Genomic DNA, 55,879 nt, shown 5'->3' with positions numbered 1-55,879 from the left:
AATCATCTTATAATAGATGCATTTGTTTGTCTCATTTGATCGGAATTCATTAGAAATGATAACATTGTCAAACCTCTCATGTCATTGCGTAGGGGCTTGTTTTGGACCATATAATAATCTAACCAATTTACATACTTTATTTTCTTGACCTTGCAAAATGAAACCTTCTCGTTGATTTATATAATCTTCTTCATCCAAATAACTATGCAAAAATATCATTTTCACGTTCATTTGATAGATTTTGAAATTATATATTAATGCCAATAAAATTAAGATTCTAATCAAAGATATCCTAGCTATGTAGGCATCGGTATCAAAATAATCAATGTCCTTGGATTGTCTAAATCATTTCGCTACCAATCTAGCCCTATACTTGTCAATGGATTGATCAGATTTAAGTTTTCTCTTAAATATCCATTTACATCCAATAAGTTTAGATCTCAAAGGAAAGTCTACCAAATTCTTAAGTATTATTAAACAAAATGAACTCCATTTCATCATTGTTCCAAAAATTAGCATTCTTGATTTCATTGCTTCATCAAAGCTAGAAGGATCACTCTCCATATTAAGACAAAGACAAAATTCATTTAAAACAAAATTTGAAGTGCCTTTGGAAAGATAAGTTATAAAATCACGACTAAAATTCATTTATTTTCTAATTCTTTTAGATTTTCTAATTTCCAAATCTTTAAAACAATTTTCAAAAGAATCATGATCTAGAAATTTCCCTTGATTATTAAAATATCTAGAAATTTAGATTCTTTAAAGGTTTTATCGTCAAAGAATTCGGCATCTCTAGATTTAATCACAACATTTGTATTCATCTCCGGTAAACAATAAGTTTTGCTATTAGAAGTATAACTAATAAAAGCACATTTAGTGGTTCTTACATTGCAGCAGTCGTTGGAAGGTGGCGGACAACTAAAAGCGGCAGTAGACGACTATATAATAGAGTGGCTCATGGTGGAGGATGGTGGCTAGGGTTTGGAATAATGATTCTACAGTTAAGATCTACTCCTACAAAGATAGTGATGATCTAACGAATACGATAAAAGATAAATGCGAGATAAAGAAAATAACTAAACTCAATATCATTCCATAATAATAATTAACTCATGACCACTCTTATTTATAAGAGTAAAGTCCAAGTGGATTGGATTCACATGTGCAGTATCTACTTTATTTGAAATTTAAATTAATAAGCAAGTCTAACAAAATAACTTGACTTGACTCGACTAACTTAACCCATATGTTCGTGTAATACTTGCATTAGACCCAAGTTTTGATCGTGGTACCTGTGTGTTATGGGTCTAGGATCTAGAATGTATGGAAATTATACTATTTTTATGGTTTGTATCCTTATTAGTTACGAATCCAATGATTTTGGTTTCACATGATTCCGAGGTCGAAGTGAAAAGATAAAAATAAAACAATAGAGGAAGATCAGAATTAGATAAATTGATAATTATCTAATATTGCGATAGTCGTCGGAGGGTGGCGGATGACTAAAGGTGGTGGTGGATGGCTGTAAGGTAGGTGGCTCGTGAAAGATGGTGGTGCCTAAAGCTTGAAAGTTTGAAAGAGTTCTACAGTTAAGATCTACTACTATAAAGATATAGACCATATGACAGCTACAATAAAACGATAAATAAGATAATAATAAATTAACTAGACTGACTAATTTCTCAATGCTTGGATGATTAAACAAAAGAGTCTATCCCTGCTATATATATTAGTCGGGTACAATGAGTCCTACTAGAACTAGCCATACGGCTTACACAACTCAAACTAAGATTTGCCCTAAAAGCTTACATGACATAATTTGACTTGCCTTATAGGCTTATTTGACTTAATTAGACTTGCTTTAAGGGCTCACATGACTTAATTAGACTTGTCTTAATAACTTACATCATGATTTAAATAAAAGATAAATAAACTCGATCCATTGAGTCCAATATCATGATGATGTGACTCGACCCAACCCGGTTCGTATTAGGGAGCAAATTTGGCAACATCTTGTAGCGTCATTATCCCCTCATATACGGTGGTGGTGTCATCACCGATCGACACACCTGACCAACACCCATTCCATACATCTTCAGAATGGATGCCAGATCTCTCCATCTTATCACTGATTACACCCCAAACTGTTTTGTCGAAGTGGTTAGGATCACGGATCTCCGTGTATGCCTGCAACATGCATGAACAATTAATAGATCATTAGTTCTAAAAATGGTTTTGCTCACTCGGCCCTTGATTGCACTGCATGCCTTGATAGTTATAAAATATTAGAATTTGGCCTCTTCATGAGTACGAATAGTACTTACTTTGCATGAATAACTGATTCTATTCCACGGGTTGTCCCAAGCTAGCATCCAGTCACAATGATTCCCTGCTTGGTTCATGCCGCGGTACACTACAGCAGCATTTGAGCCAGATGCTGCTCCGGCAACTTTCCCGTGTAGAAACGCACCCCACTGGCCATTCTCTATCAGGTATGGGTATGGGGAGTACCAAATGTGGCCAAAATAATCATGGCTCGTGATATACGTTAGAGGGTCCCCAGTGGCATTGTAAATAACGCATAGTGTGGCGACTCCATTGCCATACCTCTGTTTTAGCTGCTCCACGAATTGACGAGCATTCACATCCTTATTCTCTGCATTTTTCATATCGAGAGCAACTTTAGCCCTATCTTTGCGTGTTATCGGCTTTCTCATGTATTCGTTCATTCTTTCCAATGTTTTGGTGGTGATAGGGGTTCCAAATACGTTGTATGCCATCGATTATATATATCAATTCCTACAAACGCAAATAAATATGTGTTGATTATAAGTTATTATTGTTACATAACATCGCTAAAGCTGACAAATTATATAACTTTATATAATCGTTTGAAACCGAATAATTTAGCCCCGAATGTATTGCCGATCTTCGTTCACTTGGATGCATGATCTTATTTTATATATATATATTGCACAAGAATATATGTTTCTAATTATTAGATTAAAGAAGCACGCATATATAGTAATCTAAAGGCCATGAAAAGGTTAATAGTTATTGCACCTCATCATAAGCAGTGCATGTTTGTAAAAGTTATATAAGATTACTTCCTTGCGAGCGAAGATTGCAAAGATCTCCGTCATAGGGGCTTTGCATAGAGAAGGAGAAGCAAAGATCTCCCAAGTTTTGTACTACAAAGTAAAACTGTATGATGAAAACTAATAAGAATAAAGAAACGATGGTAGGATAATTAAATATATGATGGTCGAAGAAAGGGTGGAAGACTATATATAAAACGAAAAGACCAAACGGAGAAAGAAAGAAGTGAAAATAAAATCAAAGAGATGTGATAGGTGAAAATCGAAGGAGATCTCTAGCAAATATTGCTCTAAGTAGATAAAACAATACCTCACAAGAGTTCTCCTCAATCTTTCAAAAGCATGGCTTTGCTAACACATCTATATATAAAGAGAGAGTTTCTTCCGTGCAATCGAATTAATTCTTTATCAATCAATTTGATGAAAATCTAACGGTTAAGATCTTTAAGGGTATAATAGGAATGAAAGATATTATCGATTTAGCAGGTAATTTTTTTTAGATATATAATCTTGCACATTATTTTTTAACAATTATATTATCTTAATATTTTATTAAGTAAAAGACATATATATCATTAACTGAGAGTAATGTATATATATTAAAATAAGGGTATTGATGTCTTTTATAATTAACTTGATGAAATTTTAATTACATTTATCTTTTTAATTATTTTTTATTATTTACATATATCTCCCATTAGTTTAAGATTGATTTAAATTAAATTTTAATAGATAGAGATAGAGAATTGTATTTAAATTAAAGTTTATCTCCAAATAATCAAATTTAAATTATTTAATATTAAATGATATCTCCTATAATTAAGGCATAATTATATTTAAGAGAGAAATCTTAACGGAAAAAACGTGTAGAGCGCTTCTTCCGTACTTATCAATCACTTTGATGAAGATCTAATGGTTAAGATCTTCAAGGGTATAACAAGAAAATTGGAAAATTAGGCACACGTAATTAATCTTCTTAACTGATATACTCTTTTTCTTACGTAATGTGATTTTGAAACCGGTACTGAAAAACCGGTACCGGGTATGAAAACTGGCTATTATAGCCGTTGGATTAAGATTATAATTTTTAAAGGTGCATTGAAGTATTTGCCATATATAAAATATTTCGGGCATCAAGTTCTGTGCCATCTGTCAAGAAAGTGTTAGCTAGTGCTAGTGTGAATGGAATCAAAGATATTTTATGCACATAATTGTTAAAACATAGTGCAGAATTTCTAAATAGTAAAAAAGCAATGTTTAAATCACAAATTAGTTAAAAGGAAGGTGTTAAATATAAATTTTTCCGACAAAATTAAATAATTGTAAGTAGTAGATGAAAGGACCATTCAGTTATGATTTTGCTTGGTGTCGATCATTATTTGGGATATTAATTAATTATTATTTATGATATTAATTAATCGCAAAGACAGTTTATGTAAAAAAATTTTCCGACAAAATTATTTCAGGCATCAAGTTCTGTGCCATCTGTCAAGAAAGTGTTAGCTAGTGCTAGTGTAAATCGAATCAAAGATATTTTATGCACATAATTGTTAAAACAAAGTGCATAATTTCTAAATAGTAAAAAAGCAATGTTTAAATCACAAATTAGTTAAACGGAAGGTGTTAAATATAAATTTTTCTGACAAAATTAAATAATTGTAAGTAGTAGATCAAAAGACCTTTCAATTGTAATTTCGCTTGGTGTCAATCATTATTTGGGATATTAATTAATCGCAAAGACTAGTTTATGTAAAAAAAACTTTCGACAAAATTATTTCGGGCATCAAGTTCTGTGCCATCTATCAAGAAAGTGTTAGCTAGTGCTAGTGTAAATCGAATCAAAGATATTTTATGCACATAATTGTTAAAACATAGTGCAGAATTTCTAAATAGTAAAAAAGCAATGTTTAAATCACAAATTAGTTAAAAGGAAGGTGTTAAATATAAATTTTTCGGACAAAGTAAATAATTGTAAGTAGTAGATGAAAGGACCATTCAGTTGTGATTTCGCTTGGTATGGATCATTATTTGGGATATTAATTAATCGCAAGGACTAGTTTATGTAAAAAATTTTTCCAACAAAATTATTTCGGGCATCAAGTTCTGTGCCATCTTTCAAGAAAGTGTTACTAGCTAGTGTAAATCGAATCAAAGATATTTTATGCACATAATTGTTAAAACATAGTGCAGAATTTCTAAATAGTAAAAAATTAATATTTAAATCACAAATTAGTTAAAAGGAAGGTTTTAAATATAAATTTTTCTGACAAAATTAAATAATTGTAAGTAGTAGATGAAAAGACCATTCAGTTGTGATTTCACTTGGTGTCTATCATTATTTGGGATATTAATTAATCGCAAGGACTAGTTTATGTAAAAAAAATTTCCGACAAAATTATTTCGGGCATCAAGTTCTGTGCCATCTGTCAAGAAAGTGTTAGCTAGTGCTAGTGTAAATTGAATCAAAGATATTTTATGCACATAATTGTTAAAACATAGTGCAGAATTTCTAAATAGTAAAAAAGCAATATTTAAATCACAAATTAGTTAAAAGGAAAGATGTTAAATATAAATTTTTCCGATAAAATTAAATAATTATAAGTAGTAAACGAAAGGACCATTCAAGACCATCCACTTGTAATTTCGCTTGGTGACGATCATTATTTGGGATATTAATTCATTATTATTTGGGATATTAATTAATCGCAAGGACTAGTTTATGTAAAAAAATTCCCGACAAAATTATTTCGGGCATCAAGTTCTGTGCCATCTGTCAAGACAGTGTTAGCTAGTGCTACTGTAAATCGAATCAAAGATATTTTATGCACATAATTGTTAAAACATAGTGCTGAATTTCTAAATAGTAAAAAAGCAATGTTTAAATCACAAATTAGTTAAAAGGAAGGGTGTTAAATATAAATTTTAATGACAAAATTAAATAATTGTAAGTAGTAGAAGGAAGGACGGTTCAAGATCATCCACTTGTTCTTTCGCTTGCTGTCGATCATTAATTGGGATATGAATTAATCATTATTGGACTAGTTTATGTAAAAAAAGTTCCTGACAAAATTATTTCGGGCATCAAGTTCTGTGCCATCTATCAAGAAAGTGTTAGCTAGTGCTAGTGTAAATCGAATCAAAGATATTTTATGCACATAATTGTTAAAACATAGTGTAGAATTTCTAAATAGTAAAAAATCAATATTTAAATCACAAATTAGTTAAAAGGAAGGTGTTAAATATAAATTTTTCTGACAAAATTAAATAATTGTAAGTAGTAGATGAAAAGACCATTTAGTTGTGATTTCGCTTGGTGTCGATTATTATTCGGGATATTAATTAATCGCAAGAACTAGTTTATGTAAAAAAAATTTCCAACAAAATTATTTCGGGCATCAAGTTCTGTGCCATTTGTCAAAAAAGTGTTAGCTAGTGCTAGTGTAAATCGAATCAAAGATATTTTATGCACATAATTGTTAAAACATAGTGCAGAATTTCTAAATAGTAAAAAAGCAATGTTTAAATCACAAATTAGTTAAAAGGAAAGATGTTAAATATAAATTTTTCCCATAAAATTAAATAATTGTAAGTAGTAGAGGAAAGGACCATTCATGACCATTCAGTTGTGATTTCGCTTGCTGCCGATCATTATTTGGGATATTAATTAATTATTATTTGGGATATTAATTAATTGCAAGGACTAGTTTATGTAAAAAAATTCCCGACAAAATTATTTCGGGCATCAAGTTCTGTGCTATCTGTCAAGAAAGTGTTAGCTAGTGCTAGTGTAAATCGAATCAAAGATATTTTATGCACATAATTGTTAAAACATAGTGCTGAATTTCTAAATAGTAATAAAGCAATGTTTAAATCACAAATTAGTTAAAAGGAAGGGTGTTAAATATAAATTTTTTTGACAAAATTAAATAATTGTAAGTAGTAGAAGGAAGGACCGTTCAAGCTCATCCACTTGTTCTTTCGCTTGCTGTCGATCATTAATTGGGATATGAATTAATCATTATTGAACTAGTTTATGTAAAAAAATTCCCGACAAAATTATTTCGGGCATCAAGTTCTGTGCTATCTGTCAAAAAAGTGTTAGCTAGTACTAGTGTAAATCGAATCAAAGATATTTTATGCAAATAATTGTTAAAACATAGTGTAGAATTTCTAAATAGCAAAAAAGCAATGTTTAAATCACAAATTAGTTAAAAGGAAGGGTGTTAAATATAAATTTTTCCGACAAAATTAAATAACTGTAAGTAGTAGAAGAAAAGATCGTTCAAGATCATCCACTTGTTATTTCGCTTGCTGTCGATCATTATTTGGGATTTTAATTAATCGCAATGACTAGTTTATGTAAAAAAATATCCCGAGAATTATTCCGGGCATCAAGTTCTGTGCCATCTGTCAAGAAAGTGTTAGCTAGTGCTAGTGTAAATCGAATCAAAGATATTTTATGCACCTAATTGTTAAAACATAGTGCAGAATTTCTAAATAGTAAAAAAGCAATATTTAAATCACAAATTAGTTAAAAGGAAGGGTATTAAATATAAATTTCTGACAAAATTAAATAATTGTAAGTAGTAGAAGAAAGGACTGTTCAGTATCATCCACTTGTTATTTTGCTTGCTATCGATCATTATTTGGGATATTAATTAATTATTATTTAGGATATTAATTAATTGCAAGGACTACTTTATGTAAAAAAAATTTCCGACAAAATTATTTCAGGCATCAAATTCTGTGGCATCTATCAAGAAAGTGTTAGCTAGTGCTAGTGTAAATCGAATCAAAGATATTTTATGCACATAATTATTAAAACATAGTGCAGAATTTCTAAATAGTAAAAAAGCAATGTTTAAATCACAAATTAGTTAAAAGAAAGGGTGTTAAATATAAATATTTTCGACAAAATTAAATAATTGTAAGTAGTAGATGAAAGGACCATCCACTTGTTATTTCGCTTGCTGTATATTATTATTTGAGATATTAATTAATCGCATGGACTAGTTTATGTAAAAAACATTTCGGACAAAATTATTTGGGGCATCAAGTTCTTTGGCATTTGTCAGGAAACTGTTAACTAGTGCTAGTGTAAATTAAATCAAAGATATTTTATGCACATAAGTGTTAAAACTTAGTGCAGAATTTCTAAATAATAAAAAAGCAATGTTTAAGTCACAAATTAGTTAAAAAAAAGGGTGTTAAATATAAATTTTTCCGACAAAATTAAATAATTGTAAGTAGTAGAAGAAAGGATCATTCAGGATCATTCAATTGTTATTTCGCTTACTGCCGGTCATTATTTGGGATATTAATTAATTATTATTTGGGATATTAATTAATCGCAAGGACTATTTTTGTAAAAAAAATTTCTGGACAAAATTATTTGGGGCATCAAGTTCTGTGCCATTTGTCAAGAAAGTGTTAGCTAGTGCTAGTCTAAATCGAATCAAAGATATTTTATGCACATAATTGTTAAAACATAGTGCAGAATTTCTAAATAGTAAAAGAATAATGTTTAAGTCACAAATTAGTTAAAAGAACGGGTGTTAAATATAAATTTTTCTGATAAAATTAAATAATTGTATGTAGTAGACTAAAGGACCATTGAGGACCATCCACTTGTAATGGGGGACAAACCGTTTGTAGATGAGAAGGACCACCCCACTTACTAGAATTAATAAATAATATTATATGTTAAAAAAATATTTTGATACCAGATATACTGATATACTTCCTTATTTAATTATTGATAGGTGCTACCATGTACCGACCATAATTTGCGAAATCAATTAATTGCAAGTATTAGATGGAAAGGACTATCCACGCAGGAGAATTAATGGGGGTGAAAACGATGGGCAGTGAATATAGATATTTATTTGTGAACATACTAAGCCTAAACGACCTAATTCATAGAAGATTATATAAAAAACTGGCTTTGATATAGAAATTTATGCTTGAAAATAATAATTGTTGAACGTTTACGAGCCATCACATACCTAACTTGAGCAAACGAGATAAAATAAAAGAGTGTTTGATGGAGGCATTCATTGGTGAACGTACTTATTATATGTCACAAATATAAGCAGAGAATTATTATATGAAAATAATAATTCTCTGCTTATAAATAACCATGCGATGTTCCTCTTCCTCATTGTACATCCACACTTGTCATACTCAAATGGATAGAATTGTTATTCTCAACGATGGCCAGCTTCGCAAGTTTGCTCTTATGATTTACCGCACAGAAGAGGATGCCATATACTCCATCAAATTTGGGTCCGAAAACGAGCGTGCCAATTACCTCGCGGATAGTAGGTCTAACTACGAAGCCGTGTTGGGTCTCTTGGATGCTGGCTCCAAAGTGAAACGCAAGTATCAGAATGACAAAGTTAAGGCTCCTATTGCTGATAACATCAATTCTTACATTGTCTACTGCGTAAATAATGCACTCCAAACTGTACCAAACTACCTTGTACGACTGAAATATTTAGGAAAGATCAATGAACACATCCAATCTCTTATTAAAGATCTGGATGAGGTGAGGTCAACAACTTGGAACAAAGACGACGTCAAACGTCTGGGAATCGAAGCAGCCAAGTGCGGCGATGCTATGTTGAAGTTTACTAAGATGTATAAAAGTAGCTTGTCACACGATTACTCTACATGGGTCAAGAGCACCGGCATGGAGTTTCATGAGCTAGTGAAGAGGTACGTACTCCAGTCCATAGATCTTCTGTTTTCATCTTGGTTTTGTTATGTTGAGTTAGATTGGACCATTGTCTCTAACCTAGCTAGATATTTGCATATTTCTCTCTCTCAATACTTTATCATATGCTTTAGTTTTGTTATACCAAGAAAAAGCACATAGATCAAAATTAGCTTGGGAAAATACAATTTGCAACCAAATGTGGTTTGACCAAAATTTAGGGTACCTCCCTGCAGTGGTGGAGCGAGGGAGGTACCCTCTCTTCTCAGCCCACTGTAATTAATTTGTTTCCTATTCTTTTTACTCTTTACTTATTTTCAATCAGTGTGCATCTCTAATAACTCACTTGATCGCTATAAGTGTTCTTTCTCCCTTCAATCCAATCCATTTGACTGGGGTCTAAATATTAAATATTAAATATTATTTCTTAAATCGGTCCATGGGAAAGTTATGTAGTTGGTTTGATAAATATATCAACTGAGATCATCAATGCAATCATTTAACTATTTAATTACAGGCTGGAAATTTTAATGTTGATTGAAGTCTTTATTTAAATTATTGCAATTAGTTTTTATTTAATCTTATGACTATTAATTTTTGTATGATCATATATTTATCTTGAGAAAATTACATAAAAATCAGTTTAAAATTTTTCCCCTATTATTGTTAATATTTTGTTTCTTTAATTAAATGGTAGGGTATGTTGAAATTTCTGGTAATGAAACACATATTTTTAAGAACCTCAACCACAAGGCAAGATAATAATTAGTTGTTGCAACTCAGCCTTAGTGATTCTTGAAGCAATCTCAACTGCCTTTTCACTCTTATGAGAAAAATGCTTTGTGGGAAAACCTGTCCAAATGAAAACTCTTATACAATTCAGATAATAAGTTACAACTCATATGATTTTTCTTTTGTCACAAATTTACTAATTACAAGTGCTAATATGACCGACGTAAATTTTAATATAAAAATTCAGAAGTACCCTTTTTATTTTACAACAACTAATTAGAGAACTATTGTTTTGTTAAAAAAAATTGTTCTTTCTCTGGCTTTTCTTCATCTCAATCACTTTAGTTTTGATATTTGCAAATATTCCAACAAAAAAAGCATAATAGATGAAAAGTTTCACAGTTTTAATAGTCAATTATTTGCACCGTTAATTTTAGATGGAAGAAATAATGGTTGCACATATATTACAATTACAAGGAGGTTAACTGATCATGATACAAATAAATGTTCAAGAGACTTTGGATTTGAACTAAATATAAGAGGTAAAATATATTTTCTACAAATTAGTAATACATTATTCTTACCATTTAGTACAGTGATTCACAAGTATCAAACGAATTATTCAGTGTTTAAGATGCTAGAATTACGTGCTATACTTATCATGGTTTCAAATATTAAATTATGAATATGATGTTTGAATGGTGCACGAATTGTCCAGTTACCAGGTAGAGATGGGATTGAAAGGAGCGTTTGAGGAGCTGGAAGATGTACAAAAGCTAAAGGTTATGAGTGATACGATTGAGGATTAATGTCTTGCATAATTTTTGATGTACGACTTTTGTTGATCACCTCATTTTCATCACTATGCATTAAAAATGAGGTAGATAATTTGAGTTTACCCGTTGTTAGTTTTTATCTCAATAATGTTACTTTAAAAAGCTTAAGCTTACATGTCTAGAACGGTGATTTTAGATTATTTACGCTCTTAACACCTCTAGCTCAAATTTGAGGTAACTGAGCAACCTTAAGTAGACATGATTATTAGGCCTGACCCACCCAAACCAGCCCAGTTGTAATCAGGCTAAGCCTGACCTGAGCCCGATTTAGGCTCGGCCCAACCCGAGCGTGAGATAGTAGTGGGCAGTATTGGCTAAGTTTTTGCTGGTCCGAAAGCTCGATCTACTATTCTCATCTATAACCCAACGCATAATGCATGCATATTCTTATAATTTTCTTAGTCTCAAAATAGATATTTAGTAAACTATATATCAATATATAAGTATGTTACTATAAAAGATAACTAAAATGTCTCATTAAACTCAGCCTAATAAGATATAGTATTTTTTATATTTAACCTATTATGTTAGACCCACTATATTCAATCCAAGCCTAATATCTAATGAGCTAATGGACGGTAATAGGCTAGAATATTTTAGCCCGGCCCGAACCAGGGCTGCTCGCCCGATGATCACGTCTAACCTCCAGTGAACTGGGCCTGGCTGATCAGCTCCCCTCAACTTGATGAGGACTTTTTCTAAGGTAAATCCTTAGGCCCCCTCTCTCATGGAACCTGACCGCCCTTATTCACGGCGCTTTTGATCTCTTCTATGTTTTAAATCTGTTGCAATATATTCATATGTACTAATAGATAACTAACAAGTATCTTTCACGTTAATGCATGCATGCAGGTGTATGATAGAATCCTCCAGGTATCAGGTCTAGGAAGTATCGAAGTGGACGACGCGAAAACCGTCATACGAGGCGTGGGCAAACTCGTCCTCCTCTACAAAGCGGGCATGCTAGTGTGGGATGTCTTCTCGGCCGAGCATGGCTTCCAAATTGCAACTCGTGACGCAGTGGTGGACGTAGCATCGTACGTCGGCGGTGCACTGGTCGGGAGAGTTGTCACTGCCGCCTTGACTAGCGGAGCATTGGAAGGCATTGAGGCATCTGCTATGTTTGTGCTCTTGGCGGGGACAATGTCCGGCATAATAGGGAGCTTTCTCATTGGAGCATTTGTTGGGTGGTTGCTTGATTTTTCATCAATTCTGGGGGAATGACACATTCAAAGACGGATGGGCACGTATGTTATGTGGCACCCATGCCTGATGGGGTTTCTCTTGCACGTCAAATTGCATATGAAGACAATCATCTAAAACCTTAGTTAGTAAGGTTTTTGATGTAAACTCAGTCAGGTCGAATCATATCATAAGGATATCGGGCTCGATAGATCGAGTCTATCTGTATTTTAATTAATTGATCATGATGTAAACCCTTAGGGTAAGTCTAGTTAAGTCAAGTAAGCCCATAAGATAAGTCCAATTAAGTCAAATAAGCCCTTAAGACAAGTCTAGTTAAGTCAAGTAAGTATTTAAGGCAAATCCTAATTTAAGTCGTGTAAACCTTTAGAACTATTCCTAGTATGACTCATTGTACAACGACCTCTATCTATAGAGGGCTCTTTTGTCTAATCGAAGCATCCAATAAAGAATAAATAATTATGTTTTAGCCTTAGACCATTATAAGAGTAAGAGTATGATAATTTAGGAGTAAAACTAAATTAATCATAGCCCTTTATTTTTCTAAGAGTAGATCTAACTTAGAATCCTAATTCTACCTCTAAATCTTATCCATCATATTCCTCCACAAGCCACCCTACTTTACGGTTGTCTCCCACCACCCTCGGCTGACCGCCACCCTTCGACGATCGCCGTTAGATAATTATCAACCTTTCCAGTTCTAACATTCTTCCACTATTTTAATTTTATCTTTTCACTTCGATATTGAGATCATGTGAAACTAATGCCATTAGATCCGTGACTTCCGACGCTTCTTTTTATAAACATATCATAATTTTCTTACATTCAAATCGTTTCAAATCTAATTTGTAACAATTTTGTTTGCATAAATGACATTAAAGTTAATGATGGTAGATATATGAGCTACTGTGATTTAACAACAAGGGTAATGTACTCATCATATATGTAAACGATAAGACATATGAAATCATCTCTTTTTATAGTTTACAAATGGAAAAATTATATTTGATCCTTTATAGCTAGGCTAAATTCTGACATAAATCTTGGAGTTATATTGGTGTCACTTAATCTGTATACAGTTATTATCTATTTTTTTAATATTTGTAATTTTAAAACATAAATTAAGAAAATATGAGATGAGAGAAGCATAACACAAAAGGATCTTTATTTTTTTTTAAAAGGGAATAATTTTCTAAGTAGTTGTTATAAAACAAAACTTGCGTAAACCTGCCCAAGTGAATAGTTTATGTAAAAAATTTGATTGCAACTTCCACCAATGATAAGGGAATATGAGTAATAACAAGAAATATAGTTACAAATTTACCCTCTGCACTTTTCAAAGCTACGAATATCTTTACAAAATAATAAGTATAATATCTCACTATAAACAAATAAATCTATAAAATATGACTAAAATAGACTAGGTATAGAAAAGTGATATGCCCCTTACCAAAATAATCTTTAAGCACAAAAATAATTTTCTATTTATTATTATATAAATATATTTTATGATAATAAATTTGATAATATTTTTGTGTTTTACCTAATATTATTTTTAAATACCAATATTACCCTTGCAAAACTTTTGAGAATATCTTCATACATTAAATGCTCGGAGATCTCATAAAAACCTTCTTGCAATATGAGGTAAAAATAAATAATATTTTGTAGTGCTCTTATTGAAAATATTACAAAAATATTGAAAAATATTTCTTTTCAACCCTATAATTGATGAAAAAATATATCTACAATTTGAAAAACAAAAGATATCATCTGAAACCATATCAACAAAATTTTATCTTAGACTATCTCCATGCTTATATATTTAATTGTAAATAAATAGATAAATTTTTAATATATGTTGATTTCAAACATTAACAAAATATTCTCATCCTTAATAAAGCTAACTTCAAATCTAGCATAGTGAAATTCTTTCTAATGCTTATCTAATATTATAGTATCCTCTATATGGAAAATAATTATGGCATACCAGTGTAGAGGTCTGAAAGTATTACCTATTGAGGTTTCCATTTGAGAGGTGAGGAAAAAAAAAATTAGAGAATAATGCAAAAGAAGAAGAACTATTTGAGTTTTTGTTGCTAGAATGAAAAAGAAGAAAAAACATTTAGAAGTTGTTATATTGCTGAAGGAAAAAGAATGTATTTTGTCAATTTATATATTTGTACTATCGTTTCCCAAAAGGTGATATCTTATTTACTAGAAAAAGGTATATAAAAAATGACAAGAATCAAAGCTGCAGTTAGGCGATCATTGTAAGGAATAGACCAGGGATGTAGGGCTGATCTTGTGGTGTGGATGGAGGAGGGGGAAGGCTGGTGAATGAGGTGGAGAATGGCCAAGGGTTTGGATGGAAGTGGATGGATGGATTAGGGCATAGGGAAGGTGGCTAGGTTGCAAGAGAAGGATAGAGAGGAAGGTACGCCACTCCTTAGGGTCAAGAGGTACGACTAGTCGAGGAGATGGTTAGCAATGGTGGATCATAGGAAGACCTAGGTCAACCAAGCTTGGAGGAAGGAGAAGAGAAAGAAGAAGAAGAGTCAAAGTTCCTTTGATTAATTAATAATAAAAAGAAGCTGCCTTTCCACATATTTAGAGGCTAGCCAATCATTCAAAATCCTAGAAAAATCTTATTATGACTCAATTTTCCCATCGCGCATTCAAACGCATCTCGAGCACGTTCGAACGCCCCAAATAGGTCTCAGAATTTGCTAACACGAATCAGGCGTTCAAACGCTCCAAAACAAGTCTGTAGATTTGCAAATGCGAATCAGGCATTCGAATGCCAATCATTTGCTTTCGAACTCACTTGCTAGAAACTATCTTATTTCCCTAAACATCTAGTAAGCAATTAACAAGTCTTCAAGGTCTAAAAATGAAATACAATGCATAATTAAGCAAAAGCTAAAAATTAAGATAACAAGGGACGCTAATGAACCGTCACAACCCACTACGCTTCCCCCACCTTGTCCTCAAGATGTGAAGTCTAGTGTGGATGTGGCGTCGTATGCTTCCAAATAATAGCACACAATGCGGTGGTGGATGTGGCATCCTACGCTAGCAAGGTGTTGCTAAAAAGAGTTGTTAGAGTTTTCTTATAGGAGCATTTGTGGGGTTCTTGTTTGATCTCTTCATCAATTCTTGGGGTCATGACATATTTAGCACTGATGGGCATACATACATGTTATGTGGCATCCATGCCTGATGGAGTCCTTCCTACATGTCAAATTGCTTGTTTGGGGTATTTCTACGTAAAACTTTTGTGTTCGCAATTGTCTTTTTCACGCTTTATTTTTAGCATATTATTATTAATAGCATGAGATAGGTCCTATCTTCGAAGGTATTTCTTATGTTTTTCACTCTCAAAGTGTAACGCCCCCGCCCGGCATAGGCACCTGCACACCCATGAGCCCACAAGGCACGCGCAACACACGCGATAGGTCAGGCAGGGCTCGTCACACATAAATACACTTTTGTGCATATATAATCATGACATTATCAAATAATACCTACTAACATATCCATGCTTACATAATCCAATACCAAATAAATCATAATATCAACCAAATAAACATGTTAACATATGAATATCTAAGTCTACAATAATATACACTAGACCACTACATAATCTGGCAGGACCCACACAGGGCCACGACAAACTATCAAGAGACAACTAAACAACTAATACACGAGTACACTATAGTCTGATATATATTATACAAATCATCATCTAATATAATAAAGTACAAATATAATAAACAACGATACAACTCAAATTTTATACAAATTATCATCTTTACCGTCTCGCACTTATAGCTCACCTCATCAATCTAAAATATCTTCTTGGGATATCTCAAGTCGCTATCACGTACCACATATCTAAGGGGTTAGAAAAGAAATAAAGAGAGACATGAGCAAAAGGCTCAGTGAATAGACCTTACTCCAAATTAGTGATGCTAAATAGAGAGTAAATCATGTACTAAATAATATGAATCAGAAAAAGCATCATGTTATGAATGAGTATATGAATGTATCATCAATAATATATAAATGAAAAGTAGATAACATATCATAACTAATAAAAGTATGCAATCATCGACAATGAATAAACAAATCATCATGTCATACTATCATCATAACTCTCTCTCAAATATGACACATGATGCATGCTGACCATGACCATGCTATTATACCAAATGCAACCATATATGATGTATATTGATCACTCGATAATCAGGTAATCAGATGATAAAAAAATTATATGTATTTTTTAACATCTTAGTCATCAATATCAACTCTATATGTCATCATCATACTAAACCATGACCATGCTATTGTACCAAATATAACCATATATGATGTATATTGACTACTCGATAATCAGGTAATCAGATGATAAAGAAATCATATACATTTTTTAATATCTTAGTCATCAATATCAACTCTATATGTCATCATCATACTAGACCATTGTGCACAATTAATACCCGGTACTCGGTCTCAACATCATGCCCAAATGCTCAGAGTATACTCTGTCACCCATAAGAAGTATCTTAAATATAACCATACCCTATCACCCACTAGGGTATCAACATCCATCCAGACCGGGCACCCTTCTAGCTGATAGAAACCTCGTGAGGATAACTCGCCATATATGCCCTGGTGAATGACATGTGTCCGAATATCTGCTGCGCACACAGACTAACGACCTCAAACGTAAGGCCATAGGATTGCGACTATATCGACCGATCAATCATCCATCAAGCGCGCCCTATGATCAACTATAATCATCTTTACATAAAGTCATATAATCATGCTGGAGGCCAAACAAGGGGGTTCGGGATCTTAAAATATTTAAGTAGCATGAAGTTAGTCGTTTATCTAATTAGAATTAATTTAAGTAAAATATAAAGATTTATTAGATTTAGAATTACTTCTTTTTATTTTTTATTACATAACTAGATCTATATTATAGATACGATTCAAGCACTATAATTATACTATTATCATAAAATGCTAGTTATAACATAAGGAGAAATTTTTGTTTCTTTTTATTTAAAAATATTCTAAATATATAATTATAAAGTAAAAGCTAAATAATTATAAATAACATATAAGTATAGATAAGATCTATTTTATAATAAATTTTATAATTCTTACTCTATCTTGATTAATCAAAAATTATATAGTATTTACTTAATTATGCAAAATAATAAATAAATAAATAAATAAGACTAGTATCTTATTCTACACACAATAGTATACAATAAATTGTTAAAATTACTTAAAATGCATATACTATGAATATTAGTACATAAATCTAATATAAATAAATAAATAAATATAAGTATTACCTATATTTATGCTTAATAGTTATAACCTAATTAATCATTAATTAAACTAATTATAATTAATAATCATCATGATGAAGAATATATATTATTATGAACATAATTAATGTCTAAATAATTTATCTGCATTAATTAAGAAAGCGATACCTAACTAAATAAATAAACAAACATAAAATAAAATAAATAATAAAAGCAATGTTAGTAGTGCTGGGCTCGGCGAGGACTGTTGCAGAAATAGAAGAAAGAGCTAAGAAAGGAGAAGAAGAAGGAAGAGAAAGAAGAAGAAGATGGAAGAAGAAGAAGATGGAAGAAGAAGAAGAAGAACAATAAGAAGAAGAAGAAGAGGAGAAGAAGAGGAGAAAGAGAGGAGGGGACCGGGCCGGCAGGGAGGGGCTCGGCCGTTGTTGGCCAGCTAGCGGCTGGCCTCTTGTCGGCGGCTCTGTTCCAACGAACTCGAGCGAGAGAGAGAGAGAGAGAGAGAGAGAGAGAGAGAGAGAGAGAGGGAGAGAAGAAAAGGGGGCACCGGTCGCTTCTTGGTGACGGGTCGAGTGGTCGAGGGCAACGGTAGTAGGGAGAAAGAGAGAGAGAAATAGAGAGAAACGGAGAAAGAGAGAGGGAGAGAGAGATAAAGAGAGAAAAAAAGGAAGAGGAGGAAGGAGAAGGAGGAGGCTCACCAGCGTCGATAGCACAGCGGTGGTCCAAAGTGCCCGGCATCGGCATACCAAGATGGGGAAGCTTAAGAAAGAAGAACGAGGGAGAGAGAGAGAGAGCATCTAAGAGGAAGAGAGAGAGAGAGAGAGAGAGAAGTAAAGGGAGAGATAGATAGAGAGAGGCGGTGGCAGAAACGGGAAGTGGCGGTGGGGGCCCCTCCCCAGCCAGCTGGCTATAGTCGGTTGGCTGTGACAACGGTAGTTGGGGCGCGTGGCAACCCCTCCCCCCTTACACACAAGCTACTCATGCAGCTTGCATGGCCATAAGGCCGGCCACATCGTGCCCAAATTTTTTTTTTTTTAAGGACATGTTGTTATACAAAGCCACTAATTCAGACTCCATAATAAAATGAGTTATACAAGTATGTTTATTAGATCCCCAACAAATAAAAACACCACCAAAATTAAAAATCCACCCACTTGTAGATTTAAAATCATCATCGACATAGTTCAGTTTGCGTCACTATATCCTTCAATAATGCAAACGATTTAGTTTCTTCCAAATATCCTAACAGAATGGATATTGATTTCCAATGTTTAAAATTAGGGAATAACTAGTGCTTCTACTTAAATTTCCTACGACATAAGCAATGTCCGGACATGTGCAATACATTTCATATATCATATCTCAATAACCCCTGAGTACTCAAGTTATGATACACATCGATTTTTATCAAGCTTTAAACTTGAATTATAAAGAACTCTTGAAATCTTATTATATAATTGAGAAACTTTTTTTAAAGGATTTTTTTTCATATAATGATTTTGTGACAATACAAGAGAGTTTCTATCTTTGTGTATTTTCATACCAAGAATAGTCATTGCAATATTTAAATCATTCATATCAAAGTGGGATGATAAAAAATTTCTAGTTATTTTAATGCATAAATCACTCTTGCTACAAATAAATATATCATCCATATATAAGCATATGGTCACAATGCCATTATCAATCATCTTATAATAGATGTATTTATATGTCTCGTTTAATCAGAATTCATTAGAAATGATAACATTGCCAAACCTCTCATGTCATTGTATAGGGGCTTGTTTTGGACCATATAATGATCTAGCCAATTTACATACTTTATTTTCTTGATCTTGCAAAATTAAACCTTCGTTGATTTATATAATCTTCTTCATCCAAATAACTATGCAAAAATGTCATTTTCACATTCATTTGATAGATTTTGAAGTTATATATTGATGTCAATAAAATTAAGATTCTAATGAAAGTTATCCTAGTCACATAGGCATAGGTATCAAAATAATTAATGTCCTAGGATTGTCTAAACCATTTCGCTACCAATCTAGCCCTATACTTGTCAATAGATTCATCGATTTAAGTTTTCTCTTAAATATCCATTTACATCTAGTAAGTTTAGATCTCAAAGAAAAGTCTACCAAATTCTTAAGTATTATTAAACAAAATGGACTCCATTTCATCATTGATAGCTTCCTTCCAAAAATTAGCATTCTTGATTTCATTGCTTCATCAAAGCTAGAAGGATCACTCTCCATATTAAGACAAAGACAAAATTCATTTAAAACAAAATTTGAAGTGCCTTTTGCAAGATAAGTTAGAAAATCAGTACTAAATTTCATTTCATTTCTAGTTCTTTTAGATTTTCTAATTTCCAAATCTTTAAAACAATTTTTAAAAGAATCATGATCTAGTGATTTCCCTTGATTATTAAAATATCTAGAGATTTAGATTCTTTAAAGATTTTATCGTCAAAGAATTTGGCATCTCTAGATTTAATCACAACATCTCCAGTAAATAAATGAGTTTGTTTATTAGAAGTATAACCAATTAAAGGCACATTTAGTGGTTCTTACATTGCAACGGTCGTCGAAGATGGCGTACAACTAAAGGCGACAAAGGGACAGCTATATAGAAGAGTGGCTCGTGGTGGAGAATGGTGGCTAGGGTTTAGAATAATGATTCTACGGTTAAGATCTACTCCTACGAAGATAGTGATGATCTAACGAATACGATAAAAGATAAGGGCGAGATAAAGAAAATAACTAAACTCTATATCATTCCATGATAATAATCAACTCATAACCACTCTTATTTATAAGAGTAAAGTCCCTGTGGATTGGATTCACATGCGAGGTATTTACTTTATTTGAAATTTAAATTAATAAGCAAGTCTAACAAAATAACTTGACTTGACTCAACTGACTTAACCCATGTGTTCGTATCTAGTTTGTAATAGTGGCATTAGACCTAAGTTTCGATCTCGGTACCTGTGTGTTATGGGCCTAGGATCTAGAATGTAAGGAAATTATACTATTTTTATGGTTTGTATCCTCATTGAGTCCAATGGAGGGAGATCAGAATGGGATAAATTGGTAATTATCTAATATTGCGATGGTCGTCAGAGGGTGGCAGATGACTAAAGGTGGTGGTGGATGGCCATAAGGTAGGTGGCTTGTGACGGAAAGTAGTGGCTAAAGTTTGAAAGTTTGGAAGAGTTCTACGGTTAAAATCTACTACTATAAAGATAAAGATCATCTGACAGCTACGATAAAATGGTAAATATGATAATAATAAATTAACTAGACTGAGTAATTTCTCAATGCTTGAATGATTAAACAAAAGAGTCTATCCCTTTTATATATATTGGTCGAGTACAATGAGTCCTACTAGAACTAGCCATACGGCTTACACAACTCAAACTAGGATTTATCTTAAAAGCTTACATGACATAATTTGACTTGCCTTATAGACTTATTTTACTTAACTAAACTTGTCTTACTAACTCACATAATTTAATTGGACTTGCCTTATAGACTTATTTGACTTAATTAGACTTGCTTTAAGGGCTCATATAACTTAATTAGACTTGTCTTAATAGCTTACATTATGATTTAAATAAAAGATAAATAAACTCGATCCATTGAGTCCAATATCATGATGATGTGACTCGACCCAACCCGGTTCATATTAGGGAGCAAATTTGGCAACATCTTGTAGCGTCATTATTCCCTCGTATACGGTGGTGGTGTCATCACCGATCGACACACCTGACCAACACCCGTTCCAGACATCTTCGCAATGGATGCCAGATCTCTCCATCTTATCACTGATTACACCCCAAACGGTGTTGTCGAAGTGGTTAGGTTCACGGATCTCGGTGTACGCCTGCAACATGCATGAACAATTAATAGATCATTTGTTTTGTAAATGGTTTTGCTCACTCGGCCCTTGATTGTATTGTATTGCATGCCTTAATAGTTATAAAATATTAGAGTTTGGCCTCTTCATGAGTACCAATAGTACTTACCTTGCATGAATAAATGATTCTATTCCACGGGTTGTCCCAAGCGAGCATCCAGTCACAATAATCCCCTGCTTGGTTCATGCCGCGGTACACTACAGCTGCATTTGAGCCAGATGTTGCTCCGGCAACTTTCCCGTGTAGAAACGCACCCCACTGGCCATTCTCTATCTTGTATGGGTATGGGGAGTACCAAATGTGGCCAAAATAATCATGGCTCGTGATATACGTTAGAGGGTCCCCAGTGGCATTGTATATAACGCATAGCGTAGCGACCCCATTGCCATACCTCTCTTTTAGCTGCTCCACAAATTGACGAGCATTCACATCCTTACTCTCTGCATTTTTCATATCGAGAGCAACTTTAGCCCTGTCTTTGCGTGTTATTGTCTTTCCAATGTACTCGCTCATTCTTTCCAATGTTTTAGTGGTGACAGGGGTTCCAAATACGTTGTATGCCATCGATTCTATAGATCAATTCCTACAAACGCAAATAAATATGAGTGTTGATTATAAGTTATTATTGTTACGTAACATCGCTAAAGCTGACCAACTATATAACCTTATATAATTGTTTGAAACCGAATAATTTAGCCCCGAATGTATTGCTGATCTTCTTTCCTTCTTCTATTTCCAGATTTCATCGTACAACATAATACAAATAACTATCAAATTTGTCATTACTTTCTTTTGTCCTGCGCTACTATTTTCTTTTAGTAAGAGAATATATATATATATATATATATGCCTATCGAATAATGTTAATAAGATCATGCAACCAAGTGAATAGAAGCAAGTATTACACAACAATATATGTTTCTAATTATTAGATTAAAGAAGCACTCATATATAATAATCTAAAGGCCATACAAAAGCTAATAGATATTGCACCTCATCATAAACAGTGCGCGTTTATAAAAGTTATATGGATTACTTCCTTGCAAGAAATGACATTCCCTCGTAGGGGGCATTGCAGAGAGAAGGAGAAGCAAATAATAATATCTATATAACTTTTATATACGATGAAAATTAATAATAAACGGTAGGATAATTAAACATAACATGGCAGAAGAAAAGGTGGAAGACTATATATAACAGGAAAAGATCAAATGGAAAAAGAAAGAAGTGAAAAATAAAATCAAAGAGATATGATAGGAGAAAATAGAAAGAGATATGTAGCAAATATTGCTCTAAGGAGATAGAACAATACCTCACAAGAGTTCTCAATTTTTCACACAAGCAGGCTTTGCTAACACATCTATATATAGAACATTTCCAGACTCAAAGAGCGGACAATATCTATTAGAAAAATTTGTATTTAATACCTTTTTCTAACGAATTTATAGTTCACACTCTATATTTTAATTATTTATAATTCGAGATATATATTTTAGCAGATAGGTACAGAAGTAAGTTGATAGAATATTAGAAAGACTGTGACAACATCCTTGGCAATCACGTTTTTGCCCTAAGAGAGGAGAGTGGAAGAGAGAAGAAAAGTGGGAAACTAAGTGTATTTTAGTTATTTTTTTAAAAAAAATATTTAACATTGATGGAAAGACCGGATTGAAAGGACTTTATAACTACTATATAAAAAGACCATCCACACAGTTTGTAGACTTTATTTGCTTGCGGCAATTACTAGATGGAAAGGGCCACCCACCTACTAGAATTAATAAATAATATTATATGTTGAAAATATTGTAACACCAGATATACTGATATACATCCTTATTTAATTATATATATATATATATATATATATATATGTGTGTGTGTTTGTGTCCGTACTAAACCTTAGATAAAATAAAAATATCGGTGTTTATATAGATATTTATTTATGAACATATTAAACCCAAGCGATCTTATCAATCAAACAAAATAAAAACACTAGTGTTAGCGTAGATATTTATTTGTGAACACACTATACCTAAGCGATCTTATCGATCGAGAAAAAAATAAAAATACTAATGTTTATATAGACATTCATTTGTGAACGCACTAAACTTAAGCGATCTTATCAGTCAAATAAAAATAAAAATAGTGGTTTTAATGCATACATTCATTTTTGAATACACTAAACCCGAGTGACCTTATCAATTAAAATAAAATAAAAACGCTGGTGTTGATACAGACATCTATTAGAACACACTAAACCTAGGCGACCTTATCAATCAAGATAAAATAAAAATATTGGTGTTGATGGATATCTATTTATGAACACATTAAACTTGAACGACCTTATTATTGAAACACAAATTGTTTTTTTATGTAGATTTTCATTTCTGAATACACTAAACTATACAACCTTATTAATTAACCTAAAATAAATACACTGACGTTGATGTAGACATCTAAGTGTGAATACACAACCAGAAGAGCAACCTTATCAAAAGTCAAAAAAAAAAAATTTATGCTTGAAGATATGATTTATTGAACGTTGGTGAGCCATCATGTACCCAACCTAATCCAATCCATTTGAGTGGGGTCTAGATATTAAATATTAAAATTTATTTCTTAAATGAGTCCATGGGAAAGGTACGCAGTTGGTTTGGTCAATCTATCAACTGGGATCAGCAACGCAATCATTTAACAATTTAATCACAGGTTGAAAATTTTTATGTGGATTGAAGTCTTTATTTAAATTATTGCAATTAGTTTTTATTTAATCTTATGACTATTAATTTTTGTATGATCATATATTTATCTTGAGAAAATTACATAAAAATTTGTTTAAACTTTTACCCCTATTATTGTTAATATTTTGTTTCCTTAATTGAATGGTACGGTACGTAGAAATTTATGGTAATGAAACACATATTTTCAAGAATGTGGAAAGACAATAATACTGCACTTTATGAAAAAAAAGAAAAAAATATATATGTTGGGACAACTTTAAGTTTTAGTGGAATTTACGGCTATGAGGATTATTTTTACCATTTGACACTAGCACTTAGTAGATCGTGGCCATCTACTTAGACATGATCATCGGGTGAGACGGACTGAATTCAGGTCGAGCTTTTTAGGCCAATCAGGCTTAAATATTTATTCACAGTCCGACTCATCAATTACTTGGGCCAAGTCAAGCTAGAATATTCTAAATCGTTACCGTCTAGTAGCCCATTTGATATTGGGTTTGAATTAGATATATTAGGTCTAACATAATGGGTTAGATATATAAAGTATTATATCTTATTAGACCAAGTTTAATGACTTATATGAAGACATTTTAGTTATATTTCATAAAAACATACTTATGTATTGAAATATAGTTTACTAAATATTCAATATGAGACTAAAAAATTATAGAAATATGCATGGGTCGGGCCATTAACTAAATATATCAGGTAAAATATATTTTCTGCAAATTAGTAATACATTATTCTTACCATTTAGTACAGTGATTCACAAGTATCAAACGAATTATTCAATGTTTAAGAGGCTACAATTACGTTCTATACTCATCATGATTTCAAATATTAAATTATGAATATGATGTTTGAATGGTGCACCAATTGTCCAGTTACCAGGTAGAGCTAGGATTGGAAGGAGAGTTTGAGGAGCTGGAAGATGTACAAAAGCTAAAGGTAATGAGTGATATGATTGAGGATTAATGTCTTGCATAATTTTTTATGTACGACTTTTATTGATCACCTCATTTTCATCTCTATGCATTGAAAAAGTGAGGTAGATAATTTGAGTTTACTAGTTGTGAGTTGTTATCTCAATAATGTTACTTTAAAAGCTTAAGCTCACAGGTCTAAAATGGTGATTTTGGATCATTTACGCTCTTAACACTTCTGGCTCATATTTGAGGTAAATGAGCAACCTCGAGTGAGCTGGGCCTGGCTGATCATCTCTCCTCAACTCGATGAGGATTTTTTATTTTTTTTTTGAGCTCAATTTTAGCTTGAGCTGAAAATGAGCTAGGTAAGATTGGCTCATGTCTGCTCCTCTCAAGCTCAAGAAAGGTCTATTTATTGAGCTTGGTTCAATAGCTCGATAAAGAAAGATCATATGGTCTTCTGAGGGAAGTCGTGGATGAGGTCCTTGTGGACATTGATAGAGGCGCAATGGAAAGTAACGAAGTGGATATAGAAGCGATTGGGCTGGGTAAAGATAGGAACGGAGGTGAAGTTGTTATTCTAAGAATATCAAGGTAGGTTGAATTCTAATCAGATTATGATGCTCTTAAATTATTATCTTTTATGGATCATTTTCAGGGACTCTCTTAGAGATAAGATAATTATCTTTTTAAAGATTCTCTATGAATTCTCTTAGAGATAATATAAGTGTCTCTTAAAGATAAGGCCAAAAGATCTCCAAATAGATTTCTCGAAGTAGCAGATTTTATTAAGACCTATCATCTCGTTTGAACCTAGTTTAGTGTGGATCAACTTGTGAGCCTAATCGACCTCAGGTTTGTTGGGCCAGTGTATACCTGGTCCAACTAGTGCTCGCCCAATCAGCATATGCGGGAACTAGCGCCACAGTAAGGGCCTAGCCAGTTCCACCTAGTGCAACCGTTTCCCCATGGTCAAAGTGCTACATCTCCAGGCTATTTCTAATGATCACAACCCATCCTCTTCAACACCAATGCTGCTGGTGGGGGTAGGAGAAGGCATTTTCGCATGGAGAATTGGTGGTCATCCTTCATCCCGTTCTATAAGGACTACTAGGAGAGCTCCTATAATCCTCAGGCCCCTCTCTCACGGAACCTTACCGCCCTTACTCACGGCATTAAGAATTAGTCTTACCAACAGGAAATGAATCCCCATGTTAAGCACAAGGCTGCTGAGGATGAGATTTTAGATCCTCGGTCCCATTCTTAGCTGAATAGATTTAAGACCTTGCCAAGATTAAGGTGGAGTTCTTAATTTTACTTCAAACACATCTTCACTAGTTCTAACTTCTAAGGCACTTCGGTCCTTAGGTTCTGTTGTCAAAATCACAGCTCTCTTGTCGCTACTCCTATTGAGGAGGAGACCTGCAGAGTCCTTTACAGCCTGGGCTCGAACCGAGCCCTGGGTCCGGATGGCATAAACGCATGTTTCTTGCAAAAACTCTAACATATCATTAAGAGTGCTATATGCATTGAGAGGTGCAAGCCTTCGCAATGGACATCATGGATACTGCCCTCAACTGGTTCACTATCATGCTCATCCGAGAAAAGGAAGTTCTCACAGACATCAATGATTACATGTGAATCAATCTATGTAACACTATCTATCTATAAGATCATAGCCAAACTCCTCGTGGAAAGAATCAAATCCCACATTCCTAGTCTAATATCTACACCCCAAGAATGCTTTCGTGCTAGGTAGGCAATCACCAACAATCTGGTTATTAAATTGGATTTAGAGTTTTCAATTTTGATTATTATTATTATTATTGGTTTTTTGCTTTTGATCTCTTCTATGTTTAAAATCTGTTGCAATGTTGATTATTATTATTATTATTATTATTATTATTATTATTATACTAACAAGTATCTTTCACATTAATGCATGCATGCTGGTGTATGTTAGAATCCTCTAGGTATCAGGTTTAGGAAGTATCGAAGTGGACGACATGAAAACCGCCATACGAGGCGTAGGCAAACTCGTCCTCCTCTACAAAGCGGGTATGCTAGTGTGGGACGTCTTCTCGGCCGCATACAACTTCCAAACAACAACTCATGACGCAGTGGTGGAGGTAGCGTCGCTCGTCGGCGGTGCGTTGGTCGGAAAAGTTGTCACTACAGCCTTGACCACTGGAGCATTGCAAGGTGTTAAGGCATCTGCCATGTTTGTGCTCCTGGCCGGGACAGTGTCTAGCATAATAGGGGCCTTTCTCATTGGAGCATTTGCTGGGTGGTTGCTTGATTTCTTCATTAATTATGGGGGAAGGGACACATTCAGCACTGATGGGCATGTATGTTATGTGGCACCCATGCCTGATGGGGTTTCTCTTGCGCGTCAAATTTCATATGAAGACAATCCTCCAAAACCTTAGATAATAAGGTTTTTGATATGAGCTTAGTCAGATTGGATCATATCATAAGGATATTGGACTTAATAGATCGAGTCTATCTATATTTTAATTAATTGATCATGACATAAGCCTTTAAAACAAGTCTAATTAAGTCATGTAAGCACATAAAATAAGTCCAATTAAGTCAAATAAGTATTTAAGATAAATCTTAATTTGAGTCGTGTAAGCCTTTAGAACTATTCTTAGTAAGACTTATTGTATGTGACATCTATCTATAGAGAGGTTTGACTTTTTTGTTTTATCATCCAAGCATCCAATGAAGAATAAATAATTATGTTTTAGCCTTTGACCATTATAAGAGTAAGAGTAAGATAATCTAGGAGTAGAAGTAAATTAATTATAACTGTATATTTTTCTAAGAGTCGATCTAACTTTTTTTTAAAAAATAATTATAATTATTTTAAATTTTTTTTATAATTTTAAAAAATAAATTAATAAAAAAATTGAGGCTAGAGAAGCATAACACAAAAGGATCTTTATTTTTTAGGAAAAAGGGAATAATTTTCTAAGTAGTTATTATTAAACAAAACTTGGGTAAACCTTTCCAAGTGAATAGCTTATGTAAGAACAAGAAATATAGTTACAAATTTACCCCTCTACACTTTTCAAAGCAACGAATATCTTTACAAAATAATTAGTATAATATCTCACTATAAACAAATAAATTATATTATAAAATATGACTAAAAAAACACTAGGTATAGAAAAGTGATATGCCCCATACCAAAATAATCTTTAAGCACAAAAATAATATTCTATTATTTTTATATAAGTATATTTTATGATAATAAATCTGATAATATTTTTGTGTTTTGTCCAATATTATTTTTAAATACCAATATTACCCTTGCACCACTTTTCGAAATATCTCTGCATGGATATCTAATAAAACCTTCTTGCGGTATAAGGTAAAAGTAAATAAAATTTTGAAGTGCTCTTACTGTAAATATTACAAAAATTTTGAAAAAAAATATTTCTTTTCAACTCAGAATTGATGAAAAAAATATATCAATGATCTGAAAAAAAAAATCATCTGAAAGCATATCAACAATATATTATTAGTCTATCTCCATGCTTGTACATTTAATTCCAGATAAATAGATAACTTTTTAATATAGGTAGATTTCAAAATTAATAAAATATTTTCATCCTCGATAATGCTAGCTTCAAATCTAGCGTGAGAAATTTTTTCTAATGCTTATCTAATATTTGTTGACAGGCATTTCGACTAGTTCAAAATAAAATATATGATCTACATATACATACCATATCTCAAATATTATAATTATAATTACTCAAAAATTATATTCAGTTAATTAGCATATATTTGCTTATAGTATCAGTATTATAATACACAAACTCTTATCATATATATGTATAAGGTTCTAAATTTTAATAATTATATAATTACCCTTGAGACATAAATATCATCTTAAAATATTAATATGTCAAGTTTTATAATAATTTAATGACATCCTATATAACGACCCATACGATAGGGATATTTCGGTGATTATACTCATTGAATAATATTTTAATATTTTATAATATAAACATATAATATATATATAGTTTCACATAGTATTATTTAAATTTGTCTTCAGAATAATACATAATATTTTTTGTTATTATTTTATATATACCTTGGGGATATTTAAAAAATTCTATCCAACTTAGAGCTAATTTCTGGAATCTGATTTGGCATTGTTCTAAAAGATGTACAATGTTGTCAAATATAATTCTTGACCAATTAGATGATTATTGGATTATATTTTACTATTAACATATTTATCTTTTTATCTATAAAGCGCCAAACATGAGTATATTCTTGTATTTTACATATGAGCTAATAAAAGTAAGTTTAAATTATACAAAACTCTCGTATAAGTTAAACATCATAATATATTTCATACTATGTGGCATCTTGTTATTGTACCACTTGTATTAGTTGAATCAATATCTAATATTATTAAATTTATGTTTCCTTATCCACATGGAAGCATATGATTGATTCACATACCAAAATTATATTATTAATATTTCATAACTCCCTATTTTCTCTATATTTTACTCTCTTATGACTAATTCATTTAACTTTCTATATGTCTCCACCTTTTATTCTCCTATAACTATTTTATAATTTCATTTTTATTTCATATATCTCTCCCCTTTCACTCTCATGTGACTAAGTCATTTAACTTCTTATTTCTCTCCACCTCTCAAGTGTTCTACAACTAACATTCTTTTAACTTAATTTCTCTCCACTACCTCAACTTTCCATTCCTATATAAATATCTAAAATTCTCATTAACTTCACATATATAATCAACCATATTCCATACTAAAACAAACATATATTAACAGAGATTTTAAAATAGTAATAACTACTTACGATTATAACTACCCATACCTCTCTTATAATAACTTCTCACAAACAACCCAATAACTATAATTTAGAAGAACTACGTCTTAAGGTTCACTGCGATAGAAGGATCAATCTTAAGGGTCACTAAGGTTTGGAAACCTATCATAGAAAATAGTGTGTCGTGGAGTCTAGTGAGCAAGGTTGGTATAGATTGAGTCATGAGGATTGACGAGTGATTTGTAAGCTTTTTTTTACTGCTACAAATTTTTGTGATTGGTTTTAATCCGATTTTAGATTCGTGGTCTTTTACCTAGTTTTGAGTTTTTCTACATAAAAACTTTTGTATTTGCGATCATCTTTTTCACGCTTTATTTTTAAAATATAATTATTTATAGCATGTGATAGATCTCATCTCATCTCTTAAGACGTTTCTTATGCTTTTCATTTAGTATAAGAGCATACCTAGGTATTCATATAAGTTTTAGTTTTTTCAACATGGATATGGTCAATATTCCTACACAGTACCTAAATAATAAGATAATTTTACTTAGAAAAACTCCTAGGCATGACTTTCCAAAATGTTGCTTAATGTAAATAATTATTTAGAATAATAAATGAATAAAATTAAGTCTACCAAACAGTAAGATTTTTACATAGAAAAGCCCCAAATCAAGTAAAAAATTATGAATCGAAACTCAAATCAGTAGTAGTTTATAAGATTGATTTATATACTATTGTCAATACCCACAACTCACTCATCTTGCTCACTTAAACCCATGATTTGCTACTTCCCGTGAAAAGTTTCTAATTTCAATAACCCTTGAAATCGATCTACTATTTTTGTAACTCTTTAAAATGATAAACCTTTAGTCAATGGTGAAATTGAGAACCTTCGTCGAAGGAAGTCATTCTTTCTTCAATAAAGTCTCTTCAAATTAATCTTGATGACACTTAGTGTTAGGGCATACTAACCCTTATATATTTTTCAAGATAAGTCAAAATAGATCTATAAAAGAATCTCATAGGGTAGTAGATTTTTGATACTGTTCGAATGCAAAAATGTCCGTTCGAATGATTTGACTATGATACGATCCTTCCTCGGCTATAGGCTCGATACCCGGCTTGATACGAACCCTCTTTTGGTGCTATGGCTCTGATACCAGATTGTTACGATCTTGCACGGAACTTTAAGATAAGATCCCGAAATATCCCGCCGTTGGATCACTGTGAAATTTTGATATGTTGTAGGCCCGGAAAAGAGCTTTCCAACGGATCTAGTTTCAGGCGAATCGGAGTTGGGGATCTCGAGATATCGTTCGTTTAGTAGACGAACGTCAGGATACTCTGTTTTTGGATTCCGTGGATGAAGGCACGAAATCCTGGGTAATGGTGGATTGTGGAGGGCCGGTGTTGATGGGGTGGCACCGGTGTAAAAGTGATGGTGGAAGGGTTATGGATGATGGAAAGGTTAGGGATAGCGATGGATAAATTGGAAGAAGGGGGAGAAGAGGGCCACTCCTAAGGGACTAGGGTGATTGGCCTGTCGAGGGAGATTAGAAGCGGCGTCGCCGGGGAGATTGAGGGAACGGGAGCAAAGAAGACGAAGGAGGCAAGGCAAACTCAATTCTCAATAATCAATTCCTAATTTTGGTTGCCCTACACATACTTTTATAGGCTAACCAACAACTCAATCTTATCCTAAAACACAATCTTATCCTAAAACTCAATCTTATCCTAAAACACAATCTTATCCTAAAACTCAATCTTATCCTAAGGTAAATCCAAGCTCGAGACGACGTCGGTGAAGTCCGAATCGTATCAATCCACCACGCTTCCGCAACCTTGTCCTCAAGGTTTGAAATTTGGGAAGCGATCCATGATGTCTGTCTCTAGCTCCCATGTAGACTCGTCGCAGGTTTGCCCAGCCACTCAATCAGCACTTCGTCTCTCTAATCTGATCCTTGGCGTCTTCTCCTACGACTTAGGACTCGAACCGGCTCATTGGAGCCATCTTCCTCCATTGGTTCGGGTAAGGTCGAACCCACTACATGGTTAGGCCCGATCTGGGCCTTCAATGCCGAGACATGGAAGACGGGATGTATCCTGGTTCCTTCAGGTAGGTCCAATCGGTAAGCTACTTTTGGACCGATTCGTTGTAGCACTCGGTACGGACCATAGTACTTGTATCCCAACTTTTGGTTCAAAATTGGCCTCAATGTGGACTGTCGATACGGTTGAGCTCGAACGAACACCAATTGATCCACCTCAAATTCTCGCTCACGTCTGCCTTTGTCATGCGTTTGCTTCATGCGGTTTTGTCTTTGTGGCTAGGTGAGTCTTGAGCCGTCTCAATGTTTCATCTCGATCAGCAAGCTCCAAGTCAAGCTCAGTCCTATCCGTCGCCGCGAGTCTATCGTAGGCACACAAGAGGCGGGAGTGCGCCCATAAACCGCCTCGATTTGGCTCGTTGGCAGATTTGACATTCACGCACATACTTCTTCACGTCCGTCTTCATCCCAGTCCAAGTACAGTTTTGGGCCAGCCGCTTGTAAGTACGTAATACCCCTTCATGACCTGCTATAGGAGTATCATGGAAGTGTGCCATCAATAGCCTCCGTAGCTCTTCGTTTCGGGGTACCTTGATTCGCCCGTGCTCTAGTACTAACCCATTGCGCTCCTCGTGCTCGGGGTTGCTTGAGGGGTTCGCTCTCAACTCCTCCATGAGTCGGACCAGATCACTATCCTCTCGCACCGGCTCTTCGTAGATCTGAAAAGAAAGGAAAAGTGGGTGCCGAGAAAGAAGCGAGCTCCTTTCTTTTGAAAGTTCAAGCGGCGGTTTACTTCCATCCAACAACACTCTCGACCATCTCTCCAAAAGGTCAATGTGAGGCTTATAAAATCAAAGGTCACGGGCCCCAAGCTCCGAAGCCATTGGGTCCCTAAAACAATATCGGCACCTTGCAAGGCCAATGGATAAAGATCCAATGTGAAAGTTTGGCCTTGCACCTTCAATTCTGCACCTCCACAAATAGAATGCGCTCGCAAGGTGGTGCCATCTCCAATCGTCACATCGAACCCTTCCGTGGGTTCCGACTCGAGCCCAATCTTCCTAAGGAGCCTCATGTCAATGAAGTTGTGGGTGGACCCGGTGTCAATCAAGATTCTCACTTTGTGGTCTTCTTGACTACTCCGTTCACCCGCAATGTCTTTGGCGCCGCCGTCCCCGAATAAGCGTGGAGGGAGATTTCAGCTATCACGTCCTCCACGTTTTGCTCCTCAACTTCTTCTCCTCGATGTCCAGCCACATCTGCGCTTTCAGCTGCAAGCTCATCCTCCGCTTCCTCCAATCCATCGATGAGCATCACCGATCCCATCGGTTTAGCACAACGATGCCCCGGTACAAACTTCTCATCACAACGGAAGCATAAGCCCTTGGCTCTTCTTTCTTCTACTTGGGCAGGTGTGAGTGCTCGCCCGGACCTCTAGGTGCGTACTTCACATCTTGGGATGGCTTCAAGGGTGCTCGAGGAGGTATCAATGCAGTAGCAGCTCTTGGTACTCCGCTAGTGTTTCCTGCCGCTATGTTTGGTAGAGCTTGATTGCGGCTTCCTTGGCTTGTCCAACTCTGCTTCTAGTGTATCTTCATGGCTCTATGCTTGTCTTCCATAAGCACCGCATCTTGGAAGGCCTCCTTTAAGGTTCTAGGCCTTAAAGCCCTCACATCGGCTTGTATGTCACCCCGCAGCCCGGAGATGAAGGTGCTTGCGAAGTTGCCGATCCGTCCATGGTGGATGACATCGGCTACTAATCCTCTCAAATTCTTCTTGGTATGACCCAACCGTGGTCTTCTGAACCGTCTTTGAGAGGAGAGCATCAAAGTCTTCATAGCCCGATACTCCAAATCGCCGTGTGATATCGGCGCAAAATTCAGCCCAAGTTTCGATGGCCTCAATGGCATTGGCTGATCGAAACCAATGAAGCGCCGCATCCTCAAGGTGGAAGCTTGCAAGCGTCACCTTGTATTCTTCCGCCGTACCTTGGTATGCAAAGAATTGCTCCGCCCTATACAACCAATCAATTGGATCGCCACCTTTGAACTTGGGGAATTCGAGACGCACGACTTGTCCACGAATGCCGTTGTCTCGTTCCAGATCATGCCCAACTCCTTGTCTAACCGGCGGAGGATGCACCATGAAGAGTTGATGATCCCTCCTTCGGTTTAGATCAACTCGCCGTGGTTCCGGATCGTATCGGCCCGCCCATGGATCTTGATCTCCAATGTGGTCTCCATGGTGATTCGCTCGTCGGATGGGTTCACCTGCAACTGGTCCTGGTGTAACCATCCTTGCTTGCCTCTGCCCATAGGGTGGTGGTAGCAGCGGCTCTTGTGGTTGCAAAGGCTGAACCGGTGAGGATTGATTCAAGGGGGTGGACTCGCGTCGTGGGGTCGATGGTGCCTTCCCGTTAGACATTGCTTCCCTTGACGCCCGTAGTTCCCGCATCATCTCCATCATCATCTGGTGGTTGATGGCCATCTGCTCTGAAATAGACCCCAACATGGATAGAACGCTAGGCTCTTCCGTATTCCGATTAGATCGGATGGTTCCGCGGGTGGAAGTCCCCGCAATCGTCTCTTCCTCCTCTATTGGGAGAATCTCTTCTTCATCATCACGCCGTGCAGCCATGGATCTGGTGGTCGTCATTGGAAGCGCTTGTCCGAGGAACGGTGGCTCTGATACCAGCTTGATACGAACCCTCTTTTGGTGCTATGGCTCTGATACCAGATTGTTACGATCTTGCACGGAACTTTAAGATAAGATCCCGAAATATCCCGCCGTTGGATCACTGTGAAATTTTGATATGTTGTAGGCCCGGAAAAGAGCTTTCCAACGGATCTAGTTTCAGGCGAATCGGAGTTGGGGATCTCGAGATATCGTTCGTTTAGTAGACGAACGTCAGGATACTCTGTTTTTGGATTCCGTGGATGAAGGCACGAAATCCTGGGTAATGGTGGATTGTGGAGGGCCGGTGTTGATGGGGTGGCACCGGTGTAAAAGTGATGGTGGAAGGGTTATGGATGATGGAAAGGTTAGGGATAGCGATGGATAAATTGGAAGAAGGGGGAGAAGAGGGCCACTCCTAAGGGACTAGGGTGATTGGCCTGTCGAGGGAGATTAGAAGCGGCGTCGCCGGGGAGATTGAGGGAACAGGAGCGAAGAAGACGAAGGAGGCAAGGCAAACTCAATTCTCAATAATCAATTCCTAATTTTGGTTGCCCTACACATACTTTTATAGGCTAACCAACAACTCAATCTTATCCTAAAACACAATCTTATCCTAAAACTCAATCTTATCCTAAAACACAATCTTATCCTAAAACTCAATCTTATCCTAAAACTCAATCTTATCCTAAGGTAAATCCAAGCTCGAGACGACGTCGGTGAAGTCCGAATCGTATCAGACTACTACAAAACTAACTCTGTAACTTTGAATGATTGCAAGACCGTGTTCGAATGCTTGAAAATCTCCTTTATATTCAAACAGCTGTCAAGGTGTATTCGAACAACCTTGTCTATGTAGTTGTAAATTCGAACGCTTGCTATGATGCATTCGAACGCTATGACTTATGTTGCTCTCAAACTTAAAAATCTCCGATCTAAATCTTATAATCACTTATATATATATATATATATATATATATATATATATGCTCATAGTACATAGATATATACACATAGAAGACATTTGCCAATATAAAAATTCCTTTTAATCTTTTCCTTAGATAATTTGTGACAAAATATCTAACTGTTGCATTGTTACATTCAATCATATATGAGCATATAGCGACTCCATAAGATTTACTAAAGAATACCTGTAGTAAACAAAAAGCAATCCAAGACTACGTGAAGAGCAAGTATGAAAAACAAACATGATAAATTAGTAAGCATAACATACCCATGATCCTAATCAAGTGCAAAACAAATAAGCAAGCAGGCACAGATAACCTTCAGTTATACAAGCCAGGTAGTTCAAAGTTTCAAAGAAAATTATTTTACTCATATAGGCTCTCTCTACTCCTCTATCTTCCCCACCATAAATTGACAAATTAAGTAACTATTCAAGAGGTGGAGGAAAGTTTTGATTTAGAATATTAAGAACGTTGTTCAGCATAAAACTTTGTCGAGCCTGTTAAGAGCGAAGCCAGCCTAGTATGATCGAATATCATCCATGTGTCCAACCATTAACAGCCTCAGATCTCTCAGTTGATTCTAAATTTGATCAAGTCTCTTATGTAAAGAATTAGAACTTCTCCTCAGGTTCATACTTATCATTCTCAGAATCAAACGAAATTGTTACTTTCCCTCTGAAGAGGATCCAGCCTTATTTTTACTATGTTTCTGTCCATCGGCTTCAATAATTTGACATAGCTCAAGCTCAATTCACGATTAAATTTCGAGTCTTATTCTGAAATCAGACTCGAGTCAGTTCAACTCGAGTCGAACAAGATCAAACCTGAATTGAGCTTATTCAAGTCGATTCGGATCAAGCCGGACAGCTTAAGTCGAGCCAAAAACTATTTAAGCTGAATTTGAGTGATAGACAAGAAGCATGAGACCAGTATTTGTTGTTGTTGATGTTACAGTTACTACCTACCCATGCGCATTCAGGGAAAAAAAGCTTGACTCATGAAGCTGACCTTTCAGCAATTCTTTGTTTATATTCAGCTGCAAGCAAGTTAAAGAGACCATCAATTGTTTCACAAATCTCTCCCAAATTGACGTTCCATATACACTACCAAGAGAAAAATAATTAGGGTCTTGGGAAGCGTTGTTAAGGACAACTGAAGCAATCTCTTGTTTTAAAGAACATACCGACCATTAACATTCACTTTCAAAGTTTATACAGACAACCAAAAGTAATGAAGGAAATGCCAAAATAAAACATCTATACTCATAATTTTTCGTTTACCATGGTACTCATTAGGAAAGTAAATACGGCGGTACAAGAAAATGGCAGAAATTGGCATATCGTTCTAATTTTACTTCTGTGAAAAATTTCTAAAGCAAAAATGTGAAAAAGTAGACCCTTGCTAGACAAGAAACACTACTAATGACACTTCGTGAGCAAAAGACAAAAATGATGCATTCACAAACAAAACAATTTAACGTGGAAACATTCTTGTCAACCAATGATAAAAAAAAACCACGTGCCTCTTTCACGAGGTAAAACCAAGCAGTATGAATATTATGGTTACAAAAACACTTACAAATATATTGCAAATACTACAATCACCACGATAATGCTTTGCTTGACTTTCTCTTAATTTATCACCTCTTGTGCTTGGTTCATAACCTATTTGACTCTTAAGGTTGTAACTCAGCTTCAGTGACTCTTAAGGCTATCTCAAATATCTTCTTTAATCTTAGACAAAGTTGGTATAGAATGATCCCAATATCTTCAAAACTTCAAGCATCTCGAAGAGCTCACCACTCTTCCCTTTTGTATCACCTTAGCTGGCCTAGAGTGGTGCCCTAACCTTTTTTAGGATCTCCTTTTATATCCCTATAAAGATTGCTTACAGAAAAGCCTAACAAGAACCAAGATGAGCAAACTTAACAAAACCGTTCGAACCAGATCTGAATTGTTCGAACGGTTTGAGTTCCAACCAATGGCGTTCCGTAGGTTCCGTTCGAATGCTATTCCAATGTGAATTCTTCAACTACTCCGTGAACACCTTCCCATGTTTGAAGTCTTTAACTAGTCCCCTCAACCAAGTCATACTAAGGACATTTTAGATATTTTTAAAATAAAATATCTCTATTTAATGGAATATTCTGACAATGTTACTTTAAATCTAACCTAAGGTGTTTTATACATTATTTAAAATTTAACCTAAGGTGTTTTCTACATATATTTGCTAAATCCGATGGGTTGATTTGTAAATAGTAAAAATGTAGGGTGTAAACCACAAATGTGTTATAAAATTATGTAAAAGTTCAAATTGACAAAAAATGATAATGCATTTTTACGAAGTCCAATAAAAACTAACAAAGTGAGTAGCTAGAGACATATATCCAACATTTTGATTTGAGGTTCGTAAATAATTGATTAGCTATAATTAATTGACACATAAGTGAGCACATTAGGATGTAAAAAAATTATTAGCTATCTATTATGCTACTCTCCCACATGGATTTCCATAATGATCTAAACTAAAGGATTAGCTACAGTAAACACTAATAGTGAGCATATTAAGATGTAAACAATAATATTAATTAATGCTTAAAAAAAACTCATGTCGGCGGAGGATGAGGTTTGTTGGTGGAGGACGAGGTTTAACTAGGTGAAGCCCGATGATAGTGGATTCCAATGGATGACATGAGGTCAGTTGACTGGACTCAAGTGGAGAGAGAGAGAGAGAGGACAAAACATTTTTTACATACTGCAGCTAATTTGACTGATAATTAGTGCTGTCGTCTCAAAATAGTAAAATATAGTAATTTTTAGTTACTAATAAATTAGTTTTAAAAGTTATATGAAATAAGATGAGAGAGAATGTTGAATTAGTATATTAGAATAAGGTAAGTTATTTTTTAGTTACTAATTACTCTACCAGAACAAGGATGCTTATTTTAAAAAAAAAACATATTCCTATTCCACAAGTCATCGTGTGCTAACCCCGATGACTTAAATTGAAGTTTAAGCTAATAGATAAGATAGCATGCTAACAATATATATACATATATATATATATATGTTTAAGCTAATAGATAAGATAGCATGCTAACAATATATATACATATATATATATATATATATATATATCATACCTTAACATACATCTTTCACGTCCACATGTAGAGGTCTATGATGGAATCCTCCATGCATCAGGACGAGGAAGCATTGGAGTGGACGATGTGAAAAAGGTCATTCGGGCCGAAGGACCAAGCGGGCTCGCTAGTGTGGACGTCTTCTCAGACAAGCACCGTTTCAAAGCCGCAGCACGGAACACAATAATGGTGAAAGTCGCATCGTGCACCATCGCAGCATGCAACTCATCGGCAAAGCACGTACGCACCCTCCCAAATGATAGCACGCAATGCAGTGGTGGATGTGGCGTCGTACGCCGAATGGGCATTGCTAAAAAAGAGTCGTCGGAGTTTTCTTATAGGAGTACTTGTAGGATTCTTGTTTGATCTCTTCATCAATTCGGGGGGTCATGACATATTTAGCACATATGGGCATTGCATGTTTTGTGGCCACCATGCCTGACGGAGTCGCTCTTTCAAGTCAAATTCCCCGTAAAGACAATCCGCCGATCGAGTTAACTAGATAGATTAGCTTTTGTCTACATGCCCTGAAAATTAATGACCGTATATGAGTGTGATTCGATGACAAGCGTAATATACGTATGGGTGTTTATGTATCCAATAAGGTGGATGTTCTCCTAATTAAACCTGGTTAGCTACTGTCTATCCTTAAAATTAAATAAAGTAGTTTAGATCGGTTTAAGAAAATATAATATTTAGTTGTAAACTGATTTAGTGGATGGACGAGGAAAGGAGTGAGAGACAGAGAGAGAGAGAGTTAGAATGATTGAAATAATATAATATTTTTTAAACATAAAAAATAATAATTAAATTTTGTTAATAAATGCAAAATACTATATGAAAGAGAAAATAATGAATTTAAGTACATTGTCCCAAACCATTTTATCTAAAATTTGTGTTTGCATAGTAAACCTAAACCACACATATGTGCATGCAGCTATTATTATGAGAAGAAAAAGACACTAGCCAAACACAATAGTTTTTTATAAATCACACCCTATATTTTATCTATTTTGTGATTTACACTCCGTCTTTAAGAATTTTATAATCTGACTTCTCTTTTACCTCCTATAATTCTCATTTAACACCCTGGTTTACTTTTTACTTATTTTCAATCAGTGTGCATCTCTAATAATTCACTTGATAGCTGGAAGTGTTCTTTCTCCCTTCAATCTAATCCATTTGTGTGGGGTCTAAATATTAAATATTAAATTTTATTTCTTAAATGGGTCCATGAGAAAGGTACGTAGTTGGTTTGATAAATATATCAATTGAGATCATCAATGCAATCATTTAACTATTTACCAATCTATCCTCTCTCTAGTCTCTCTACCCTAATCTCTCTCCTCCCTCTTCACCAATCAGCCACCTCTACCGTCGGCAAAGTCTCATCTAATTTTTAATCTCCCTCGTCTGTCGAGTCTTCTCTCCTCCTTAAGATCTCGACCACTTTTTTCCCTTCGTCTTTATCCCTTAAACTACATCAACTATCCACCCTCATCTCCATTATCATCCAAAACCTTATCATCTACTCCACCCATCACCACCACCATTATCCTCACTATATCGTATTTTCGTCCTAGCTGCAGTTCGAATTTGCAGAGGGTGTAAATATGAAAAATTTAGATCAAGAAGTATAGATCCATCCAGATCTTGAAGGGATCGTTCTGTAACCTGTCAACAGGGCTTGAGGATTTTGACATAGGAAGAGGTGGTGGAGGAGAAGGAGGATGAGGCTTGCCGACGCCTGTCGACGAAGGAGGAGGATGCTTGCCAGCAATAGAGGAGGAGGATGGGATGACAGCTTGAGGAGTAGGACTCAAAGAGACCGAGCGAGTGGAAGAGTAGGTGGCATAGGTGATTGGTTAGGAAAGGAATTAGGAATTTAGGATTAGGGTTGTGCGAATAGTGAATCACTCATTTAAACAATAGAATTTGGCTGAAATATGAGGAATTTTGATTAGGAATTCAACAAAATTTCTAAAGCAACCTCTCCTTTAATCTATTGTTCTTATGAGTACTAGATCAAAGGAAACACAACAAAGATTGATAAATTTCTTAATGCGATAATAATAAATTAACTAAACTGACTAATAAATTAACTTAACACAATTGGCAAATTATTGATACGTGTTACTACTAATATAAAATAAACACAATTTACCGATTATAGATACATGTTAGGTTTTATTTGTACTAATATAATTATGAAATTGTGTTTCAAAATATAATTTTATATATGCAATGTGTCTAGATTTTATGTGAGCATATGCACAAGTTATGAAATATTTGATGAAAATTATTTAAGTAAAAGATTAATTTTGAAGCCAAAGTATTCAAAGCGATTTTAGAATCATTATTGAGGTGATTAAACGGTGTCATGATGGTTAAAGAAGTATGAAATTTACCTAAAGGCACAAGAAGAAGAACTCTGCATTTAACTGTTAAGTTTGCTGTTTGAACAAGGCATTCGAACACACTCGAATCGCATTCGAACGCACTCTACAACTTGCTCGAATGTGAAATCAAGAGTTCTGTTTTGACTGGATTTAGCCTGATCTTATTAACTTATATAAAGGTTAGGATGCACTAACACTAGAGAGGTGATTGCTTTTGAAAAAGATTTCTTTGTGCTATAACATTTTTCCACCAAAAAGGTCTATCTCTTCTACAACGCACCAATCTTTCGTCTAAAGGGTCATTTAGATGAAATATTAATCTCGAGGGCTATTGAGATTAAAGATCAATCATGGGAAGTGGTGAATCATGGGTTCTAACGAGTAAGACTAAGAGAAACAAAGTCGTGGGGATCGACGGGTCGTTTTGTAAATCAATCTTTTAACTGCTATAAGTTTAATGATTGGTTTTAGTTCGAGTTTAGATCCATGGTTTGTTTAGGTTTTTCCGCGTAAAAATCTTGGTGTTAATCTTTACTTTACTTTTTGATATTTATTCCGTATTTATTTAAGGAAATTGTTGATATCATTGCCTAGGATTTAGATGCATACGCATACCTAATTTTTTTTTAAATACGATAAAATGGTAAATGCAATAATAATAAATTACCTAAACTAAATAATTTCTCAATGCTTAGATAATTAAATAAAGTTGTCTATCCCATTTATATATATAGGTCGGGTACAATAAGTTCTACTAGGACTAGCCATAAAGACTTACACGACTCGAACTAGAATTTACCTTAAATGCATACATTACTTAATTAGACTTGCTTTGTAGGCTTATTTAATTTACTAGACTTACCTTTGGGCCCATATGATTAAATTAGACTGGTCTTATAGATTTATTTGACTTAATTAGACTTGTCTTAATAGCTTACATGTCCAATATTTTTGTGCTGTAACTCAGCGACCTAGTTCTTATTACGGAGCCAATTTGGCAACATCTTCAAGCGTCATTATCCCCTCGTATACGGCGGTGGTGTCATCACCGATCGACACACCTGACCAACACCCGTTCCAGACATCTTCATAATGGATGCTAGATCTCTCCATCTTATCACTGATTACACCCCAAACTGTGTTGTCAAACTGGTTAGCTTCGCGGATCTCAGTGTACGCCTGCAACATGCATGGACAATGAATAGATCATTAGTTATGTAAATAGTTTTGCAGATTCTCTCGCTCGGCCTTAAGTTTGGCCTCTTCACGAGTAGTCATTTTGATCTCCTACGAGACATGGGAGATGGTGCGATCTTTTCGAGTTGTATAGTCTTCGGCTGGTTTTTCAAGATGTGAATATTATATACAGAGTACGAACAGTACTTACTTTGCATGAAAAGCTCATTCTATTCCACGGGTTGTCCCAAGCCAGCATCCAGTCACAATGATCCCCTGCTTGGTTCATGCCGCGGTACACTACAGCTGCATTTGAGCCAGATGTGGCTCCGGCAACTTTCCCGTGTAGAAACGCACCCCACTGGCCATTCTCTATCTGGTATGGGTATGGGGAGTACCAAATGTGGCCAAAATAATCATGGCTCGTAATAAACGTTAGAGGATCCCCAGTGGCATTGTAAACAACGCATAGCGTAGCGACTCCATTGCCATACCTCTCTTTTAGCTGCTCCACGTATTGACGAGCATTCACATCCTTACTCTCTGTATTTTTCATATCAAGAGCAACTTTAGCCCTGTCTTTGCGTGTTATCGTCTTTCCCATGTACTCGCTCATTCTCTCCAATGTCTGGGTGGTGACAGGGATTCCAAATACGTTGTACGCCATTGATCTATCAATTCCTACAAACTCACCAATGAAAAAGCTAATAGTTTAGTTATCGCACCACCTCATCATAAACAGTGCGCGTTTATAAAAGTTATATAGATTACTTCCTTGCAAGCAATGACATCCATCAGAGGGGCTTTGCAGAGAGAAGAAGCAAATAATAATATCTATATAACTTTTATATACGATGAAAATTAATAATAATAAAAGAGCGACGGTAGGATAATTACATATATCATAGCAGAAGAAAAGATGGAAGACTATAAATAAAAGGAGAAGATCAAATGGAGAAAGAACGAAGTGAAAAATAAAATCAAGGAGATAGAAAGAGATATCTAGCAAATGTTGCTCTAAGGAGATAGAACAATACCTCACAAGAGTTCTCAAGTTTTCACACAAGCATGGCTTTGCTAACACATCTATATATAGAACATTTCCAGATCCAAAGAGCAGACAATATCTATTAGGGAAATTTATATTTAACACCTTTTTTTTAACAAATTTGCAGTTTATACTCTATATTTTAATTATTTATAAATAAACACATATAGTTTAGCAAATAGATACAAAAGCTAAGTGTATTTTAGTTATTTTAAAAAAAATTTATTTAACATTGATAGAATATTATTTATGCTATTTGTCCATATGGTGTTAATATAAATCTAACCGATGGTATTTTTTGCACATAATCGCTAAAACATAATGTTGAGTTTGTAAATTGTAAACAGGTTAGATGTAAATCATAGATTAATTTAAACTAAGGGTGTTAAATATAAAGTTACCCTAGTATCTAAGTTGCTATCATCCATAATTTGTGGAAATTAATTGATTGCATATATAGAAAGACCATCCACACAGTTTGTAGACTTTATTCTGTTGCTACCGACCATAATATAAATATTGTTTTATGTTGAAAATATTGTGACACCACATATACTGATATACATCCTTATTTAATTATATTTATCTATGCCGCGAAAACTATGGGTGGTTAATATAGACATCTATATGTGAACATACTAAATCATAGCGAACTTATCGATCAAGATAAAATAAAAACATTGGTCTTTATATAGACATTTATTTTTTAACACATTAAACCTAAATGACATTATCAATCAAGACAAAATAAAAATATTTGTTTTAATGCTAACATTCATTTATGAACACATTAAAGCCACCTTATTTATCAATCAAAAAATAAAAATATTGGTGTTAATGTAGACATCTATTAGAGCACACTAGACCTAAGCAACCTTATCTATCAAGATGAAATAAAAATATTGGTGTTGATGGACATCTATTTGTGAACACACTAAATTTGAGCAGCCTTATTAATCAAACACACAAAAAAAATTGATGTAGATATTTATTTGTGAACACACTATTATGGACCAGATCTGGACGTAAGAAAATTATAAAAATTTAAATAGTGGTACCCTCACGAGATAGGGTTCTAATGGCTCTGGTTTCACATCAACTAGATGTATGGATGAAAACATATAATTAAAATAGTAGAGCAAGGCTAGAACGGGGCAGATGCCAAGGGCGGTCGTGGACCGTCGTATAGTAGGGTAGCTGCTAGAGGTAATGGTGGTTATAGGTTAAAGCTAGGTATTTTGGGTTTATAACTTAGATCTACTACTAGGAAAATAAAGACAATCTAACGATTATGATATAAACGGTAAATGTGAGAATAAGAAAATAATCAAACTCAATTAATTATCAATACTTGGATGTTTAGATGAATAAATCACAGCCCCTCTATATATATAGGTTGGGTACAATGAATCATAATTGGACTTAGCCCTAAAGTCTTATACGACTCGAACTAGGACTTGCCTTATAGATTTACATAACTTAATTAAATTTATCTTAAAGGCTTACATAATTTAATTAAACTTGCCTTAGTGGCTTACATAAATTAATTAAGCTTGCCTTAAAGATTTACATTAAAGATAAATATGACTTAGCTAAATTATCTTTCCTTATCCTTCTCAGAATTTTTCTTCATTATGCGACAGATGGAGTCTTAATATGGAGAAACCTTGAATATAAAAGTTGTAGATTATGACATCTTCGATCTTCTCCAAGTAGTCTCATAATATTAATATCTGCATAATATTTTTCTAAGACTTCACAGAAGTTAACGAACTTAGCTAATTAAATAAATTCTAACTTACTTAGATTCTAACTAAACTATATAAACAGAATAAATAAAATAACTAGACTCAATCTATCGAATCAATGTCCTCATGATGTGATCTGATCCGACCCGAATCGCATCACACACTAAACCTGAGCAACCTTATTAATCAAGATAAAATAAATACACTAATGTTGATGTAGCCGTCCATTTCTGAATACACTAAACCTGAGCAACCTTATCAATCGAAGACAAAAAAAAAATTATGCTTGAAGATATGATTTGTTGAACATTCATAAGCCTTTACATACCCAACCTGATTAGGATAAAATAAAACACTCAATGCAGATTGGATCAGGTCGGATCACATTATGAGGACACTGGTCTGATGGATCAAGTCTATTTATCTTTTAATTAATTTATGCTTATCTCTTATGTAAGCCTTTAAAGCAAATCTAGTTATAAAACTCTTAAAGCAAATCTACTTAAGTTAAGTAAGCATCTAAGGCAAGTCTAATTAAGTCATATAAGCCTATGTTTTGACTTTCCTCCACTATTTTAATTTTATTTTATTTTCACTCCAACCTCGACATAATGTGAAATTAAAACCATTAGACTCATAACTTTTGAGGCTTCCTCCCATAAAAATATCGCAATTTCTTTACATTCATAATGTTCCAAATCTGATTTGGAACAGTGGTATCAAAGCAAACGTTCATAATGTCCGTAACAATTTTGTATCAGAGCCGACGTAACTTGGATGATGGTTAAACGAGATCGAGAAAGACAAATGAGGAAGGAGAAACCATGGAATTACTAATTTAGCTCTAAATATGAGAGGTTGGGCTTATTTGTTTAATCATGAGTTATTAAATTTAGCTAATTTATTATATTGCATTTATCATTTTATCATAGTGTTAGATCATCTTTATTTTTATAAGGAATATATCTTAACCGTAGAACCCTTCTCAGCTTCCAAACCCTAGCCATCACCTTTTTCATGAGGCACCCAATGTACGGTTCTCTGCCACCACACCTGGCCATCCGCCACCCTCCGACAACCGCCCCAACGTCGGATAATTACCAATATATTCAATTCTAACCTGCACTTTTTTAGTTTTATCTTTTCACTCTAACCTCATAATCACGTGAAATTAAAGCAATTAGATTCTTACCATTCAATGCTTCTTAGATAAAAATATCATAATTTTTTAACGTCGAAATCTTTCTAAAACTACTTCATAACAATACTGGTATTTGATGTAACCATCCATTTGTGAATATTCTAAACCTGATGAACTTTATCAATCATAGAAAAAACAAAACATTGGTGTTGATGTTGATCTTTTATGTGTGAACATACTACTATTGAAAGTTGTCATACACATGGATAGAGTTGTTATTTTCAACCCTATCGTACTTATACCATTTGTGAACATGCTAAACCTAACCGAGCTTATTAATTAAACACTATCAAAATTTTGATATAGATATTCATTTGTGAACACACTAAATATGATCGATCTTATTAACAAAAAAAAATAGAATTTATGCTTGAATATATGATTGTTGAACATTCATGAGTTATCATATACCCAACCTGAGCGAACTTATCAATTAATTTAAAATAAAGGAAAATTTTACAAATCATAGTTTATATTTTACCTATTTTGTGATTTACACCTTGTCTTTGAGAATTTTGTAACCCAACTCTTATTTTTTCTTATAATTCTTATTTAATACACTTTGTTAATTTAAACAAAAAATATTCTAACATAATATATAAAATAATTTATAAATGATACGATTCGGACTTCACCAACGTCGTCTCGAGCATGGATTCACTTTAGGAGTATTTTTATTTCATGTTTTAGTGTTTAATTTTCATTGAAATAAGTTTTCTGTAAGTCGCGTTCGAACGCGGGTGGAGTGAGTTCGAACGCGGTTTGTGAACGGGGTTGTGAACGTGGTGAAGAGAATGTACTGTGCGTTCGAACGCGGTGCGTTCGAACGCACTATGAACGCCTGCATCGCGTTCGCAAATACCGACAGGCGCGTTCGATCACGCGTTCGAACGCCTGCATCGCGTTCGCAAATCCAGAAGAGCTAATTCGGTGCGTTCGAATGCGGTCGGGCGAGTTCGAACGCGGTCGACGAAAATTGTGTTTTAGGATTAATGTGAGTTGTTGGTTAGCCTATAAAAGGATGTGTAGGGCAACCAAGATGAAGATTGATTATTGAGATTGAGTTTTGCCTTGCCTCCTTCGTCTTCTTCGCTCCCGTTCTCTCAATCCCCGGCGACACCGCTTCTAACCTCCCTCGTCCGGCTAATCACCCTAGTCCCTTAGGGGTGGCCCTCTTCTTCCCCTTCGTCCAATCTATCCAACACTTGCCCTAATCCTTCCATCAACCACAACCGTTCCACCATAACTTTTCACCGGTGCCACCACATTAACGCCGGTCCACCTTCATCCACCATTACCTAGGATCTCGTGCCTCCATCCACGGATATCTCGAGATCCCCATCTCCAATTCGCCTGAAACTAGATTTTCTGGAAAGCTCTTTTCTGGGGCTACAACATATCAAAGTTTCACGTCAATCCGACGGCGACATATTTCGGGATTTTATTTCAAAGTTCCGTGCCAGATCTAGTCCAGATCAAGAATTGAAAGAGATCGACCATTCACCAAAAAGGCGAGATCGTATCAATAAATATCTAAATTACCAATGTCTTCTTTAGCGGAGGGATAGAGAGGAGAAAAAATAGTGGTATAGCAAAAAAAAAATAATGAGGATGGGTTATAAAATCTACAAATATAGGGTGTGAATAACAAAATATATAAAATATAAAGTCTGATTTATAGAATTTCTTAAAATAAAACTGGAGTTGATGTTGATTTTTATGTGTGAACATACCTGGTGAAGGTTGAGGAGACATAGGCGTGATTCACGAGAAGAATGTATGACTCTTATTTTCTATCCATGCCAATTGGCATATATTTTTTAACATACTAAACCTTAGCTACCAATCAATCAAGATAAAATAAAAGCATCGATGTTTATATACATTTATTTGTGAACACATTAAATCCAAGTAACCTTATCAATCAACAAAAAAATAAAAACCATAGGTGTTGTTGTAGATATTCATTTGTGAACACACTAAACTCGAAGTGGCCGAGCAATTTTATGGATCAAGACAAAATAAAAATAATAGTGTTTGATGTAAATATTTATTTGTGAACGCACTAAACTCAAGTGAACTTATTAATCAAGACAAAATAAAAATATTTGTTTTGATGTAGACATTCATTTGTGAACACACTAAACCCAAACGATCTTATTTATCAATTAAGATAAAATAAAAACATTAGTGTTGATACATACATCTATTAGAACACACTAAACCCAAACGACCTTATAAATCAATATAAAATAAAAATATTAGTGTTGATGGACATCTATTTGTGAACACACTAAACTTGAGCAGCCTTATTAATCAAACACAAAAAAATTAATAAGAAAAGTTGTCATAGAAACTCTTTAAGACAAGTCTAATTATATTATGTAAACCTTCAAGATAAGTAGAGTTATGTAATAGAAACTCTTAAGATAGTCTATTTAAGTCAAATAAGTCTCTAAGTTAAGTCATATAAATCTATATTTTAACCTTCCTCCATTATTTTAATTTTATTTTTTGAAACTTCAAAATCATATGAAACTAAAACTATTAGATACATGACTTTTGAGGCTTCCTCCCAAAAAAATGTCATAATTTCTTTACATCCATATTGTTCAAAATCAACTTCGAAATAGTGGTATCAAAACAAACCCTTGTTGCGAATCGAGTCTAGTACGAGATCGAGAAAGATGAAGGAGAAACCATGGAGTTATTGAATTTAGCTCTATATATATGAGAGGTTGGTATTATTTATTTAATCATTTAAGCATTGAGTTATTAAATTTAGCTAATTTATTATATTGTATTTACTATTTTATTGTAGCGTTAGATTATCTTTATTTTCATAGTAATAGATTTTAACCGTAAAATCCTTCCCAACTTCTAAATCCTAGTCACCACATCTTATGGTACTCCACCACACCTCCACCCTCCAACAGCCCCAACGTCGAATAATTACCAATATATTTAATTCTAACCTTTCTGCATTGTTTTAATTTTATCTTTTCAGTCTAACCTCATAATCACGTGAAACTAAAGTCATTAGATTCTAGAAGGCTTCTTAGATAAAAAGATCATAATTTTTTAACATCCAAATCTTTTCAAATATGGTTCGTGACAACATAGTATTTGATGTAAGCATCCATTTGTGAACATTCTAATACCTATCTGACTTTATCAATCAAAGAAAAAAATAAAACATTGGTGTTGATGTTGATCTTTTATGTGTGAATATACTACTATCGAATCATAATTGTCCGGAACAATAGTATCATTGGAGTAGATACACAACTCACTTTAAATACAAGAAGCCGAGTAGGTGGATTAGTCCGAGTGGAGAGAAAAAAAATATATTGAATTGAAAATCTTTTCTGGCGATATTCATTTTCCAGGCACAGCGACATTTTGATACCACCAGAAACAGAAAAAAAAAACTCTAAGGAATCAAAAAAATTGAAAAATTGGAGTTGTCATACTTAGATGGATAGAGTTGTTATTCTCAACCTTATCCTCCTTATCAATCTAAGAATGCTGAAGCTAAAGCGAACTTATTAATTAAAGATGACTAAAATTTTAATGTAGATATTTATTTCTGAACACACTAAATATGATTGATCTTATTAATTAAGATAAAATAAATACGCTGGTATTAATATAAACATGCATAGTGATCACACTAAACCTAAGCAACCTTATACCCAACTTGAGCGACCTTATCAAGCTAAAATAAAGGAAAATTTTACCAAATCATATTTTATAATTTATCTATTTATTGATTTGGTGTCTGAGGATTTTGTAACCCAAATTTTACTTTTTTTATATAATTTTTATTTAATACACTCTGTTAATTTAGACAGTACCAGTAAAAAATATTATGTTATAATATATGAGATAATTTATAACTACTTAAATTACCAATGTTTTCTTCACATGTGGGATAGAGATTAGGAAAAATAATGGTGAGGGTATTTTAATAATTTGGTTAATGTTAGTTAATTAAAATAATGTTAGGGTATTAAATAAAAATTATAGAAAAAATAAAAGGTCGAGTTACTAAATCTTAAAACATGAGCACAAAATAGATAAAATATATAGTGTAATTTATAAAATTCTTTAAAATAAAACTAGAGTTAATTTTAATTTTTATGTGTGAACAGCCATAGCATATATACTTAACCATAGCTAGGGAGCTTCTCAACGTAAGTTAAAATAAATGCTAGTTTCTCTATCCACCTTACAACATAGCGTGTCCACATGTAGCATGTATGGCTCTTATTTTCTGTCCATAAATGAATGCCAATTGATTTTTTTTTTTCAATGCACGGTGTGATTCACCACCATAGATGGATCTTTGCTTATAAATAACCATGCGATATTCATCTTCCTCATTACTCAAGCACACTTGTCATACTCAAATGGATAGAGTTGTTATTCTCAACGATGACCAGCTTCGCAAGCTTGCTCTCATGATTTACCGCACAGAAGAAGATGCCATATACTCCATCAAATTTGGGTCCGAAAACGAACGCGCCAATTACCTTGCGGATAGTAGGTCTAACTACGAAGCCGTGTTGGGTCTCTTGGATGCTGGCTCTGAAGTGAAACGCAAGTATCAAAATGACAAAGTTAAGGCTCCTATTGCTGATAATATCAATTCTTATATTGTCTACTGCGTAAATAATGCACTCCAAACTGTACCAAACTACCTTGTACGAATGAAATATTTAGAAAAGATCAATGAACACATCCAATCTCTTATTAAAGATCTGGATGAGGTGAGGCCAACAGCTTGGAACAACGACGTCGTCGAACGTCTGGGAATCGAAGCAGCCAAGTGCGGCGATGCTATGTTGAAGTTTACTAAGATGTATAAAAGTAGCTTGTCAAACGAGTACTCTACATGGGTCAAGGGCACCGGCATGAAGTTTCATGAGCTAGTGGAGAGGTACATACTCCGATCCGTAGATTTTCTATTTTCATCTTGGTTTTGTTATGCTGAAGTTAGATTGGACATTGTTTTTAACCTAGCTAGATATTTGCATATTTCTCTCCCTCAATACTTTCTCAATACTTCATCATACGGTTTAGTTTTGTTATATACCCCTTTAGATTATTGTTCAAAAAAAATATAAAATGAAAAAGCACATAGTTAAAATTAGCTTGGGAAAATACAATTTGCAAGCTCTCTTCTGAGCCCACTGTAATTAATTTGTTTCATATTTTTTAACTCTGCATCTCTAATAACTCACTTGATCGCTACAAGCATTCTTTCTCCCTTCAATCCACTCTCGGGTCTAAATATTAAATATTAAATTTTATTTCTTAAATGGGTCCATGGGAAAGGTACGTAGTTGGTTTGATAAATATATCAACTGAGATCATCAATGCAATCATTTAACTATTTAATTACAGGCTGGAAATTTTAATGTTGATTGAAGTCTTTATTTAAATTATTGCAATTAGTTTTTATTTAATCTTGTGACTATTAATTTTTGTATGATCATATATTTATCTTGAGAAAATTACATAAAAATCAGTTTAAAATTTTACCCCTATTATTGTTAATATTTTGTTTCTTTAATTAACTGGTAGGGTATGTAGAAATTTCTGGTAATGAAACACATATTTTTAAGAACGTCAACCACAAGGCAAAGCAATAATTAGTTATTGTAGACTCTTTAAGCAATCTCAACTGACTTTTTACTTTTTATGAGAAAAATGCTTTGTGAGAAAACCTGTCCGAATGGAAACTCTCCTTATACAATTCAGATAACAAGTTACAACTCATATGATTTTTCTTTTGTCACAAATTTGCTAATTACAAGTGCTAATATGACAGACGTAAAATTTAATATAAAAATTCAGAAGTACCCTTTTTATTTTACAACATTTAATTAGAAAAATATTGTTTTGTTAAAAAAAAATTGTTCTTTCTCTGGCTTTTCTTCATCTCAATCACTTTAGTTTTGATATTTGCAAATATTCCAACAAAAAACATAATAGATCAAAAGTTTCACAGTTTTAATAGTCAATTATTTGCACTGTTAATTTTAGATGGAAGAAATAATGGTTGCACATATATTACAATTACAAGGAGGTTAACTGATCATGATACAAATAAAAGTTCAAGAGACTTTGGATTTGAACTAAATATAAGAGGTGAAATATATTTTCTGCAAATTAGTTATACATTATTCTTACCATTTAGTACAGTGCTTCACAAGTATCAAACGAATTATTCAATGTTTAAGAGGCTAGAATTACGTTCTATACCCATCATGGTTTCAAATATTAAATTATGAATATATTGTTTGAATGGTGCACGAATTGTCCAGTTACCAGGTAGAGATGGGATTGAAAGGAGCGTTTGAGGAGCTGGAAGATGTACAAAAGCTAAAGGTAATGAGTGATATGATTGAGGATTAATGTCTTGCATAATTTTTGATGTACGACTTTTGTTGATCACCTCATTTTCATCACTGTACATTAAAAATGAGGTAGATAATTTGAGTTTACCCGTTGTTAGTTGTTATCTCAATAATGTTACTTTAAAAAGCTTAAGCTTACATGTCTAGAATGGTGATTTTGGATTATTTAAGCTCTTTAACACCTCTAGCTCATATTTGAGGTAAATGAGCAACCATGAGTACGTAGACATGATTATTAGGCCTGACTCGCCCAAACCAGCCCAGTTGTAATCAGGCTAAGCCCGGCCTGAGCCCGATTTAGGCTCGGCCTAACCCGAGCCTGAGATAGTAGTGGGCAGTATTGGCTAAGCTTTTGCTCATCCGAAAGCCCGATCTACTACTCTCATCTATGGCCCAACGCATAATGTATGCATATTCCTATAATTTTCTTAGTCTCAAAATAGATATTTAGTAAACTATATATCAGTATATAAGTATGTTACTATAAAAGATAACTAAAATGTCTCATTAAACTCAGCTTAATAAGATATAGTATTTTTATATTTAACTTATTATGTTAGACCCATTATATCCAACCCAAGCCTAATATCTAATGAGCTAATGGACGGTAATAGACTAGAATATTTTAGCCCGGCTCGAACCAGGCCTACTCGCCCAATGATCACGTCTAACCTCCAATGAGTTGGGCCCGGCTGATTAGCTCCCCTCAACTTGATGAGGACTTTTTCTAAGGTAAATCATTAGGCCCCTCTCTCATGGAACCTCATCGCCCTTATTCACGGCGCTTTTGATCTCTTCTATGTTTTAAATCTATTGCAATATATCCATATGCACTGATAGATAACTGACAAGTACCTTTCACGTTAATGCATGCATGCAGGTGTACGATAGAATCCTCCAGGTATCAAGTCTAGGAAGTATCGAAGTGGACGACGCGAAAACCGTCATACGAGGCGTGGGCAAACTCGTCCTCCTCTACAAAGCGGGCATGCTAGTGTGGGATGTCTTCTCGGCCGAGCATGGCTTCCAAATTGCAACTCATGACGCAGTGGTGGACGTAGCATCGTATGTCGGCGGTGCGTTGGTCGGGAGAGTTGTCACTGCCGCCTTGACTAGCGGAGAATTGGAAGGCATTGAGGCATCTGCTATGTTTGTGCTCTTGGCCGGGACAATGTCTAGCATAATAGGGAGCTTTCTCATTGGAGCATTTGTTGGGTGGTTGCTTGATTTCTTCATCAATTCTGGGGGGAATGACACATTCAGCACGGATGGGCATGTATGTTATGTGGCACCCATGCCTGATGGGGTTTCTCTTGCACGTCAAATTGCATATGAAGACAATCCTCCAAAACCTTAGTAAGGTTTTTGATGTGAACTCAGTCAGGTCGAATCACATCATAAGGATATTGGGCTCGATAGATCGAGTCTATCTGTATTTTAATTAATTGATCATGATATAAACCCTTATGGTAAGTCTAGTTAAGTCAAGTAAGCCCATAAGATAAGTCTAATTAAGTTAAATAAGCCCTTAAGACAGGTCTAGTTAAGTCAAGTGAGTATTTAAGTCGTGTAAACCTTTAGAACTATTCCTAGTATGACTCATTGTACAACGACCTCTATCTATAGAGGGCTCTTTTGTTTAATTGAAGCATCCAATGAAGAATAAATAATTATGTTTAGCCTTAGATCATTATAGGAGTAAGAGTAAGATAATTTAGGAGTAAAACTAAATTAATCATAGTCGTTTATTTTTCTAAGAGTAGATCTAACCTAGAATCCTAATTCTACCTCTAAATCTTATCCACCATCTTCCTCCACCCTACCTTACGGTTGTCTCCCATCACCCTCGGCCGACCGCCACCCTCCAACGACCGCCGTTAGATAATTATCAACCTTTCCAGTTCTAACATTCTTCCACTATTTTAATTTTATCTTTTCACTTCGATATTAGAATCATGTGAAACTAACGCCATTAGATCCGTGACTTCCGACACTTCCTTTGATAAACATATCATAATCTTCTTACATTCAAATTGTTCCAGATCTGATTTGTAACAATTTTGTCTGCATAAATGACATTAAAGTTGATGATCGAAGATATATGAGCTACTGTGATTTAACAACAAGGGTAATGTACTCATCATATATGTAAATGATAAGAGATACGAAATCATCTCTTTTTATAGTTTACAAATGGAAAAATTATATTTTATCCTTTATAGTTAGGCTAAAATCTGACATAAATCTTGAAGTTATATTTGTGCCACTTAATCTGTATGTAGTTATAATCTTTTTTTAATATGTATAATTTTAAAACATAAATTAAGAAAATATGAGAAGAGAGAAGCATAACACAAGAGGATCTTTATTTTTTCTTAAAAAGGGTATAATTTTCTAAGTAGTTGTTATAAAACAAAACTTGCGTAGACCTGCACAAGTGAATAGTTTATGGAAAAAATTTGATTGCAACTTCCACCGGTGATAAGGGAATATGAGTAATAACAAGAAATATAGTTACAAATTTATCCTCTTCACTTGTCAAAGCAACGAATATCTTTACAAAATAATAAGTATAATATCTCACTATAAACAAATAAATATATAAAATATGACTAAAATAGACTAGGTATAGTGTAATACCCGTTTAAAAAAAAAAATTTATACCCTAACCGCAGCGCACACGCTTGGCGCGTGCGCTGA

The 55,879-nt window shown here is 34.2% G+C and overlaps 4 protein-coding genes across 7 annotated transcripts; 2 read left to right on the top strand and 2 right to left on the bottom strand.

The window, feature by feature from the left end:
- Window positions 1-1,700: 1,700 nt before the first annotated feature.
- On the bottom strand, window positions 1,701-23,188 carry LOC140785710 (23 kDa jasmonate-induced protein-like). Of its 4 annotated transcripts, none has more exons than XM_073133674.1 (3): window positions 3,412-3,470; window positions 2,328-2,802; window positions 1,701-2,190 (listed from the first exon to the last, which is right to left on the bottom strand). In XM_073133674.1, exons 2-3 carry the CDS (start codon window positions 2,781-2,783, stop codon window positions 1,993-1,995), a joined length of 654 nt encoding a protein of 217 aa, XP_072989775.1. In that variant the 5' UTR covers window positions 2,784-2,802; window positions 3,412-3,470; the 3' UTR covers window positions 1,701-1,992. The 4 variants fall into 4 exon arrangements, with proteins under 4 accessions (XP_072989775.1, XP_072989776.1, XP_072989777.1 ...); XM_073133675.1 differs by lacking the exon at window positions 3,412-3,470 and adding an exon at window positions 3,067-3,249; XM_073133677.1 differs by lacking the exons at window positions 1,701-2,190; window positions 2,328-2,802; window positions 3,412-3,470 and adding exons at window positions 21,261-21,817; window positions 21,960-22,434; window positions 23,164-23,188.
- Window positions 9,267-13,056, top strand: LOC140787703 (uncharacterized). Its single transcript, XM_073136787.1, has 3 exons — window positions 9,267-9,818; window positions 11,267-11,330; window positions 12,237-13,056. Exons 1-3 carry the CDS (start codon window positions 9,289-9,291, stop codon window positions 12,606-12,608), a joined length of 966 nt encoding a protein of 321 aa, XP_072992888.1. The 5' UTR covers window positions 9,267-9,288; the 3' UTR covers window positions 12,609-13,056.
- A 19,279-nt stretch (window positions 23,189-42,467) lies between the features above and the next one.
- Window positions 42,468-43,434, bottom strand: LOC140787270 (23 kDa jasmonate-induced protein-like). The gene is made up of 2 exons (XM_073136100.1): window positions 42,969-43,434; window positions 42,468-42,760 (listed from the first exon to the last, which is right to left on the bottom strand). Exons 1-2 carry the CDS (start codon window positions 43,422-43,424, stop codon window positions 42,563-42,565), a joined length of 654 nt encoding a protein of 217 aa, XP_072992201.1. The 5' UTR covers window positions 43,425-43,434; the 3' UTR covers window positions 42,468-42,562.
- Window positions 43,435-51,144: 7,710 nt separating this feature from the next.
- Window positions 51,145-54,858, top strand: LOC140786833 (uncharacterized). Its single transcript, XM_073135516.1, has 3 exons — window positions 51,145-51,696; window positions 53,087-53,150; window positions 54,060-54,858. Exons 1-3 carry the CDS (start codon window positions 51,167-51,169, stop codon window positions 54,534-54,536), a joined length of 1,071 nt encoding a protein of 356 aa, XP_072991617.1. The 5' UTR covers window positions 51,145-51,166; the 3' UTR covers window positions 54,537-54,858.
- The last annotated feature ends 1,021 nt before the right edge of the window (window positions 54,859-55,879 follow it).

This window comes from Typha latifolia, chromosome 4 (genome assembly GCF_019914945.1).
Source record: "Typha latifolia isolate L0001 chromosome 4, TyphaL0001v2, whole genome shotgun sequence".
Classification (NCBI taxonomy): Eukaryota; Viridiplantae; Streptophyta; class Magnoliopsida; order Poales; family Typhaceae; genus Typha; species Typha latifolia.
The sequence above is the reverse complement of the archived record's forward strand: the minus strand, read 5'-3'. Positions and strand labels throughout refer to the sequence as shown.

Bases quoted from the DNA above. Each gene is read 5' to 3' on its own strand.
- LOC140787703 (XM_073136787.1), top strand. From the start codon at position 9,289: ATGGATAGAATTGTTATTCTCAACGATGGCCAGCTTCGCAAGTTTGCT. The intron at 9,819-11,266 runs GTACGTACTCCA...CGAATTGTCCAG, and splicing joins TTTCATGAGCTAGTGAAGAG to TTACCAGGTAGAGATGGGAT. The intron at 11,331-12,236 runs GTTATGAGTGAT...GCATGCATGCAG, and splicing joins AAGATGTACAAAAGCTAAAG to GTGTATGATAGAATCCTCCA.
- LOC140785710 (XM_073133677.1), bottom strand. From the start codon at position 22,415: ATGGCATACAACGTATTTGGAACCCCTGTCACCACTAAAACATTGGAA. The intron at 21,818-21,959 runs GTAAGTACTATT...TGCATGTTGCAG, and splicing joins GAATCATTTATTCATGCAAG to GCGTACACCGAGATCCGTGA.
- LOC140787270 (XM_073136100.1), bottom strand. From the start codon at position 43,424: ATGGCGTACAACGTATTTGGAATCCCTGTCACCACCCAGACATTGGAG. The intron at 42,761-42,968 runs GTAAGTACTGTT...TGCATGTTGCAG, and splicing joins GAATGAGCTTTTCATGCAAA to GCGTACACTGAGATCCGCGA.
- LOC140786833 (XM_073135516.1), top strand. From the start codon at position 51,167: ATGGATAGAGTTGTTATTCTCAACGATGACCAGCTTCGCAAGCTTGCT. The intron at 51,697-53,086 runs GTACATACTCCG...CGAATTGTCCAG, and splicing joins TTTCATGAGCTAGTGGAGAG to TTACCAGGTAGAGATGGGAT. The intron at 53,151-54,059 runs GTAATGAGTGAT...GCATGCATGCAG, and splicing joins AAGATGTACAAAAGCTAAAG to GTGTACGATAGAATCCTCCA.